The 72,089-nt window shown below is 38.2% G+C and overlaps 1 pseudogene; it reads right to left on the reverse strand.

The window, feature by feature from the left end:
- Positions 1–32,791: 32,791 nt before the first annotated feature.
- On the reverse strand, positions 32,792–43,278 carry LOC103107453 (U1 small nuclear ribonucleoprotein C-like; annotated as a pseudogene).
- Positions 43,279–72,089: the final 28,811 nt, after the last annotated feature.

Below are 72,089 nucleotides of genomic sequence, written 5' to 3' on the forward strand. Positions count from 1 at the left end.
ACTTTAAGTAGTTTCCTACTGTTACTATAACAAGCAAAATAATGCAACAAAAATTTATTCTCTCATTTTTCTGAATGAAAATCTACAAGGGCTTACTGGCAGAGCAACTAGTGAAGCTAACATGTTGCCATGCATGAGGACCTGGGTTCCAACCCTTGGTCCCCACTGGTAGAGGGGGTGATTCATGAACTGTCTAGCAGTGCTGCAGTTGTCTCATCTCCTTATCTCTCTCTCCTTTTCCTTCTCTATCTATTACTACAAGTCAGTGAAAACAAGAAAAAAGAAAGAAAGAAAGAAAGAAAGAAAGAAAGAAAGATGAGTCTAGGAGTTACCTGCAAGCATCAAATCCCAGGGAATACCCTGGTGGCAAAAGCAAACAAATATATAAAGTCAAGGTGTTAGCATAGTTCATTCTAGGGGAGAATCTCTTTACCTTTTTCCATTTTTGCTTTTCAAATTCACATTCATTAACTCGGGTTCCCTTATTCCACCTTCAAAGCCAGCAATATGATAATTTTCTACCTCCACCCTCCTGTCACTGATCTGACTGAACACTTTTCTTTCTTTCTTTCTTTCTTTCTTTCTTTCTTTCTTTCTTTCCTTTCTTTCTTTCTTTTCTTTTTTTTTTTTTTTTTTTGCCTCCAAGTGTTATCACTGGAGCTCAGTACCTACACTATGAATCCACTGCTCTTGTGGCCATTTCCTTCCTTCCTTCCTTCCTTCCTTTCTTTCTTTCTTTCTTTCTTTCTTTTTTTCTTTCTTCCTTCTCTCTCTCCTTCCTTCCTTCCTTCCTTCCTTCCTTCCTTCCTTCCTTCCTTCCTTCCTTCCTTCCTTCCTTCCATTCTCCTCCTCCTCCTTCTTTTTGATATGGCAGAGAGAAATTGAGAGGGGAGGAGTAGATGGGGGAGAGAGAGAGAAGAGACACCTGCAGACCTGCTTCACCACTTGTGAAGCGACACCGCTGCAAGTGGGGAGCCAGAGGCTCTAACCCAGAACTTTGCGCGGATCCTTATGCTTTGTACTATGTGAGCTTAATCGGGTGCGCCACCACTCGGCCCCCATCTTTTTTTTTTTTAATTTCCTTTAGGGTTATTGCTGGGGCCCAGTACCTGCACTATGAATCCACCATTTTTCTTCTTCTTTCCCTTTTCAATTTTACTGGATAGCACAGGGAGAAACTGAGAGAGGAGGGAGATATAGAGAGGGAGAGAGAGACTCCTGTAGACCTGCTTCACCACACATGAGCCATCTCCCCACCCCCCCGCTGCAGGTGGGGAGTGGAGGCTGGAATCCAGGTCCTTGCACATGGTAATGTGTGTGCTAAACTCGGTGGACCGCTGCCCCACCCCTGAAATAAAGAGTAATCTGTGTTGTACTGTTCTTTTTCTTTCTTACTTCACCTCTTCCAAAGCAATGTTAGCACTTATTTATTTTTTAATTAATTAACTAAATTTTAATGAGAGAGATGAAGAGAGAATGATATACAGGGATATACATCGATATACATCACTCAACACTTGGGTTAGGATGGACAAGTCTTACATAACCATTACACTATATATACACACAGACACACACATATATATATATACATATATATACATATATATATATATACAAGTCTTACATAACCATTATATATACATTACACTATATATACATCGATATACATCGCTCAACACTTGGGTTAGGATGGACAAGTCTTACATAACCATTACACTATCTCTCCAGCCCTCTCACCACCATACTAGAATGTATGTACAGTTGCCGAGATTACTCTGTAATTATTACACAGTATCTTTCCTCCCTGTGCAAAATGATAGGAAACATTTCCCAGTATACTTTGCGATAGAAGTGGTCTTACCACTGTGCTCTAGGAAAATGGATGTAAGGTCAACTATTATATTTTGAGGAGCACTGCATGAAAATCTCCTAGAAAAAAAAATTAAAAAAAAAAGAAAATCTCCCAGAGGGCCTCTTTTCTTTTCACCTGATGTGAAAGTCTTGAACACCTTAGAAGTCATGAATGGTGGAGATTTCACATGGAAAGACCCTAGTTCCTGAATCAATATTTTAATAAGGCTTTCTGATATTAGGAGCAGTGATTTTGATAGTTTTAAGGTGAGAAAAATTTATCTTTCAGCCAAAATCTATTTTGGTATTTATTGTAGTTATTAGCATGGTTTTTAACTAATACTCATACCATTCAGTACCAGAACTCTGTGGCTTTGCCTTACAGCCCCTTCTATAGGGAAAATAATGCTTAATCACTGTTGCAATTCAAATTCAGTAATTTTTTTTTTTTGCCTCAAAAAATTACCTTGGGACCCACATTTTGGGACAGAAGCTTCTTGTTTCCTGAATGTAAGCTTTGTCCTGTTAGTATGAGTCAGCATAATGTTGAAATTATATCTTATGGGGGCTGGGCAGTGGTGTACCCGGTTAAGCACACCTAGTGTGAAGTGCAAGGACCCGTGTGCAAGGATCCTGGTTCCAGCCCTGGGGTCCCCACCTGCAGGGGTGCGGGGTCACTTCACAAGTGGTGAAGCATGTTTGCGAGTGTCTTTCTCTCCTTCTCTCTATTTACCCTCCTCTCTCAATTTCTCTCTGTCCTAAAAAGAAAAATAAAAGGCTGCCAGAAGAGGTAGATTCATAGTGCTGGCACTGAGTGCCAGCGAGGAAAAAAAAAAAGAAATTATATCTTATGAATATCATCAATTAAGACTGAAATTTCATAAATAACAAAATATAGCCATCTGTTATATTCAGTTAGGATCACACTGAAGATTTGAAATGATGGTAACAAGGCTGTAATACATTATATTCTGGACTTACTTCAATGCAGTTTTCTCACCTATGAAGATAACACAGTAATTCAGACTCCACGCGGTCACTATGCTGCTGCTGCTGAAGTGAGATGATGTATGTAAATCACCTGAAGCATAGCAGGTGCTTATTTAATATTCTGAGTTTTGACTAAGTGTGAAGGAAGATTTGATCCTTCACAGATCCATCTCTTAGGACTTTGGTTCTTAGTTTCAACATTTATTTTACCTCTTGCTCATCAGGATTTCAATTTGTTTTACTTTTACAATTATTTTCGGTAAATATTATTTTTCTCTCCTCATTCAAGCTGAAAACTCCTTCTGGGCATAGATGTTTTTATTCTCTCTAACTTCATTGTACCTTGGACGGAGGAGGTGTTCAATATCCACTTTTTCAGTTGGCTGAGACCTCTCTGTATGTGTTCTATTATGCTGCATTAGAAACAGCTCCACAGCCTGGGCTCCATGACAGAAAACAAATTTTTGGCCAAGAAATAAGACAGTGCATAAAACATACTGTCAACTTGGCTTTCTTGCTAACCTGTGCAGGTGTGTCTATGTTTAGGCAGTAGAATATTATGGAATATCAGTGCCAGTTTAGTTTGATAGGGTAATGTGTGTGTGTGTGTGTGTGTGTGTGTGTTACAGTTAATCTGCAAAACATAAAATTCTCAAGTGTTTGGAAACCATTTGTTGGATTTTCTAACTGTGCTTTAGGAGAATGTTATAGACATAAGCACTGACTCTAGTATCACATGAATTTCTGTCATGACTTGGCATACTACCAACTATCTCCCCATTTGACAGCTTTTAAATACCACCAGAAATACATCTCTTCTTAAACCAAATTTCTGTAACAACAATTTATGTGTTCCTAACTCATTTTCATACCTATTATCTGATTTGTAGAATATGAAAAATTTTGGAGAATAGTTGAGTTTACTGAGAATGATGAAGGGATGGGTATTGAAAGTTACGAATATTATCAAGAGGACAGTATAAGGGGTAAAAACAGAATCTGGAATGAGATTACTACACTGTGATTTGACACTATCTCTGAGCCAAGTTTGTTCAAGTATTTGAGAAGTATTTACTGTGTCTGCAATGTACCTATCACTGTGTTAGGTGCTTCGGAAAGAGCAGTGAACAAAATAGATGAAATTTCTTTGTCATGAATTTACATCCTAGAGGAGGGCTATCGCACTTGAGGAAAAAAAAAAACTTTAAGGAGGAGAGAAAGGAAGTTCTGTAAGTATAGGGGAAAGTGTTTTATAAGAAAGGAAAGCAAAAATGAAAGCTCAGAAATACAGTGGAGAGGAAGATAGTGAACTTCTGGGCCCCTTAGGTCATTTCCGAGTGACCTGGGAAACAATGAGACCCTTTTGAGCAGTGCTGTGGCCTGATACTACATTTGCTTTCACAGGATCTCTGGTTACTGTGTAAAGGGTATGTTGAAATGGGTAGAGGAGTCAGGGAGCAGATGGTGGGGTGTGGTGGCGCACCCACTTACATGCACGTGGTATAAAGCGCAAGACTCCCTCAAGGCTTTGGGTTCCACCCCCTCCCCCCAACACACACACCTGCAGGGAGGATGCCTCAGAAGCATTGAAGGAGGTAGGCAGGCGTCCTTATCTTTACCACCCCTCTTCTCTCTCAATTTATTTCTGTCCTGTCAAATAAAGTGAGAAAAAATGGACTCTAGGAGTGGTGGATTTGTAGTGCTGGTATCCCAGCAAAAACCCTGGAGAAAAAAAAAAAAAACAACAAAGAGGGCAGAATGAGACCAGTTAGAAGGCTATTGCAAAAAACTTAACCAAGCATTTCACAGGCTTTGACTAGATGGTAGCATGATGATTTTAAGTGGTAAGAGTGGGGAATATATATTAAAAATAGAGTTAGTTGGGAGGCTTCATGAGTGGATTGCTTGTGGGGAATCAGAAAATAGGGTCATTGATCATTCAAAGATCTTCGGTCTGATTCAACAGATAGGGCTCCTGGGTAGAACATTGAATTGCAGAAAGATGAAGTCAGCATTAACGAACTGAATGAGGAATAGTTTTGGAACCAATTTTGGTGAACAATGACAGAGGCTAGTTCAGTTTGCCAAGATTGAAAAGCCAAAGTAGTATAGTAGGCTTATGACTCTTAATTGCAGATGAGAGTTCTGAATTGAAGATATAAATAAAAAGACAGCTAAGTCTAAAGGTAGCATTGAAAGAACTGATTAGTTGAAATCTGTATGTGTATGTGTAGACAGAAATTTCATGCCTTGTAAAGTGTAGATATTGGTAAAACCTCTCTCAGTGGTTCATTATGAGGATTGTATTTGTCAGAATGGTTAGAGCAGTATCAGACAATTCTGGCATATAGTAAATTCTAAGTTAATATTAAGTGTGCTTGTTTTACTTTTAATGTCATATTGTGAAACAGCTTTTTAAAAAATATTTTTTAATTTAATTAGTGGGAAGAGATAGAGAGAAATTGAGAAGGAAGCGGGATCGAGAGGGAGAGAGACACAGAGACATCTGTAACACTACTTCACCACTCATGAAGCTTTTCCCCTTGCAGGTGGGGACCAGGGGCTTGAACCTGTGTCCTTGTACGCTGCAATGTGTGCACTTAACCAGGTGTGCCACAGCCTGGCCCTGTGAAACAGATATCTCAGATCCAGAATTATTGATGACTCTTTGTTATTTGTTATATTTTTACCATTTTGTTCTTAAATAAAGTATTTGCCAACAGATATTTTCTATAGTAGTTTTACAAAAGGTTATAATTGATACTTAATATTAAAATGGATCTGGAGCAATGATTCTATTTATCATCACTTTCACCCCCCAAAGGAATTGGTATTTTCTAGAACCCGTATTCAGTTTTGCTATGATATGTTTACATACCTCTTTTGTTGCGATTATAAAATACTTGTGTCTGATCAGTTGTATTCTACCCACTTGTATCTGAATCACTTGCATTATCACTTCTGTTTCACCCACTGGATTATGAAATTCTTAAGGATGTGGATGTACCCTATTTATCTTTGTCTCCCTAATCCATAATTGATGCCTGGAAGCAAAAATGGTGCAAGAAGTAGTTATTGGATGAGTGGAATGAAAAAGTGAATGTTATGTATGTTTTCAGCATTTTACTAGGGCTCTTTGATGAGTTGACTCATTTCATCCATTAGTTCTACTTCTGCATCTTTGTGTAAGGGAGCATAGCCCCACCTTTTTGGCATAACAAACCATCAGATGCTGAAGAAAGAACTGATGCCTGCTTTACTGGTCTATAAAAGATTTTCTCACTCCTAAAACAAGTTTTATCTCCTTATTTCTTTTCTTTTTTTTTTTTTATCTCCTTATTTCAACACACTATAAATTGTCCTGAACTCTCCTTTATTTAAGGGTATGCATCTACTAAGAAATAAAATACTTCTAAAGACAATTTATTTTTTTTAATGTTTTAATATTTATTTATTTTCCCTTTTGTTGCCCTTGTTTTTTTATCGTTGTTATAGTTATTATTGTTGTTGTTATTAATGTTGTCATTGTTGGATAGGACAGAGAGAAATGGAGAGAGGAGGAGAAGACAGAGAGGGGGAGAGAAAGACACCTGCAGACCTGCTTCACTGCCTGTGAAGTGACTCCCCTGCAGGTGGGGAGCCGGGGGCTCCAACTGGGATCCTTACACCGGTCCTTGCGCTTTGCGCCACGTGCACTTAACCTGCTGTGCTACCACCCGATTCCCAAGACAATTTCTTTCTATTAGAATTTTTATCAAAATTAATTTTCAATTTTACATTTGGGATATGTAAAAAAAAGTATTCTTGGGTTATTTCAGTGAGAATCTCATTTGAAGTCCAGACTCACTTTGCAGCAAGTTCAGACATTCCTTGATTTGGACTGAAATGCTACTGGTAAGTCTATAGTCTAATGTCTGTGTGTTACATATATATTATAATGTAGTCATTTTTAAGTATTTTAATGATAAATCAATTCTCATTATATTTTCCAATCATGTACACATTTCAAATATGAGTATACTTTAATTGTGGTGGTGGATAGTAAAGATTTTTCTTGAATTAAATCTTCTTGAACTAAATTATTAATTTCAAACTAATTCCCAGATGTCCCATGAAAGAAGGAGAATTGAGAACATATTAGACTACTGCAAGAGCTTTAATGAAATTCCAAACCCATGAACCCTCAATTGAGAAGAGCTTACTCCTGATCCCTGATTTGAAGCCTTGGGATTTTTGAGGAAAAAAAAAACATTATTCAGTTCCACGGCTATTGAGGTTCAGAATTGATTGCAAACTATGGTGAGAAAGTAATTGCGAGATCATATCAAAATATCACGAAATGGCAACTGTGTGTAAGCATAGCAAACCTGAAAGAATGTCGGAAAGACTTCCTATAGAAAAACTCAATGATATCAGTTTTTAACCTTCTCTAAGCTACAGATCCTCAAGTAATTATGAGAAATCCTGCTTTTTTTTTTTTTTGAAAACTCTGATTTGATAAATGACCTTTAAAACTGAGTCCAAGATACTTGCATATTTCAGAGTATTTTTTGACCACAGAGTAATGGATGTTAATAAAACTGGGACACATTTTTTCTAATATTAAAGCATTTTTTAATCATGATATTAAAAAAAAATTTGTTGCTGCCAGGGTCAACTCTGGAGCTTGTTGCTAGGACTATGAATCTATCCTTCCCAGGAGACATTTTTCTCCCTTCCTTCCTTCCTTCCTTCATCCTTCCTTCCTTCCTTCCTTCCTTTCCTCCTCCTCCTCTTCATCCTTCTTCTTTTCTTCCTATGGTATTTGATTGGACAAAGAGAAATTGAAAGAGGGAGGAGTGAGATAGAGAAGGAAAGAGAAAGACACTTGCAATTCAGATTCGTGGCTTGTGAAGCTTCCTGCCTGAAGGTGGGGAGCTGGAGTCTAGGTTCTTGTGTATGGGTGCTGGTGCCTGTACATTCAACTGGGTGTGCCGCTCGCTGCCTGACTCTTTAAATCATGATTTTTTAAGATTATGAATTTTAAGACTTATGAATTATTTCCTAACTACTCATTTAGGATATAGACTTTAATATCTATTTAAATATATTAATATACAATTAATTTAATATATATACATAATATAAAGCAATGAAGAAAATAATGCATTCCTCTAGTTTCCTATGAAGGTTACATCTTATGATAAATGTAAAATCAATGCGTGAATTCTGTTAAGAAAAAAAATACAAGCCGTAAGCATTTCAGGTGAGTAAGCAAAATATTTACTTTTGTTTATTTAGAACAGTCGAATATATTTTTACTTTATAAAAAAAGTTATAGCACAGGTTCCAAGCTTATATCCCAATACCCACTTTTTAAAATATCTGTCTTGGGGAGTTAATGGTTTACAGTACATGGGTACACCTTCTTTCTCTCTTTCCTTCCTTCCTTCCTTCCTTCCCTCCCTCCCTCCCTTCCTCTCTTCCTTCTTCCCTTCTTCCCTTCTTTCTTTCCTTCCTTCCTTACTTTCTTGCTCTCTTTCTTCTTTGTTACTTCCGGGGGGCGGGGCGGCGAGTACCGCTGGTGGTTGGCAGGGCACTAGGAATTCACCTCTTCTGGTAGCCATTTTTTCCTTTTTTTTTTTTTTTGTTTCCCACCCTATTTCTAGATAGGACAGAGAGAAATTGAGAGGGGTGGAGAGACAGAGGGAGACAGAAAGATATATACCTCTAGATGTGCTTCACCGCTGTGAAGCATCCCACCTTGCATGTGGGAAGCAGGCCTTAAACCCAGGTCCTTGCGCATGGTGATCTGTTCTCGCTGCCCGGCCCTCCATGGGCCCAGTTTCTGATTTCACTGAGACTGGTGTCTGCAGAGCACTCTAACCTTCAGATTAGGTCCTTTTCCATTATCATGCACCAGGACTCCAATGCTCTCTCCATCCTTTCTGTGGAATCTTCCTAACCCAAAGGCCTTTGCTTTGGCTCAATATGTCAGACCCAGTCCAAGTTTAACTAATATTTTCCTTCTCTGTCCTTGTCTCTTATGTTCCACCTAGAAGTGAGATTATCTTGTACTTGTTCTCTTTTAGGCTTACCATGTTAACATAATGGCTTCTAGTTCCATGCAAGATGAGCCAAAGGAGAAAACTTTATAATTTTTAACAGCTGAGTAGTATTCAACTATGTATTTGTACCACAACTTTGTAAGCCTCTCATCTGTCATTGGGCACTGGTGTTGGTTTTAAATTTGGTCTATTCCAAACTGTGCTGCTATGAATATAGGAGTACACAGATATCCTTGGATAGGTGTTTTTGTTTCCTTTGGATAAATCTCAGGAGAGAACTTGCTGGGTGATAGGGCAGATCTGTTTCTATAGTTCTGAGCAGTCTCCAGACTGTTTTTCACAAGGATTGAACCAATTTACTTTTCCATCAGCCTTATAGGATGGTTCCTTTTTCTCTACATCTGTGTCAGCACTTGTTTCTGTCCTTTCTAATGTATGATATTCTCACAGATGTAAAAGCTCGTCTTTATTTACATTTCCCTAATAATCAGTGAGTGGGCTTGGAGCATTTTTTCATATATTTACTGGCCCTCTGGATCTCTTCTTTGGTCAGCATTCTGTCCATGTCATTGCCTCATGTTATGATAGGTTTTTTTTGCTGTTGCTGAGTTTAGTGACTTCTTTAGCTATTTTGGTTACTAGCCTTTTATCTGATTATTGCTGTGTAAGTATCTTCTCCTAGTCTGTAGGATGTCTTTCTGTCTTGGTGATGGTTCCTTTTGCTGTGCAAAAGCTTTGTCAGCTTGATGTGGCCCAGTTTTTTCCTTTTGTTTTCCTTGCTGTTGGATTTTAGTCTTTGAAGACATTTCTGAAGCATAAATCCTGAAGTGTTCTGCCAATGTTTTCTTCTACATATATCTTCTTAAATTTTTTTGCAGCTCATTTTCATGTCTTTTTCTTAAAAGACACTTATAAATAATATTTAAAATAGCTATGTCTTAAAGAAAGTAACTTCTCAAAGTGATAACGTATTTTTCAATGGAGGGACTCTGGTATCCAAATACTGACTATCTCATTTAAAAAATTTTTGACATTAATAAATTTAATTTGGTAGTTTTTATAGTTGTGATTAAAATTTCCATGTTTTTCTAAAAATAGTAGGTGCTTATGTAGGAATAAAACTTTTCAAAACCTTATTTTACATGTAAATGGCTTCATAACTTTAATACTTTCCCTACATACTAGTCAGATTATTTAAATTTATCTTTGAAGAAAAAAGAAAAAAATAGCATCTCTCATAATGAACATTTCTATCTTTCTAACTAGAAAATGTCCTTTTAACATAGTTAAAAGACTAAACCACAACAATACTCACAGAAACATGGCATTAGGACCAAGTAGAGAGCAAGTATTTAGTAGTTTGGTTAAAGAATGATTTTTTTCCCTCCAGGGTTATTGCTGGGCTCAGTGCCTGCACCATGAATCCACTGCTCCTGGAGGCCATTTTTCCCCCTTTTGTTGCCCTTGTTGTTGTAGCCTTATTGTGGTTATTATTATTACCATTGTTGATGTTGTTTGTTGTTGGATAGGACAGAGAGAAAGAGGAGGGGAAGACAGAGAGGGGGAGAGAAGGATAGACACCTGCAGACTTGCTTCACTGCTGTGAAGCGACTCCCCTGAAGGTGGGGAGCCGGGGGCTCAAACAGGGATCCTTATGCCAGTCCTTGCGCTTTGTGCCACGTGCACTTAACCCACTGCACCACCGCCAGACCCCCAAGAATGATTTTTATACCAGCATATTACATAATTGAGGAGAAAGTTTTAACCTAGTTATAGATTATGAGACAATCTAATGTCTGTGTGTCAAAGGACTCCACAAGATAAAAATTTTGGAAGTATAGTATTTTACCACTTTCTGTATTTCCAGATTTCCACTTTCACTAACAGCAGTAGCCTTCATTATAAAAGCATTTCAGTGAGTTCAACAAATGTCACACTAGTAAATACTAGCGAAAAATTAAAATGTGAGAAAAATGTAAGTTTCCTAAAGACTGATTTAAGAGGGGGCAACTGTGACAAAGGAACAGGCTGGTTGCTGTTATTGTTTCTCTTATCAGTGATTCATCCATCATTGATAATAACTTGAAAGATTTAATTTCAGAACTTACCAGACAACAAAAAAACTGTACAAACATATGATATAGCAACTCTTCTTCTGAATAGCTGGAAATATACTATGGGCATCTTTTAAAATTTCAAAGACTTAATGTTCAGTGTGATATTAGTTAGCTAACTTTTGCCCAGTTCTGTGTGCGTCTCCTGCCATTTGTGTGCTTGAGACATTTTGCTTCCCCCCCTAATGAAGTGCATTAGTCAAGAGTTCAGTGACCTCTGACAAGGCTCTGTATGGGATTATAACCTGACAGGAGGCAGCTGGAAGGAATACTTGACAATTCACACTTAGAGTAATCCCTGAAAATTGCAGGGCAGTTATAAAGAAGTAACGGTTTGGCTCCCTTGTGAAAAAAAGAGTAAGAAAAATTTCCAGTGGCATTTTTGGGATACTAACTACAGTTTCTAAATTTAAATGAAATGATCAAGTTCTCTAAACACCAGTCAATAAGAGGTCTTTCTCACGAATAGGTTCAATCTGCAACCCTGTTTCAAGCAGCTACCACTTTAGACTGTTGACAGAAACCTTATTTAGCTAATGGATTATCTACAATTGAATAACTTCTTTAATAGAATTTTTAGTACCTCTCACATGTAAAAACATTTCACCAAGGCTCACGAAGAATAATAGTTGTCATCAGAAATATAAAACGATAATTTTCCGTAAAAATTATTGCAAAGAGTCAATAATGGGGATTTTAATATATTGACTAATGTTTCTAAACTATTTTATTTAAAATGTGTATTTTTCTTTTTTAAAAAAATTTAATTTACTTATTGATGAGAAAGATAGGAGGAGAGAGAAAGAAAGAACCAGACATCACTCTGGTACATGTACTGCTGGGGATTGAACTCAGGACCTCACACTTGTGAGTCTGATGCTTTATCCACTGTTCCACTTCCTGGACCACAAAAATGTGTACTTTTCAAATAATAATTGCTTGCTGTAATGTTGCTTAATTTATAAACTTATCATTAAAGATATTTTGCAAAAACTGTATTTGAAGATTATGCAAACTAATTAAAAATAGTCAAACATTGCATTGAAACATTATAATTACAATTCAGTAACCTCTCTCTAGCTATGTGTAGAATATTAGAAGTATCGCCTATCTGGTATTTCTTGCAGTTGTTTTGGACACTTAACCCATCTCAGAGAAAAGCAATTTCCTTTAAAATTCACTGTTTACTCCCTAACTTTGAATTTTGATGATGATTCATACCTAACTCATACCCAACTGCCATCCAATAAAAGTATGATGGATTACAGAGAAATAATTCACCAGCATTATTCTGTTTTATTTTTGTTAACTAGAATACTGTTCTGCTCTGGTGTTTGGTGGTATTGTGGATCAAACCTGGGACCTCTTTCATGCAAATACAGTGCCTTACCTTTGCACAGTCTCTTACCCTTGTTCTGATAACTGGTCCGATTAGAATGAAATGGTTTTCTCAGGTCATTCAACAAATATTTTTGATAGTTACTATGCAGCAATCCCTCTGCTAAATTCTGTATTCTACATTAATAAGTACCTTAATTTTTTTTTCATTCCCTGCTAATGTTATGGCTCAGACTCTGTTACTTATAACTCTGTAGTGTATTTTCAGACAACTGGGCAATGGGTTTTCTGAAGCATACTGACTCATACTAATCCCTGGTACTTTGTAGTTTTGTGCAGAAATGGAGTACATTTCTTTCTAAAAGAAAACACAGCAAGTTCCTGATTCTTTTTATAATAAGTTTTTCCCCCCTATGCAAACTTGAGTGTCTGATTGGCTTACGTTCTTTTAATATTATCTCAGAGTTTATCAGAAAACTGGCTTAACAATGAACTTTAGGAACTCTAATAGTGCAGACTGAATGTTCACAACCAGATTTGCTTATTTTGATGATTTGAAAATGGCTAAAGGAAAGGAAGCAGATAATGAATTCAAGAGGTCTCTCTCTCTCTCTCTCTCTTTCCCTCCCTCCCTCTCTCTCTGTTGGGTGAACTCTCAGTTCCTTTATCAAATACTAGCCTTCAGAGTATAGTGATTTCATCAGTATTGAAGGGAAGGTAAGCCATCAAAGTAATTGGGTGGGTAGAAATAGGGTTGCTGTAGTGGTGAGATTACATGGCAGGTTGAAGGGTCTCCTGGGTCCCCTCTGGTATGTGTACTAAGAGTTATTGATTTAGGCCATCTGTCTCTCAGGTAAGAAAACTACTTGTTAGATGATCAAATTCAGATTCGTTATCTTTGGTTTCATGATACTCAAGAGGATGATAAAAATCTTTCTAAATTTAATTTTTCACATCATTATTCTTGATTTACATTCTACTAAAAAAAGGTTAACTAGGAAGACCTGGTCTTCATTTATTGATTTCTTTTTATTGAGATCTATTGTGAATAATATGCCCCCAGAGGAACTTTAGAGTAACATACAGTGTATCATACTCTTTCTGGTACTTGCAAATTACTTGAGGGGAATTGTTTTCCTGTATTACTCATTTTAACTTTTTTTTTTTTTAGGGGTTGATATTTTTCACATTCTTGATGAGATTCACAGACATTCACTATACTAAATGGCTTGAGTTCTGAACCTTGTGAGTTAGATCCTGATTCTGACTCTTAGAAGGCATCTAGTCATGAGCTAATCGTTGAACAAGTTCAAGATTTGCCTACTTGGCTCATTGATAGACTTTAGAACTATTTTGCCATGATGCAACCCAGGTAGCTCTTCACCACCTGGGGGATTCTGGGATAGTGGACACTTTGGTGCTGTGGTCTCTCTCCTCTCTTTTTGCTTCTGACTTTAATCTCTGTATATATCTGGAAGAGTTGTCCTGGAGTAGTGAAGTTCTGCCAACCACTAAATAAAATAATAAATATCCAACAATACATGGATTGTAAAAGTTAAATGATTAAACATAACTGCACACATTTTACAAAGCATAATGCCCATAATAATTTAAAATGTTAAACTTTTATCTGTTTCATCAAAAAAACTCATTTTGTTTTACTTGCTTTCTTATAGATTTTATTTTTTACTTGCATCCATTGCAGATAATGTGTGATATAACTCAAACTCATTTACCTAGGTTATATTTATGTTTTGCTTCATAAAAAAATTAAGTGTAATACTATCCAAAAGAGATTTTTTTATGATTCTGAAAAAAAAAATCACTCTAAAAAGTTAGTTCTTTGACTTTATAGCTATGCACCTACTCATACTTACTCTACCGATAACTCTCCTGTGGTGGTAGATATGACAGAGAATAATGATGAAAAACCATACACAGGCATTTTTTCTTGTTTTCAGCATGTTTACTATATTAATAGGGGTTTTGTATTAAATATGTGGCTGCTTGCAACTTAGTATATAACAACATACAAATAGCTACAGAAATTTGGGGTTTCAAAGTAAATTGACATTTGAAACCATTAAATAAAGTCATATGTTTTTAAGGTACAATTTCATCATTTATCTCTTTACTAGCCTCACATAAAAATTTTAAAGCATATGTAACTTGCAGTGGAAAAAATTCAATCATTGTGAAAACTGTTTATTATTATTATTTATTTATTTATTTATTTATTCTCTTTTGTTGCCCTAGTTGTTTTTTATTGTTGTAGTTATTATTGCTGTCGTCTTTGTTGGATAGGACAGAGAGAAATGGAGAGAGGAGGGGAAGACAGAGAGGGAGAGAGAAAGATAGACACCTGCAGACCTGCTTCACTGCCTGTGAAGCGATTCCCCTGCAAGTGGGGAGCCGGGGGGGGGGGGATTCTTTTTTTTTTTTATTTATTTAAGAAAGTATTAATTAACAAAACCATAGGGTAGGAGGGGTACAATTCCACACAATTCCCACCACCCAATCTCCATATCCCACCCCCTCCCCTGATAGCTTTCCCATTCTCTATCCCTCTGGGAGCATGGACCCAGGGTCATTGTGGGTTGCAGAAGGTAGAAGGTCTGGCTTCTGTAATTGCTTCCCCGCTGAACATGGGCGTTGACTGGTCGGTCCATACTCCCAGTCTGCCTCTCTTTTTCCCTAGTAGGGTGGGTCTCTGGGGAAGCAGAGCTCCAGGACACATTGGTGGGGTCTTCAGTCTAGGGAAGCCTGGCCAGCATCCTGATGACATCTGGAACCTCCAACCGGGATTCTTACACTGGTCCTTGCGCTTTGTGCCATGTGCGCTTAACCCGCTGCGCTACTGCCTGACTCCCGAAAACTGGTTTTATAAATTCTGTATTGGGGGTCGGGCGGTAGTGCAGCGGGTTAAGTGCACATGGTGGAAAGCACAAGGACCAGCATAATGGGAATTTCGAGCCCCCAGCTCCCCACCTGCAGGCGGGGAGGAGATGGTCCCTTCACAAGTGGTGAAGCAGGTCTGCAGGTGTTTTTCTGTCCCCCTCTCTGTCTCCCCTCTTCTCTCCATTTCTCTCTGTCCTATCCAGCAACAATAACTTCAATGATAACAATAATAATGACAACAAGGGCAACAAAATGGGAAGAATGGCCTTCAGGAGCAGAGGATTCGTGGTGCATAACCCTGGAGGCAAAAAAAGAAAAACACTCATTATTTTTATTTATTTTTTAAAATTTATTTATTTTCATTTTGTTGCCCTTGTTGCCTTTTTTTATTGTTGTTGTAATTATTGTTGTTATTGATGTCGTCATTGTTAGATAGGACAGAGAGAAATGGGGAGAGGAGGGGAAGACAGAGAGGGGGAGAGAAAGATAGACACCTGCGGACCTGCTTCACTGCCTGTGAAACAAACCCCACCTGCAGGTGGGGAGCTAGGGGCTCGAACCTGGATCATTAAGCCGGTCCTCACACTTTGTGCCACGTGCGCTTAACCCGTTGCGCTACCGCTTGACTCCCCTCTTTATTTTTAACATGCTAACCAGGTGTGCCGCCACCCAGCCTGAAATTCTATATTTTGTATGTTTCAGTAAATGCATTTCTTTTCTCTTCCATCTAGTTCAGTGGTTTAATTGCTCATTGATGAGCATATTTCTTCTAAAATCCATTCAACATCTTTAGGGCAAGGACCTGTCTTTTAAACTGCCATAAGAGACTATCTCAGAAACTTACAGCTGCCTGAAACATCCATAGTGACATGTCACCCAGTAAGATGTATATGTGAATTTTTTATAGATTTCACGTCACTCAGAAGAGCAAAAACAATAATGACTATTTTTATATGTGATTAAAAATCCTTATTCTATACCATATTTTAATTAAAATAAGTTTTTTTTTATTTCCCTTATGGCTTTAGTAGGCTTATGCTAGGATTTTTTTTATTAATCTGCCTGCATTTAAAAAATCATCAAGCAGTGGCCCGGGAGGTAGTGCTGTGGATAAAGCATTGGACTCTCAAGCATGACATCTTGAGTTCAGTCCCCGTAAGCACATGTACCAGAGTGATGTCTGTCTGTCTGTCTGTCTCTCTCTCTTTCTCTCTCCTCCTTTCTCATTAAGAAATAAAATATATTTAAAAAGTCATCGGGAGTCGGGCGGTAGGCAGCAGGCTAAGCGCACGTGGCGCTAAGAGCAAACATTGCCTTAAGAATCCCGGTTCAAGCCCCAGGCTCCCCACCTGCAGGGGAGTCGCTTCACAAGTGGTGAAGCAGGTCTGCAGGTGTCTATCTTTCTCTCCCCCACTGTTTACCCCTCCTCTCTCCATTTCTCTCTGTCAGATCTAACAACGACATCAATTACAACAAAGGCAACAAAAGGGAAAATAAATAAATAAATAAATTTTAAAAAATCATCAAGCAAAGCTAAGGAAACAAAAATATAGCGGACTCATGAAGGTGGTAAGAGCTGATGGTGCTGGTGTGCAAGCTCAGACTATGTGCAGTGTTGCCTTTCTCCTTTAAATTCATTCTTCAGTACATGCTTAACTATCAGGGAGACAGCCACTTACGTACCTAGTTTCAAAGAAACCAGGCACAAAGAATGTGTAATCTTTCAGATAAAAAAAAATCCAGGGACCAGGTGGTGGCACACCTGGCTGAGTGCACATATTACATTGTGCAGGCACACAGGTTCAAGCCCCTGGTCCCCACCTGCAGGGGGGAAAGCTTCAGGAGAGGTGAAGCAGGGCTGCAGGTTTATCTCTGTCTCTTTCCCACACTCTCTCCCCCTTCCCTTTCAATTTCTATGTGTCTCTATCAAATAATAAATAAATAAAGGGTTAGAAAAAAGAAATCTTAAAAAGAATAAAAAGCCCTTAGGATCAGAGGCCACTTACTACTATTTTTGTCCCCTAGTGCTAACATAATGCCTAATATTGGATATAAAGTACTCCTTAATATATACTTGTAGAACTTTCATTGTTGAACAGGAGGCTATTCAATTGTTGAGAGATTATGACTAAGAAGAACTGTGTGGTCTTGCTAGTTTGCCATAATCTTATATGTTACTGTTTTTTTTTTCACCTGTCTTCTGACCCTTACTAGTCCCAGTACTCTGGTATAATTTGATTTTGGGGAATGGAATAACCATCTGCTTAATATGCTACAGACATATATAGACAATATAAATAATAGCCAGATATTATCTGTTTTTAAGTATGGTCAACCGGATAAATGTTAATTTATTCAAAATTCCTTGGAAATCGTGCACTTCTGTTCTTCATGTAGACAGAAACAACACAGGAAGTTTTCTCTGTCTTGAAGAGAAGGAAGAAGATGACCTCACACTCACATACTATTTTCATATTCAACTTTCTGAACTAATTTTAATTCATGAAAATTAATATGGTAGAGACAATTAAATGAAATTCAACAGACTTTTTATCGGACAAGAGGTTATGTATGGTTTTCCGATACCTCCTCCTACCTTCTCACCCTCATTTAGTATTTTAATTTTTTTTATATTTTATTTTCCCTTTTGTTGCTCTTGTTGTTTTTTATTGTTGTTGTAGTTATTATTGTTGTTGTCGTCATTGTTGGATAGGACAGAGAGAAATGGAGAGAGGAGGGGAAGACAGAGAGGGGGAGAGAAAGATAGACACCTGCAGACCTGCTTCACTGCCTGTGAAGCGACTCTCCTGCAGATGGGAAGCCGGGGGCTCGAACTGGGATCCTTCAGCCGGTCCTTGCACTTTGCGCCACGTGTGCTTAACCCGCTGCACTACGGCCCGACTCCCCTTATTTAGGATTTTTTATGTTGAAATTTTCTCCCCTTCCCTGTTATTTTCTTCTCTTTTCCTTTCCTTCTCTGTCTCTCTCTTTAAAGATAGATAGATAGATAGAGAGAGAGAGAGAGAGAGAGAGAGAGAGAGTCAGGCTGTAGCACATAAATTTCCTTGAGTGTGGTAGGGGCCGGACTCCAGATTGGGTCTTGCACATGGCAAAGCAATGCAGTATCCAAGTGAACAATTTTGCTGGCCCAGAATTTCGTGAATAAAGAAATATAGCTGCTAAAAAAAAAAAAAAGGCCATGTGTAACATGCAACATAACAGAATGAAACAGGCTTTCCCAGTTTACTGACTAGTGTTTCTTCCCATTGGTTAAAATCAAGGGAAAAAAGCAGTGCAATGTGAAAGGAAATATAATTTAAAACAAATGATGTTTTAAATATAGTGAGAGGGTGTATATTTTATAGTTATTTCCCATGTACTAACTCAAGTTAGCAGGAAGGAGAGTGAAAATTAAGTCCACAAGCACAGTATAACTATAAGTACATCAAAGCCATTCTCATTGAGTTATTCCTTGAAAAATATCCATTGAAATTATGCTAGTTTCTATTTTTTCACAGGCATTAAGATGGTTCAATTGATTTTTTTTTTCCCAGTAACACAAAGACATGGGCTTTTTTTTTTTGCTTTTTAATGATGCATGTCTGGTTGAATACTCCTCCCTCCATATTGTTTTTATTACGACAATGGTCAAGTGAGCTGTATCTTGACCACTATGTTAAGATTACTATCAACATAAGGACACAGTTGGGAAAATTCAAACATTTGTGATGTGTCCTCAAATATCTTCTTGAGTCTGTTGGAATGGCTGTAAATTAATCAACTGCTCATGAGGAAGTGTGTATGATGACGTTTTTATTTGGACAAAAGGATGCCTTTCTACCTTTTACCATATATTTATGATGGCAAATATATATTACTCTGAATATATAAAATAAATAATCATTATTGTCAAATGTTTATGGAAGACTTGTGTTATCTTTTAAAACATATGCATGACTTTTGAAAAAACACAATATTTGTATTAACTTTCAAAACGACGTTTAAATTTCTTTTCAAGCATTACACATTTTGAAAAAGTTCAGTTTTCAGAAACTAGAGCACGGGGTTCAGGACAGTACTTTGGCCTCAAAAGATGTCATTTGTTGTTAATGATAGTAAAAATGAATCCACAGAAAGATAAATGGTTCCAGACTTTTGCTACTGTTTATATCTAGCTTAAACAAGTCTATCTCGGCTTACTGTTATTCTAGTCATCCAAATTGTCTTTGCATTTAGTGACTGTATCAGCTGTACGTATTTCAGATACTTAATCATCTACTTGTTTTTTTCCCCACGTAACTTTTTCTTTACAGTGCAGCTTAAGTATTTGTGTGTCCTCTTTACTATTTGCCATCACTTGAGGGTAATCTCTGTGGAAATAACTGCTCCCTCCCCATTAAAGTGAGTATTCATGCCTTGATTTTGGTGCTTTCTGAGGTCAAAACAGAAAAAAAAAAATAATCCAACATCCGTGCTGGCAGCTACAGGTTTCCAAAACTCAGTAAAATTTATACGGTGGCAGCAATTTCTTTAGTGCTCTGGTTGAGAAAAGATTTCAAGTGAAGTCTTGGCTGGTCTCTCACTCTAATGTAACACCTTTGCATCTGATATAGGAGGTCATCAGAATCACATGTGCATTTATTCCTCTGGAAAAGTGACCACGGAAGTACGGTTAAAGCTCAACATGATTTTTCCATTGCTTCTAGTGCTAAGGTCACAAACAACTTTAACCTCAGTTGCAAAGATAACACTTTATTTCATATGGTCTTTTGAGAGGAAGGGTTTTTTACTTTCTTTATAACTCAAGTCCCTTCAGAAAAGATTTGTGATTATGATTTGAAAGAGAGTGTTTAAACTTCTGGCCAAAAACTCCTGATTTTTGTGCCTCTGTATTATTCTACTGGGATACAAAGAGCCACAATGATTCTTGAAATGGTGATTTTTTTTTTTCCTCCTCTCACTTCTGCACTCCATACATATGCTTGGAAATAGGAATTATGTAAAAAAAAAAAGACAAAAGTTCCATGGGATTCTTGTGTTCAGATTTATAGCGGAATTTTTAAAAGATCCTGTTGTAAAGTGAAAAGTTAAAAGACTGGCCTCCCCAAATGATTCAATAGTTGCTGATAACCTGCTTCATCTGTCTTATGTCTCAGAGCTGTGCTGAACTCAAGAGATGGGGCAACCTTTCCAACTCCGAAGTCAACGTGAGAAAAAACAGTGGCCGTGTAGGTAGGAGATGATTTATATTTCTCTGGCTCCTCTCACTGTTCTCCAACATGCTTGGAAATATTTCAGTGGCCTTTGTGATCTACTTTTGCTCAGACTAGTTTAAGGATTTTTGTTTGTTTGTTTGTTTGCTTGCTTGCTTGTAGTGGATTCACAATTATTGATTCTAGGAAGTTCATTTAATGAATTGATTCTTTCCTAACCATATGTGTAAATAATTTTCAAAACGTGTCTTCTGTCATTCTTTCACTTAGCTATGCTAGGCAATTGTGAATGTAGCAGATCAAATGAAATTATCACATATTCTTATCGAAAAAAAAAAAAACACGGAGGCTGAAAGTATTTTGAAGTAATCTCAAAATCACAGGATTAATAAATTTTAGAATGGAATTTCTGGATTCCTGACTACTAATGCATTGCTCTTTTGCCTATGCACCTTACGTTATATTGAAATATGAAGCATTTGTCTCAACTCACATTCTGAATCTTGCCCTGACATTTAGTGTTTAATGTCTTTCCTAGTCTGAATCATGCTTATACAAATTTCCTTAACCAGCTTTCAATAGACAAAAGCCCCTGTGTATCTATGTTAGTATAAATCAATTAACCTCCTTTGCTTACTACTGTGAGTTCCAACTTCAAATAAATTGCCCATTACCTTTGACTATGTGCCCAGTGTACTAACAACAATAAAAACAAACATTGATATGTGCTGAAAGTGCTTTTACTATCAATTCACTCTTCTTATGCATTGGCCCTGGTGTATAATAGCAAGATTTTTAAAAATGCTTTATTATTTATTTTATTACTACTAGGGTTATTGCAAGGATTCAGTGCCTGCATGACAAAATCATTCCTTTTTACGTATTTTTTATTGATTTAATTATGATCAACAAGCTTGTTGGAAAGAGGGGTACAATCCCACACAATTCCCACCAGCAGAGTTCCTTATCCCATTTCTTACACTGGAAACTTCCCTATTCTTTATCCCTCTAGGAGTATGGACCCAGGATCATTATGGGATGCAGAAGGTGGGAAGGTCTCGCTTCTGTAATTACTTCTGTGCTGGACATGGGCATTAGCAGGTCAATCTATACCCTCAGTCTCTTTCTATCTTTCTTTAGTGGGGCAGGGATCTGGAGAGGTGGGGTTCCAGGACACATTGGTGAGGTCTTTTGCCCAGGGAAATCACGTTAGCATTGTGGTATCATCTGCAACTTGGTGACTGAAAAGCATTAAGATATAAAGCAGAGGGGGCCAGGCGGTAGCACAGCGGGTTAAGCACACATGGCATGAAGCTAAAGAACCAGTATAAGGATCTCGGTTAGAGCCTCTGTCTCCCCACTTGCAGATGGGGGTGAAGCAGGTCTGCAAGTGTCTATCTTTGTCTCCCCCTCTCTGTCTTCCCCTCCTCTCTTGATTTCTCTCTGTCCTGTCTGGCAACAACAACAACAATAACAACAATAATAGCAAATAAGAAGGGCAGCAAAAAATGGGGAAAATAGCCTCCAGGAGCAGGGGATTCATAGTGCAGGCACTAAGCCCCAGTGAAAAGCATGGAGGCCAAAAAAAAAAATAAATAAAAAAGGTATAGAGCATAAGAAATCATTAAGTAATTAGGAACCTAGAGGTAAGAATAAAGCAGATGAGACTTAAAGTCTCCATTTTGGAAAAAACTACGAAGTCTATTTTAGGTATTCTCCCGTGTCTCTACTAATTTTTGCCTAAGCTGGACAGCTAACATGCAGGTGGGCTAAAGGTATTGTCTGGGGAGGTGGTGTCAGAGTTGGGAATAGGACTAGAAAGCTGGATCAGGGGAAAGAGTAGCTCACAAATATGGGAAAAGTATATAAATTCCATTAACTGTAAAACTCCATCAGTCTGTCCTGTGGCCCATATTCAGCACAGGAGCCTGTGTAAGGTCTGAGGTCACATTCCATAGTCATATCTAGGAACATTCTAGGCTGTACTCATTTCAGGACCTGCCTTTCTCATGTGGCAGAGTATGTTGGCCCAGCCTCTCTTCAGAGAGTGGAGCGGTCCCTACCACTGTTGTTCCATATTGAGAACAAGGTCCTATAGAGGACCACAAGTGGATCCATGATGCTATCCCTGATAAAGATGACCAGTGATGATGGAGAGAAGGATCTGTTAGAGGACTAGGCTAATCATATCTATGTGGGAATTCCAAGATTCCCTGACTAGGGCCCTGGGTGGTGGGGTGGCCTGGCAGTGACCAAGAGAGCTATCATGAAAGTATGTTGGTCTCCTGCCCTTATCCAGCTTTTGTAGTCCATACTTTGTCTGACAAGTTTAACCTTACAGTGATTGAAGGAAGTGAAATAGGAAGTAGGTGAGAAAGGGATGTAGATGTAAGTAGAAACTATTTGATTAAGTATTTTATGGTGTTCTTTTTAGGTCTTTCTACTTGTTTGCTACACCTATTGAGTCGCTGCAAATTATTGTGCACTGTTACTTGAAAGTGTGTATTTCCCCCTAACTTATGGATACATGTGCATACGTACCCTATCTGATGGGCCCTGGTCTATATCTAGGTTCTGTGGCTTTATTAGGAAGTGCCCAACTTGAAATGGAATTAAAGAGTATTATGAGCTAGGAAAGGTCTCACTAGAGTAATGGATCTGAAAGGTTGACATTCTAGGCCTGGTGTCCTGGGACACAATCTAAAGTGAACTATGTGTCGAGGTGGTACTGGTTACATTGATTTGGTTGAGATCAGCAGATGCAGTGTCACTTGGTATGTGGATCAAGGGAAGCATGAAGGAAAACAAGCAAAGCCCCGGAGGTCCCAGGACTGGGAGAAATTTGAGTTTCATAGAGAATGGGGAAGGCTCCTGCTACCTTAGACTTTAAGAAAACTATAGATAGTTATTGTTATAAGCAAGTTATTTTGAAATTTGGTTGACTTTGAAAATCCCATGGTTAGGATTTACTGCCATACAAGACCTTATTTACCATACAAGACCTTATTTACCATGATTTATGTCATTTAATGCTATTTACTATTAACTGTATCTTACATACTGACAAAACCAGATGCTTCTGGTCTCCCTGGTTGAAGATTATAGATGGTTTAATATTTCAAAAGAAAAATCATTATTAGAAATGTATTAACAGTTTTAGCCCATTGTTAAAAGCCAGTCAGGTTACCAATTTGAAACCTTAAGTGCTTAGATTGAAGGAATATATACTCAGAACTGGAGTCTAGAGACTAGAGAGTTGGGTGGTAGTGCAGGTGGCGCAAAGCGCAAGGACGGGTGTAAGGATCCCAGTTTGAGCCCCCAGCTCCCCACCTGCAGGGGAGTCGCTTCACAGGCGGTGAAGCAGGTCTGCAGGTGTATTTCTCTCTCGCTCTCTGTCTTCCCCTCCTCTCTCCATTTCTCTCTGTCCTATCCAACAATGAAGACAGCAATAATAAATCCAACAATAAAACAACAAGGGCAACAAAAGGGAATAGATAAATAAATTTTTAAAAGTTTGAGACATTTAATTTGTTTTTTTATATTTCATACTGATTAGTGATTTATAAGAGTATAAGTTAATAGGAGTGTATATTATCATCATTCCTATCACCAAAGGTCTATGTCCCTACCCTTACCCCCCTATAGTGAAGCTGAAAAGCTACCCTTGTGCTCCACCCAGAGCTTTTTTTACTTTGGTGCAATATTCCAAACTCATTCAGATTCTGCTTTGAGTTTCCCTTTCTATTCTTCTTTCTCAATGTCTGTTTATGAGTGGGATCATCCCATACTTGTCTTTCTCTTTCTGACTTATACCATTTAACATAATTCCTTCTATCTCCATTCAGGATGGGGCGAGAGAAGGGGGAATATTGTTCTTAATAGCTGAGTAGTATTCCATTGTATATATATATACCACAACTTTCTCAACCACTCATCAGTTGTTTGGCACCTGGGTTATTTCCAGGTTTTGCTATTACAAATTGTGTTGCTATTAACATTGGTATACACATATCTTTTCGGATGGGTGTGCTTGGCTCCTTAGGATATATTCCTAGGAGAGGAATTATTGGGTCACAAGGAAGGTTCCATTTCTAGCCCTGTGAAGGTTTTCCAGACTGTTCTACACAGGGGTTGGACTGTCTAGTTTACATTCCCACCAGCAGTGCAGGAGGGATCCTTCATCTCTACAACTTCTCCAGCATTTGTTGTTGCTATTGTTTTTGATGTGTGACATCCTCACAGGGGTGAAGTGGTATCTAATTATTGTCTTTATTTGCATTTCTCTGACAATCAGTGACTTGGAGCATTTTTTTAAAAATATATTTATAAAATGGAAATATTGACAAGACTATAGGATAAGAGTGGTACATTTCCACACAGTGGCCACCCCCCAGAGTTTCATATCCAATCCCCTCCCTTGATAACTTCCATATTCTTTATCCCTCTGGGAGTATGGACCCAGGATCATTGTGGGGTGTAGAAGGTGGGAGGTCTGGCTTCTGTAATTGCTTCTCCATTGAACATGGGCCTTGGCAGGTTGATCCATACTCCAATCTGTCTCTCTCTTTCCTTAGTGGGGCAGGGATCTGGGGAAGTGGGCTCCAGGATACATGGTGGGGTTGTCTGCCCAGGGAAGTCAGGTTGGCATCATGGTATCATCTGGAACCTGGTGGCTTAAAAAGAGTTAAGATATAAAGCAGAGCAATAATTGTTGACTAATCATGAACCTAAAGGCAAGACAATTGCAGATGAAGATTTGAGGTCTCCATTTTGGAAAAAACTAGTAAGTCTATTTTAGGTATATTCCAAGGGGCCCATGACTTTACTAGTTTTTTCTCGCACCTGACATCTAATATGCAGGTGGATCCAGGTTATTGTCTTGGGAGATGGTGTTATAGTTGGAAAAAGGGATAGAAAGCTGGATCATGGAAGAGAGTAGCTCCCAAATATGGGGAAAGTATATAAATACATTAACTGTAAATCCCCATCAATTTGATCTGGGGCCCATATTCAGCACAGGACCCTATGTAACCTCTGCATCCCTGTAGGTCTGATCTGATACTCTGTGGTCACAGCTGGAAACATTCCAGGATGCATTAATTTCAGGACCCATCTTCCTTGGATAGTAAGTAGAATATGTTGTTCAACCTCCCTTTGGAGAATGGAACATTCCTTACCATTGTTGATACACTTTGAGGGCCCACAAAGGGGTCCATTAAGTTGTTCAATTTTTTATATGTCTGTTGGCTTTCTGCATCTCTTCTGTAGTGAATATCCTGTTACTATCCTCTACTCACTTTTGAATTGGGTCATTTGCTTTTTTATTGCAGAGTTTTGTGAGTTGTTTCTATATTTTGGTTGTTAACTTCTTGTCTGATTTATGGCATATAAAGATCTCCCATTCTGTGTGAGGAGTCTCTTTGTTTGGGTGATGGTTTCTTTTTCTGTGCAGAAGCTTTTCAATTTGATGTAGTCCCATTCATTTATTTTTGTTTTAGTTTAATTACAATTGGGTTTGTATCATTGAAGATGTTCTTGAGATCTATATGGGATAATGTTCCACCAATATCTTCCTCTAAGCATTTGATAGTTTCTGGTCTAACATCCAGGCCCTTGATCCATTTGCAGTTGACTTTTATTTCTGGTGAGATAAAGTGGTTCAGTTTTCTTCTGCATGTTTCATCCCAGTTTTTCCAACACCTTTTATTGAAGAGATCCTTCTTCCTCCACTTCATCATTCAGGCCCCCTTGTTAAAAGTTAGATGCCATAGATGTGGTGGGGGGGTTCAATTCTGTTCCACTGGTCTGTGTATCTATTTTTGTTCCAGTACCTGGTGGCCAATTTTTTTTATTTTCATCTCTTTCTTTTATTTGAGAGAAAAGAGAGAAATTGAGAGGGGAGGGAGATAGATAAGGAGGAAGAAAGAGAGACACGCACAGCACTGCTTCACCACATGAGACTTCCCCCCCTTGCAGGTGGGTGTTGGGAACATGTGTGAGCCTGATAGAGCTTAGGGAGAACCACCCCCATCTTTGGATGGAGGTCTGAGAAGATAACCTCTTGGTAAGTCTCTCTCAACTGAGGTGAGCATAAGGGGGGAAACTCAGACTTGGTTCTTTCCTTCTTGACTCTCAGGCCCACAGATACCCCAGTACTTCCCTCCATTAACTGCAGGCCACATGGCCGCAGATTCACTTATTCAAAGTCACCTTCTGATCACAGAAGAACACACCTTATCACACACTTCATCACACACCTCAGAGCCCAGACAAGAGAAATTCCAAACTATATGGCCTTTTGATATCCATCTTCTCTCTGTCTCACCCTACGGGTTTAACCCCTATGCTTCTCTCAAATACCTTTGGATAATTAAGTTGCTTGTGTTATGGAAAATAACTGTCTTGTATCTCATCAATTCCTGTCATACCAACCCCCTAACTTAGGGGCATGCTGACTGTTAAGAAACCTGTAATTTCTGTCATATTGCAACAATAATTACCTCCATTGCTTTTCTATTTAACTCATGTCCACTTTGCTAATAAACGGACTCTAGGATTCTGGGACTCTAAGGACTCAGAGTCTAGATTCACGCTAAGAGTCCCCTGGTGTCTTTTACTTCGTGTCACCCCTGTCGTGAGCGAGAAAGAACCAGCCCGTTACCTTTCCCCTGGAGGACACCCTGCCGGAGAAGGAGAGAGACACCCCGAAAGGTGGGGACCAAGGGCTTGAGCTGGAGTTCTTGCATAGTGTAACATGTGCCCTCAACTAAGTGTGCCAGGTTTTACTGATAGAGAAGCTGTTATGGTTGACTTCCTTGCAAGAATTGACCATGTTGATTCACCCCTTCCAGCAGTAAGGTACAAGAAGCTCAGTATTCTGCGTATCAAACAAGTAGATATTTTTATGAGGTTCTAAGCAGTACACAGTGGGACAGTGAACCTAAGGTACAATTTATATAGTATTTTGCAAATGATTTATGAAGCATCTTTGTTTTTCTTTTTATCTCTGTGACAGAAGGTACATCTATTCATTAAACAAAAGGGGTCATCAAAAGCTATTTGAAGAAAAGGAAAATTATATTCACAATAAAATGTCAGAATTCTAAAGTGAACACACTTAAAGTTTTCTTCTTTCCTTCTTCCATCTTCTCTTCCTCCCTCTGTCTCTCTTTCTCTTTTCTGTTTCTCTTCCTTCTTTCCCCATTTTGGTTTATCCTGCTTGATAAGGAAAAAATATATCATTCTCCAGTGGGACCCCTTATAGTTTTATCATCTGCAGAACATATCATATAGATAAATAGCTGCTTGAGCTATAATTGGCTAACCCCTAGTATATGTCTTTCAATATGGTCCTTTAACTTAGGCCTAGTTCTCAAGTCTTAATACAGGCTAATCAAACCCTAAGTTTCACAGAACTTGAATTAGCCTAAACCCTATTCATCAGAACAAGTCTGTGGCTCAAATACTTGAGTGTCATGGAAATGATGAGCACTATAGAAGTGTCTAAATCCTTACCTTTAGTTTAAACCTTAACTACTAGATGTCTCTCCAAGAAGTTCATTAACCAGAACTGACCATGCTGTGATCACTTTTTGTCTGAACTCTCCCAATAAGCAGCTTTGCATTTGGATTTCTGTCTTCTATGGCTGTCCGCTAGTAAAGTTTCTACTAAGATCTCAGGATGATATTTTTAAAATGCAAATAATTGAGGTAACCATTATTTTAAATCTCTCAAGGACTTCCATTGCCCTTAATGGCAGCCACATTTGACTGACATGCAGACTTTATGTGAACACACCCCTAGCCATCTCTTCTTCTTCTTTTTTAAAAATTTCTTTATTGAGGGATTAATGTTTTACATTTGACAGTAAATACAATAGCTTGTACATCCTTTTTGGATCTGTACTCTCCCCTTCACCCACCCCAGAGTCTTTTACTTTGGTGCAATACACCGACTGCAGTTCAGGCTCTACTTGTGTTTTCTCTTCTGATCTTGTTTTTTAACTTCTCCCAGAGAGTGGGATCATCCCATAGTCATCCTTCTGTTTCTGACTTATTTCACTGAACATGATTTCTTCAAGGTCCATCCAAGATCGGCTGAAAATGGTGAAGTCACCATTTTTTTACAGCTGAGTAGTATTCCATTGTGTATATAGACCACAACTTGCTCAGACACTCATCTGTTGTTGGACACCTGGGTTGCTTCCAGGTTTAGGCTATTACAAACTGTGCTGCTAAGAACATAGGTATACACAAATCTTTTCAGATGGGTGTGTTTGGTTCCTTAAGATATAGCCCTAGGAGTAGAATTGCAGGATCATAGGGTAGGTCCATTTCTAGCCTTCTGAGAATTCTCCAGATTACTCTCATAGAGGTTGGACCAATTGACATTCCCACCAGCAGTGCAGGAGGGATCCCACAACTTCTCCAGCATTTGCTGCTGCTACCTTTTCTGATGTATGATATTCTCAGAGGAGTGAAGTAGTATCTCATTGTTGTCTTTATTTACATTTTTCTGACAATCAAAGACTTGGAGTATTTTTTCATGTGTTTCTTGGCCTTTGGATCTCTTCTGTGGTGAATATTCTGTCCATATCCTTTCCCAATTTTTGGATGGGGTTATATGTTTTCTTGTTGAGTTTGGTAAGCTCTTTATATTTTTTGGTTATTAAACACTTATCTGATGTATGTCTAGACACCTCTTCTACTTATTTGTTTTCCTTCTGCATTTGTTTTTGCCTCCAGGCTTATTGCTGGGGTGAATCCGCTACTCCTGGAGGCTTTTTTTTTTTTGCCCTTGTTGTTTTATAGTTGTTGTGGTTATTATTATTCTTGTCATTGATGTCATGTTGTTGCATAGGACAGAGAGAAATCAAGACAGAAGGAGAATTCAGAGAGGGGGAGAGAAGAACAGATACCTGCAAATCTGCTTACCACCTGTGAAGTGACCTCCCTATAGGTGGGGATCTGGGGGCTCGAACCAGGATCCTTACGACGGTCCTTGGTGTACACTTAACCCGCTGCGCTACTGCCTGACCCCCTCTTCTGCATTTCTTTTTTTTTTTTCCTTCTGCATTTCTAATTGTGATCTGGCTCTGCTTCTTGGGACTGTTTTATTTGAGAAGTTCTGTGCTACTCTTTCCTCTACCTGCAATGGCTCTCCCTTCTTCCTCAGGCTGACTTCTGCCCATCCCTCATCAAGTATGAACAGAGCTCTGTCAAGTGCCAGTTGTTAGTACATCATTTTAGACTTTTAGTTTGTTTCTTCTTCTTTTTTTAATGTTGTTCAGACTTTATTGCTCTGGATTGACTCTCTCAGGTCAAAAAGAGAGTTAGAGACAGAAGGAGAGAGTGAAAGATAACATAGCACCAATGCTTTATCCAGTAAGTTGAGAGCTGGGCTTGAAACTGGGTTCATGCTTGACAAAGACTGTATGCTATCCAGCTGAGCAATCTTGCTGGCTTGGCATTCAGTTGCTTTCATGGTTATGACTACTCAGTTCAGCCCCTTTAGAGTCAAAACTCCAAATGAATGGAGTTGGTTAGGCTCTGAAAACTTTTATTTATTTATTAGTTTATTGGTCATTTCCACGGCTGCTTCAGACTTTTCTTTTTGGTATGGTACTGGACTCAAAGTGGGCTTCATGCATGGTAAAGCAACAGCACATTGACCAAGTGAGCTATTTTGCTGGACCCCATTTTTTTAAAATAGACATTATCCCTTTTCCCCAAAAAGATTTGTTTTCTTTTATGAGTAAGAGAGGGAGGTGAGGAAAAGAGAGGAAAGCTCTGGAATATTGCCCTGAGGTCTCTGAGACCTCAGACATGCAAATCTTGTGCTTAACTTATGAAGAATCTTCTTTGCCTTAAAAATTAAATTTGATGCAATTTTCATGTGGAGCAAGATATTCTCCTTCGAAAAATACACTTCATGTATAGGACCATATTTATCTTATGGGCATACTATAATAATTTTCAGAACATATCATCACAATTATAAATAAAATATCATTTCAGGAGGACTTCTACTGATATCTAACTAAGTGTACTTCTTACCTCTGCACTCTGCTTTTAATTTATATTGGTCATTTCTTTTTCTTTCTTTTTGGTGTTTTGCAATTGTCTATTTGTCCTTCATTCAATCACCAGTTTTGATTGTTTTGTTTAACCACTGTACACTCATACTTAGAAGAAAGCTATGTAAATGGTGAATTCTTAGTATTTATCTGGTGAATAAATTTACTTTGTGAAGTCATTCAGTATAACCCAAAGTGTTTAAAAATGAGCTATGGTTCTATGCTGGAGAGCTAGCACCATCAATTAGATCATACAGCTTGCATGCCCAAGTCCCAAGAGATCACAAGTTCAATCCCTAGTAACACCTTACTCAGGGCTGAGCAGCACTCTGCTCTCTTCTCTTTCCTCTCTCTTTCTCTCATAAATGATAAATGAATATTTAAGGAACAAGCTATGCCAAATTCTTTGTTTTAGGAGATTTTAAACACTGTGAGAATGGAACTCACTCTACACAAATATCCTGTTGTCCCTTATGTTCTGTCTTGAAACTAAATTTAAGAGCATATTTCACTTTTATTTGTTCAGCCTACAACTAACAGTGCATAGCAGCCATTACAAAGACAAAAGTCTCCATACTGAAGCTGTGTATCGTATTGTTTAAAAAAAATATTATAGTCTCAAACACTTTTTGTTTGACATTCAAATTACAGTCATTATCACAGAAGTGGATTCCTGTGGTGTCATTTGTGGGCCTCTTGGCATGACTTTTTTGGATGAAGAACTAGAAGTAGCAAAACAGCTTTGTCAGTTACTGTAGCTGCCCATCTGTTAACCCAGTTCCCCCACACCTTCCTCAGGAGCATGGTCCCTGTGTAACTATGCCGTCAGGAAATCTGGCACCTCCTTAGCCCCCTAGTAACTGATTAGCTTTGGCCATCCCCTCCAGTTCTATCCTTCCCCTGCGGATGGATCACCAGGCATGGGCAAACAACATCAGAAGAATTTTTATAGAGTCTCGTTTGTGGAAAAAAAAAAATCCAATTCATAAAGGAGAGAGAGAAAAAAAAAAGAGAGAAAGAGAAGGAAAAAGAGAAAATAACTACCTTTCCTGTCTTTGAACAAGATTATGTGAAGACACAGTGTGTAGCCATGACGGTGAATTTGGGAATATGAATAGAAAGCTAGGAAAATTTCAGAGATGCTGTCTGGGATCTGTCCTCTTCTGATAATCCAGCATGCTCTTGAATAGGCCAGTGATTCTCAAACTCTAATATGCATCAGAATCACTTGGGCATTTTATCAAATTTAATATTGTAATTCATGGCCAGTTGGTAGTGCATCTAGTTGACTGCCACATTTTACAATGTGTAAGGACTCAAGTTCAAGTCCCTAGAGCCCACCTGTAGGGGGAAAGCTTTGAGAGTGGTGAAGCAGTGCCACAGGTATTTCTGTGTTTCTTTCCCTCTTTACTTCCCCTTTCCCTCTCAATTTCTAACCATTTCTTTTCAATAAATAAATGAGATAATAAAAAAATTAAGAAAGATTATAATTCATAAATTTCCATTTGTCCAGGGAGACAGATGCTAATAATTCAAGGATTACACTTTTAGTAGCAATAGTTTAAACTTCTTTTAGTTCAGTATTACAGCTATAAGCACCTTAATTGATATACTTCACAAATTAATTACTCATTATGAGGGAATAGATGATTTCTCTTTGCTTCTGTTTACATTAGTCATACTGGTGTCTGTGAACTATATAACTATCATGCTGCTGTGTTCAGAAAAAAATATTTTGTCTTAACAACTGACTCCACTTTTCTCTGATGATGTAATAAAACCATTAGACTGATTTTTGAGGTAGTATTTTGAGTTATATAAAGATAGCAACTTCTGTTGAAACTTTAGCATTGTTTATATTTATGGTGATAATTTTTTTCTGCAACTTTTTTCCAAAGTGATAAATTTTAGATACAGATCATGGAGATTCTCAAAGATGTATTTACGATTAGGTATGCTCATTTCACAGCTTAACTGGTTAAAATGAATTAGTTGGCTCCACTGAAATCTTGGGCTGGCATGCAAATCACCATTATTTTGGAGGGCTAAATTTTTTCAACAAAAATATTAATGTTTATTTTCACAATACAAACAAAAATCACTTCTTTTGTCCCTCTTACTCCAAAATTATTCTCACTTTGATATGTAGGGGGATTAAATCTTTCTTGTCAGGCTGTCAGAAAATACCCAGAGTCACAGCACCATAATCTCCTGGTGAAGTAAAATAAGTAATAAAAACAGAAAGAAGTTCTTCTCTCTCCTTATCTATCTGGTCGAGTCATTCCTGGCCAAGTGGGCACCATCATGAGATGGGCAGGAGGTCTTATCATTGGGGCCCCAGGCATCATTGGCATGTGGCCTTCCATTGGTGGCTTCATTCCAGGAGCGAGTCCCACAGGCATCATCCCAGGAGGAGGCATCACTAGCATCATGGGAGGGCCTCTCATATGGGATGCAGGCATCATACCAGGGTGAGGAGGACCTGGGAGACTTGGTGAAGGTGGGATCATAGCGCCTGCAGGAAGAGGAACGGAGAATGGAGTAGGAGGAATTTTACCTTGTTGAAATGCAGCGGCTGTTTTGTCAGTGAGGCTCTTCCATCCATTTTTGTTGGTAGTTTTTCACATTCTCTTTGTGTTTTCTGTCACTGCAGTGTGCTTTTCGCACAGATGGAGAGTCTGGGTGGGGTATGCATCGCAGTTATCGCAGTAAAACCTAGAAGGAGATGGGAAAAGGGATGACAGCCTGTTAATACCCATACACCAAAAAGGGAATAATTTTTTTTCAGATGTTCTCTTGGAGCTGTATCAGTTCAAACTAAGATACACTAGTGCAAAGGTAACAGAATCAAGATAGTAAAAATCCAGGTTTTCCTCTTTTTAAAATTGATTTAATAATGATTGACGAGATTGTAGAATAAGAGGGCTACGATTCCATACACTTCCCACCACCAGAATCCCATATCACTTGCCCTCCATTGTAAGGTGCCCTATTCTTTATCCCTATGGGAGTATGGACCCAGGATTGTTATGGGGGTATAGAAGGTGGGAGGTCAGGGAGTCGGGCTGTAGCGCAGTGGGTTAAGTGCAGGTGGCGCAAAGCACAAGGACCGGCATAAGGATCCTGGTTCAAACCCGGCTCCCCACCTGCAGGGAAGTCTCTTTACAGGCGGTGGAGCAGGTCTGCAGGTGTCTATCTTTCTCTCCTCCTCTCTGTCTTCCCCTCCTCTCTCCATTTCTCTCTGTCCTATCCAACAATGACGACAACAACAATAATAACTACAACAATAAAACAACAAGGGCAACAAAAGGGAATAAATAAATAAAATAAATATTAAAAAAAAGAAGAAGGTGGGAGGTCAGACTTGAGTAATTGCTTCTTTGCTGGGCATGGACATTGGCAGGTCGATTCATATACCCCGAGCCTGTTTCTTTCTTTCTCTACTGAGGCAGGGCTCAGGAGAGGTGGGGTTCCAGGACACATTGGTTTGCCTTTTGCCCAGGGAAGTCACGTTGGTATCATGGTATCATCTGTAAATTGGTGGCTGAAAAGCATTAAGATCTAAAGCAGAAGAAGTTGTTTAATAATCAGGAACCTTAAGGTAAGAATATAGCAGATGAGATTTGAGATATCCATTTTGGAAAAAGCTAGGAAGTCTAATTTAGGTATATTCCCATGACTTTACTAATTTTTGTGTGAACCTGACAGCTGAAATGCAGATGGACCAAAGGTATTGTATGGGGTGATGGTGTCAGAGTTGGAAACAGGAATAGAGAGCAGAATCATGGTGGAGAGTAGCTCCCAAATGTGGGAAAAGTATATAAATAAAAAAACATATTTTTTAATTTAGGCCTTTCATTTTGCTGTGCTATAGACATTACAGATATGGAGCAGTGCAAAAATTATCAGGACACTATTATGAAGTAAACATGAGAAACACAATAGCATCAGTACAAAAATAACCTAGGCAAATACAAAAGATTCATTAAGGGTGCAAACTGAGTCTCCTGCTAACACAAAATAACTTTTCTAATGTTTGCTTTCTTCTGAAAGGAAATGGTTGTTTTTTGTATATACTGTGACTATATTACTGTGATCAACCAAATATCATTTATCCAATGTACTAAGAAAATGTTCTATGTTTTGGAAAATGAAAGTCTCTATTTCAAAAAAATCTAATTTCATCACACATCCTTTTCATGTCTTCTAGATGAAAGTTTATCAAATCAAAAGTTTATTCTTCTTTGAGAATGAGTAACTGGCTAGATTAGCAGCCAACCCAGATGCTAGGCCAGTTGATGGGTCATGAAACAATTTCAGCAACCCAAGAACGTGATGTTACTTTTGGCCAAGTCCCTAGAATGTTTGTCCATATATTGAGGGTGTTCCTAACTTTCAGTTTTCTTTCTGCTAGCAGGACACTTAAAATGAAACCTTCAACAGATCTTTCTTCTTTCTTTCTTCCTTCCTTCCTTCCTTCCTTCCTTCCTTCCTTCCTTCCTTCCTTCCTTTCTTTCTTTCTTTCTTTCTTTTTCTTTCTTTCTTTTTTTGGTTTCCAGGGTTATTGCTGAGGCTCGGTGCCTGCACTATGAATCCACTGCTCCTGGAGGCTATTTTTTCCCTTTTGCTGCCCTTGTTGTTTATCACTGTTGTTATTATTACTGTTGTATTTGCTTTTTTGTTGTTGGATAGGAGGGAAGGCAGAGAGGGGGAGAGAAAGACACCTGCAGACCTGTTCCACCCTTGTGAAGGGACCCCCTGTAAGGTGGGGAGCAGCGGCTCGAACCGGGATCCTTAAGCCAGTCCTTATGCTTTGTGCCATGTGAGCTTAACCCACTGTGCTACCGCATGGCCCCCAGACCTCCTTTCTATTAGTATAGATTCTTTGAAGGAATTGTAGGAGAGCTTTTCAAAGTTCATGATTTCTCCTACATACATACATAATCAGATCTATTTCTACAAAACCCCAGCATCTAGTCTGAGAAATAAGGAAATTGAGTGGTTATCTAGATCTCAACCTTTTTTAAACATTTATTTATTCCCTTTTGCTGCCCTTGTTTTATTGTTGTAGCTATTATTTTTGTTATTGATGTCTTCGTCGTTGTTAGGTAGGACAGAGAGAAATGGAGAGAGGAGGGGAAGACAGAGAGGGGGCCAGTAAGATAGACACCTGCAGACCTGCTTCACCGCCTGTAAAGCGACTCCCCTGCAGGTGGGGAGCTGGGGCTCAAATCGTGATGCTTCAACCAGTCCTTGCGCTTTGCGCCACGTGCGTTTAACCCGCTGCTCTACCTCCCTACTCCCGGATCCCAACTTTTAAAGCAGACCATTGCTAAGTGCAGATTAATGTTTCCCTTGTGCTATGGAACCCATGTCAGTTCAGCCCCTTCATATATATATATAACTTCAAATGTCTATATGCTAACTTGAGTGCTGTAGATTTATAAACAGTGATGTCTTCTGTATTCAGTGTCGGGTGATTCCTATGTTCTTTGTTTTGTGTTGTGTGATTTATGTGTTTCATACACATAGGTCATACTGTATACTTTACATTCTCTATTATAGATATTACCGTTTTTAATTTGTATTTTTTTCTTTTACATTTTATCGTGGGGAGCTTAATGTTTCCAGTGCAGTTGTTGACACACGGGTGCAGTTATTCACCTCCTCATGATAGGAGTCTGCAAAACATTCTCATTCCCGGCTTAGGTTCTTTCCCCCCATCTTGTATTAAGACCCCTAGTCCCCACCCCACCAAGCCATTCCCTTCCTTCCTTAACCAGAGTCCTTTGCTTTGGTGCCACACACCAAACCCAGTCCAAGATTTAATTGTTCCCTCTCTCTCTCTCTCTCTCTCTCTCTCTCTCTCTCTCTCTCTCTCTCTTTTTTATTGTTGTTATTGATGTCTTCGTTGTTGGATAGGACAGAGAGAAATGGAGAGAGGAGGGGAAGACATAGAGGGGGAGAGAAAGACATCTACAGATCTGCTTCACCGCCTATGAAGCGACTCCCCTACAGGTGGGGGTCGGGGGCTCAAACCCAGATCCTTATTCCAATCCTTGCGCTTTGTGCCACGTGCGCTTAACCCGCTGCGCTACCGTCCAACTCCCATGTTTTCTCTTTTTGTCCCTGTTTGTTAAGCTCCATCTGTGAGATCATGTGGTATTCCACCTACAGTTTCTGGCTCATCACACTTAACATTGATTCCAGTGATCTTAGATTAAGAGTTATAGATCAATCTAGAAATTTCCATTAATACTTGAGTTTATAACTTTAGATTTTTATGCTCACAGAGGAGTAATATTTAATAAAAAACAAAAGATTTAAGAGAATGCTTTCAAAATATTTTTAAACAAAGTGTTTTATGAAATAATTATCATAAATGTTATATGTTTGTGATACCAAGAAACCCAAGTGGATGATTAATAAATATGTGAAGACATGCCACTTTTATTTAAAATCTCTGTTTCAAAACAGTAAATGAAATCCATGTTCTGCTGAGCCAGGGAGGACTCCCATTAGTACAGTACATAACTTGCATGTGTGAGATCCTGGATTTGATTCCATAAGCCTATAGAGTTGGAATAGTGCTCTGGTTTCTTTCTCAAGCATACACATCCCTTCCCACACACTAAAGAAACGGACAAAAGCTGAATCAGTCTTATGTGTGGAAATTCACTCTAAGAGATTAGAACAGACAGCATTTTCCAAGTCAATTTGTACTTGTTGATTTGTACAAATCAATTTCTTTCTGTTGTTTCATGCAGGGCTGCTCTTGCTCCTTTTTTTTACGAGATCTTTTTTTCATTAAGGGTAGTTGGGAACAGCAAAGTTAGTCTACCAGAATAAAATGCTTCTATTCCATTTATATAGAACACTCTACATAATATCCTAACTTTTCAAATTTTCTAAACCATTTAACTCTAAATTTTATATCCCTGAAAAATATTGAATCTTCTTTAATAAAAATAAATTACAATTATGTGGCTAAATAATAGACATATGACAACCTAATAAACATCATATTTTAGAAAATACTAAAGAATAATACTTGTATTTTAAACTATTGTTTTCAGAATCTGTGGTTGAGATTTACTTGAAGTTAATTTTTGGTTTTCTTATATTAAAAGAGCAGGTGGACAAATCAATAGATTCTTACTTTAAATTTTAAAAGATGACCACAGGCTCTTGTTAAACTATCGGCTACTGTGGCTATCGCAGAAAAGTAAAATTATGTGATGCTGCTTTCTTTAAAAAAAATCAACAAGATGTAATTTTACATGAGCTGCAGTTTTCAAAATTATGACACACTGGCTTAGATTCAGTGTACAACTAATTCTGTGGGGAACAGAATATGACATTAGACTAGATTTAACAAAACAGGCTATTAAGAGAAGAATGAATTTAGACATTATTGAGGTAATCCATATATATCTGGCATTTACTATTTAATGAGCATAAGAAAAATAATTTTAAAAATCTGTGCTTCAGTCCATCTTGTGTAATAGTATTGTCTGGGGGTATAAGGCTGTAATAATGTGTATCAACTATATAGTCTGTCCAAATAATAAATCATGGTACATACTTGCTGTGAGTCACTTCACATGAGTCTCTCATGAAAGGCAAATACTGTTTTTCTTTTAAAGGTCTGAAAATTGAGGTTTCAAGTAATTTAATAACTTGCTGAAGATCAAAATATTAGGAAATATTTGTACCAAGATTTGAATCCAAGCAGTTGGGCTTCAGAATGTAATAGTTAAATATCATATATATATATGTATGTATTTATTTATTTATACATATACTTGATCTAGGTTGGAAGCTGTGACTACAAAATGCTTAATTCCACTTCTTAAGCAGTAGATTAATTCAATGTTTAAACCACCTTTTTTTTTTTTTTGGAAATTACACTTTACCCTCTGTGCACTACTAGCTCTAGTCATAGTCACCCCAAAGGCAAATGCTGGACATCTACGGAAAGTCTATTTGTGTTGGAGCCTAAGAAATTACACAAATTAGAGAATTCCTGAGGAGGGGATAGAATACCTAAGCCCACTTCACTTGTCATCTATCACCAGCTTCATCTGCTGTCACTGTATCTCCAGGTACCATCCCCTACATGTCCCCATCTGGCAGTTTTGATCTTTAAGTAACAGAGTTGAGTTCTCCTTGTTTTCTAACCAAATTCTATTGTGTTATTCTGTGGCATCAAAAGAATTTTTAACTCTTGCAGTCTACACTTTTGACATTTATACTTCTTCCCATCCTAATAATGCACAGAGATGCTATTTAAGCAGTTTCTTATAATCTTGAGATTCTTCCATTCTGAATATTCTAACACTATATAGAAAATTCTAACACTATATAGAAACTATAAAGAATGAACCAGCTAATACTATTTTTCATATACTTTCAACCGGATTGTATTCATAGTAACTAGAAGTAGTGACAAGCAATTCACTCCACATTTTCCCACATTAAGGTTATAATTAGTGTAAAAATAAGTTTGATAGAGCAAAAGAAAGGTTATAACAAAAATTGAAATTATATTATCTGGCAGGTATATGAATAATAAACTGACAAGCGAATTTTTCAAAACAGGAAAATTTTAGGGGCCAGGTGTGGCACATCTGGTTGAGTGTACATATTGCAATGCACGAGGCCCTGGGTTCAAACCCCTGGTCCCCACCTGCAGGGGAAAGCTTTGCGAATGGTGAAGCAGGTCTGTAGGTGTCTCTCTGTCTCCCTCTCCATCTCTACCTTCCATCTCAATTTCTGGCTGTCTCTATTCAATAAATATAATTAAAATTTTAAAGTATTTATTTATTTATTCCCTTTTGTTGCCCTTGTTTTATTATTGTAGTTATTATTGTTACTGATGTCCTCATTGTTGGATAGGACAGAGAGAAATGGAAAGAGGAAGGGAAAACAGAGAGCAGGTGTTGGGCCTTAAAGCCAGCCCCCCTGCTCTGCTTACATAATCATTGTTTTGCTTGAAAGATCCCCACCACATTACCCCCTCAGGGTATTGCTAATTCAGTTAAAACCATAGCAACAGTTGCTAAGGACACTTTCACCTTCCCAGCATGCCTTTTGCCTCTCTCCATCCCCTTTCCTAGCCAATCCCATTCCCGACTTCCACTTCCATCTTTACCCTATAAATGCCACTGCTGTTCTGGTTTTTCTCCTTTTTTTTTTTTCTCTTCCACGCCCTGACCCAGAGAAGACCTGGAGAAGGGCTGGTGGGCATATTGAGAGGCGGCCATTTTGCTAGCTCCACGTGGCCTAAACTGCTGTGCTGGTCTGTGTGAATAAAGATTTGTGTTCCTGCTCCGCCACGAGTTCCTGGTCTCTTCTCTCTCCCCTGCGATGCAACCTGACAAGGAGGAGATAGACACCTGCAGACCTGCTTCACTGCCTGTGAAGCAACTTCCTTATTTGGGTCCTTGTGCTTTGCGTCACATGCGCTTAACTCACTGTACTACTGCCCAACTCCCAATTAAAAAAAATTTAAAAACCTTGTTACATACCAACAAAGTAAAACAATAAAGATAAACAGTGAAAACATTTTTTTAAAGGATAACTGTTATTCTAACATCTGAGCAACTCCAAACAATATAAAATACGATATGACTCAAATGAATGGCTATTTTAAATAGACTGCTTTACACTGAATACTTAGTGATTATTCTCCTGAGCATTGGGAAGAATGACTGTGATGTGTCACTTTTTATGAATTCCATTAGCAAACTGATTAGTGTTCAGATAACTTTATCTTTGAAGAGCAAAATCATAAAGAACTTGAGGGCTGTTGTGTTTTTATCCCAACTGTGTGACTGCTTTAAGTTGTTTTTAAAAACAATAGGTGCAGGTATTCCAGTAAAACTTTCTTTACAAAAAAAAAAGGAGCCATTGGATCTGGCCCACACTCCAGTTTGCAGACCCTTTATTATATTTCTAGTTTACATTTATGCCTTTATTTGTTTAGCCATAGGGTTATTGCTGGAGCTTGGTTCTTGCATGACATATCCATTGCTCCTGATGACAATTTTTCTCTTCTTTATTTATTTTGTAATTTGATAGGACAGATAGAAATCGAGAAGGGAGGATTAGCATGTGTGGGACTGACACACACACACACACACACACACACACACACACACACGGAGGGAGGGAGGGAGGGAGAGAGAGAGAAAGAAAGAGAGAGATTTGCAGACTTGTTCCACTGCTTCTGAAGATTCCCCCCTGCAGGTGCAGAGTGGAGGCTGGAACAAGAATCTTCCTATATGATAATGTGTGCTCAACTGGGTATACCACCACCCAGCTCCTTCTAACTTCTTTTTAAAAAAATTATCTATTTACTTATTTGTTTGTTTACTAAATAGAGACAGAAAAATCAAAAGGGAAGGAGGAAATAGAGGAGAGAAAGAGCGAGCGAGCGAGCGAGCGAGAGAAGAGACCTGCAGCACTGATTCTCCACTTGAGTTGCTTTCCCCCTGCAGGTGGGGATTATGGGCTTGAACCCAGGTCATTGCAATATGTGCACTCATCACCACCTGACTCCCTAACCTCCTTACTTATCTTTATTGACATTAATATGATGCCCTCCCCAATTTGGAGAGTTATAAAATTTCCATCAGAAACAGTGCAACTCCTAAAGCGAATCAGTTCTTCTTCTTCTAGCGTTTGCCCTTCTTCCGCAGCCAGTCAACAGCGTCAGGTTGAGCCTGATGTCAAGTTTCGAGACCTCCTTTGAATCTGGAGAGGTGGCAGTCGTTGACTATGTGGGTCATAGTCTGTCTGGAGCCGCAGGGGCAGTTCGGGTCGTCTCTGGCTCCCCAGCGATGGAACATAGCGGCGCACTGGCCATGGCCTGTTCGATAGCGATTGAGGAGGGCCCGATCATAACGTGCCAGGTCAAAGCCGGGTTGACGCTTGCAGGGGTCTGTGATGAGGTGTTTGTTCTTGACCTCAGCTGCCTGCCAACTCTGTTTCCAAGAGTCTGGAACAGAGAAGTTCAGTGTAGGCGTAGGGGACCAGATTGGGTGACGAGACGTCAGGCGTTGGACAGGGTGGGCGAAGATATCCGCGTATATCAGCAGGTCCGGTCGAGCGTAGACGTGGGAAATGAACTTAGATGATGCCGCATCCCAACGAATGTCTGGCGGGGCGATGTTGCTAAGAACTGGCAGCCATGGAACCGGGGTGGAACGGATGGTTCCAGAAATGACCCTCATGGAGGAATATAATTTGGAATCGACCAAGTGGACATGGGGGCTACGGAACCATACTGGGGCACAGTATTCTGCAGTGGAATAGCATAATGCCAGAGAGGATGATCGTAGTGTGGAAGCGCTCGCGCCCCATGAGGAGCTGGCCAGTCTTGCAATGATGTGATTCCTCGCGCCCACCTTTGCTGCAGTTTTTATGAGATGTTTGTGAAATGACAGAGTGCGATGGAGAGTAACGCCAAGATAGACTGGCTGGGCTTCATGCCGGATTCTCGTATCGCCAAGCTGCACATTAAGCTCACGCGAGGCTGAGGCATGGTGTAGATGGAAAACAGATGATACTGTTTTTGCAGTGCTAGGGATTAGTCGCCATTTTTTCCAGTAATCAGATATCAGAGACATGTCTTTCGTGAGTGTTTCCTCGAGGATGTGGGACTTGGATGCCTGAGTTGCACAGCAGATGTCATCGGCGTAGATGAACTTCCTTGAAGAAGTTTCTGGGAGGTCATTGATGTAAATATTAAATAGCGTAGGAGCCAGAACAGAGCCCTGGGGGAGGCCACTTGAGACAGTGAATCAGTGAAAGGGATTGTCTCTTAACGATGAAGTAATGAACATGATTCAGCTAGCCTTATTTATTTATTTATTTGGCATTATGAACATGCTTCAAAGAGCCTCTTTTTTGGACATAACATTATGAACTTGGTTCTGTTAACCTATCGGGGAGACATAGATTTCATTAAAAAAATAAACAAACAAAAAGTAAAACTTTAGGGCTGGGGAGATAACATAATTGCTATTTAAAAGATTCTCATGTCTGAAGCTCTGAGGTCCCCGGTTCAATCCCCAGTTCCACCATAAGCCAGAGTTGTGCAGTGTTCTAATCTCATTCTGTGTGTGTGTGTCTCTCTCATAAATAATTGAATACCAGTGGCAGCTTCTTTAGGGCACTGATTTTCATGATAAGGGTTTTCTCACCTGCTGCTCTGCATTTTCCCATTTGCTAAGTAATGTGTATACAGCGAGCGATCATCTTTCATGTGTGATAAATTATCACTAGGGACTAAAATGAATAACTATCTTTTATACACACGAATCATAGTAATAACAATAGATATCAGTTATTGAATATCTACTGTGTGAAAATCCCATTTTTGGTTCAAGGTGCACGTTTATTTTGCTCAAGAAGACTTCTCTTAGTGACCTGGATTTTATAACCTCTCTTTCCTCTTTTTTTTTTTTTTAAAGAATTCCTATTTTAATTTTTTTTTTATTATTGAATAGAAACAGTGAGAAATTGAGATGGGGAGAGAGACAGAGAGAAACCTGCAGCCCTGCTTCACCACTTGCGAAGCTTTGAAGGCTTGAACCCAAGTCCTTGCACACTGTAGTGTGTACACTTACCCACGTGCACACTGCCTGGCCCCTAATCTCTTATTCTCCAATGCTGGTTGTGTTTGTGTGATAGCAATTATCATACTCCTGGGACCATAATTTTTTTCTACAAAGCTGGTCATATGTCCGAGGGTCAGGAACTATGTTTTATTCATCTTTGCATCTTTGTATAATGCAATGCTTGACTCTGATGTGCTCCAGCACCATAAAAACTTTTTAGAAGGAAATGAATGGGCAGATGCCTCCAGCCACAGCAGGAAATAGAAAGGAAATACTAAGTCTAGTGTAAAGTCAAGGCACATTTGTATGACAGGCCTATGACTCTGAATAATTTGAATTCAAATTATAGACTTTATAAATGATTTGTGAAGGTTATATTTTTGAGCGTACTGCAAGATATCTTAAGTTTCATCCCCTTCTCTGGGCAGAACTCATTCTGATTGTATGTTGGTTTGTTTACTCAAGTGAAGGGGAAAGCCAGTTTGAAAACAAAGCATGAGTAGAGATGGCTTTCCTGCTCTAGTTCCTCCTTTGTGTTGATCACAGTACCAGAACGAGGATGCCTTTAGAGATGTGTGCAGATAGGCTACCAGGAATGAAATTTCAATTCAAGTTTGGCACTAAAGTAAGCAGCTCTCCCAAATGTCTTTTACAATGTGCTGACTGTAATACTTTGACCATAAACCACGGGTAATAGCAAAAAATTAGGCCCTGGTTAGAAACATATTACTGCATTGCCAAATCCTCCTGTGGAATTCAACTATTACATATTTTTAGGTTACAGAAAACTAGCTCTCCTGCACTTCAGCCAAATCTAACTTTGGTTTCAAATTACCTCAGAGAAGAACTTTTAACTGATAATTTATTTTATATGGTTTGTTTCACATGGAGATTTATTTACAAAGAAAATTTAGTAAGTAAACATCTTCCCTATTAAAAAAGGTGATGCCGACTAGAAGAAATTCCCAGTGGAAAATATTGGGAGAGAAAACTCTCAGGGAAACTAGTGGGAAATGGGCAGGAATTACATCTTGGGTCACTGGAAATGGGAAAGTGAGGGATTGAGAAAAGAAATAGACTGAGGAGGGGGAAAAAAAGGAATTTTGTGGACTTAATGGAATGATCTGGGAAAATCTAGGGCCTCATTCTAGGGAACAGTTCTGCTAGATTGAGTTCAAATTCTCTCATTCGATTTGGGCTTTGTTAGTTGGTTATATATGTCAAATATATATACCTTCTACATACCAAGATTTTCATTTCTCTTGTTGACTTCTTTCCATTGCTTTTTCTCTTGGAAAATGAGTGAAAAATGTATCAACAATCACAACAAAATAAAAGACTTAGAACATCTTCCTTAACTCAATAATGTGCAGCCCTTATCGTTTTTTAAGACAACATGTTAAGGGGCTTGGGCATAGTGCATCCTGCTGAGCACATGTTATGATGTTCAAGGACTCAGGTTGCTGCCCCTGCAGGAGAGTATGCTTCAGGAGTGAGTGCTGAAGCAGGCTACAGGTCTCTCTCCCGCCCCCCCCCCCCCCGCCCCTGCCCAATTTCTCTCTATGTAATCAAATTTAAAAAAAAAGAAAAGAAAATGGCCACTGGGAGTGGTGAATTTATTATGCAGGCACTGAGCCCCAGCAATAACCCTGGTGACAAGAAAAGAGAGAGAGAGAGAGAGAGTTGGAGAGAATATATAAAATACCAGGGCCTCAAGAGATTTAAGCTCCTTCCTTCCTTCCTTCCTTCCTTCCTTCCTTCCTTCCTTCCTTCCTTCCTTCCTTCCTTCCTTCTTCCTTCTTCCTTCTTCCTTTCTTTCCTCCCTTTTTTTGATAAACACAGGAAAGCTACTTTATTATTTTTTATTGAGGAAATATTGTTTTACAAAATAATTGTCTCAGGGGTACAGTCCCCATGTTCCCTATATATATTAGCACAGGTCACCCACCACCAAAACACCACTTCCTTCCAATACAGAGCATTGGGCTCCCTGCTACCCACTTTAACCCGTGCCTGCCTGCCCCCTGCCATTAGTAAGGTCAGATCTACAGAGATAGACTAAGGATTTATTTATGTTTACTCTGTCTTTTCCCTTGTTTGGTTTCTTAAATCTCATATGACATTTTAGAGAAACAAAATAGGGCAACCACTTGTGCTTATGAGAGACTTTAGAATAATTTACTTATTTATCAAGGAACAAACATTTATGAAGGACTTGCTAGACAGAAATAGGTGAAAACATTGTATTGAGAGTCCTTTCTCCTAGGAAGCTCTTTTTTTTTTTTTTGGCAGTAAAAATTTGAATCTGACATTTTGAAATTATGGGTTCACTGAGAATTTCTGACTCCCAAATTCCAATATAGATTCTTGCTTGTGATAAACCTGAGTCCTGACATTTGTCAGTTTTACCTACTTGGTCATTCTGATAATTGATCTTAAGGGAGATTTTCTTATTTTCGAGATCCCTCCTGAGTCATTCTTGACAATCAATTCTACTAACTGCTTAACCTAATCCTCTAGAGTGATTTGTGCCTACATTCTCTGAGTTTATTGTCAGTCTAAAAGGTTTTAACAAACAGCAAATGTATTTTCAATATAAGTTCCATTTTATTTTCCTAGAGAAACTATTTCTATTTCAAATATAAAACTACTAGTATGTTTATCTATAGATATTTTTTTTCCATCAAAAAATTCCTTTTACATTTACGGAATGATTTTTTAATTTAATTCATGATTAAATAGACACAGACTATGATTGTAGTGACTTCTACTTATTCCTGCATCTAAAATGAAAAGAAAGATGTTTTATTGAGATAGAGTATATTTATAGACAAGTAAGAACGGAAGTATTTTTATGTCTTTGGACTAAATAGCATAGTCATATTTAGTAATATTTTATGCAATTATTTATACAAGTTTTTCTAAAAACTGTAAAGGCGTTAAGTTTTAGGTTCATTCTCCTGTGTTTTTTTTTGTTTGTTTTTTTTAGAAATAAATGTGAATAATATACTATACTTTCCCATAAGTTTCAGCTGTATATATTTTAAATAATTTAAAATAACTCTTGTACTGTACATTATGAAAGTATGTCAAATTTATACATAAATATATTTACATTGGCTAGAAAAAAATTCAGTTCTTGAGAACATTGTTTTCTGTAGGTTTTCTCTCCCTTTCTTTCTCCCTTTCTTTCTTTCTCCCTTTCTTTCTTTCTCTCTCTTTCTTTCTTTCTTTCTTTCTTTCTTTCTTTCTTTCTTTTTTTCTTTCTTTCTGCTTTGTTAGATAGGACAGAGAGAAATTGAAAGGAGAGGGGAGATAGAGAGGGAGAAAGAGAGACACCTGCAGATCTGCTTCACCACGTGTGAAACTTCCCCCTCTACACGTGGGACCGAGGGCTTGAACCAGGCTCCTTGTGCATGGTGCACAACTGCCCAGCCACTTTCCTCAGCTTTTTATAAATGGTGATCATTATGACCAAAAGTCCAGAAACTAATGGTAAATGGTAATGAGGTATTCTCTCTTTTGTACACTTATGGAAATAGACATATTTTTTGAATGTTATACTTTCCTTTGGTGACAATTTATACTTACTGAATGCAAAGATAATCATGAAAGAGTTGCAACATATTCAGTCACAAAATCAAATATACATATTTTTTTACATGTTAGCACATAAGGCAGTTGACTCAAGCAGGTATGCAAGTTCAGTTTATTTAGACTATGAAGCGTGAAAGATACAGAATAGTGTGGTTGAAAGAGCACAGAACCTACAATCAGGAGACATGTTCTCATTTCATTTCTGCCACTGTTAGTTGTATGGCTTTTGGAAGATTATTTTTTTTAACTCCAGAGATCTGGGTTTCTTTGCTCTTCATTTAGCATTCATCTGAAATATCCAGTGATTCCTTGAGGCTAAAACCTATATAAAGATAAATGATCTGGTGTGAAAGAATTTAATATTTTCATTTGTTTTTATTTCGCATAACTCTTTTTTAAATATTTATTTATTCCCTTTTTGTTGCCCTTGTTGTTTTATTGTTGTAGTTATTATTATTGATGTCATTGTTGTCGGATAGGACAGAGAGAAATGGAGAGAGGAGGGGAGGAGAAAGACACCTGCAGACCTGCTTCACTGCCTGTGAAGCGACTCCCCTGCAGGTGGGGAGCCGGGGGCTTGAACCAGGATCCTTATGCCAGCCCTTGTACTTTGTGCCATGTACGCTTAACCCACAGCATAATTCTTTATTGATACTAAAGTTCCACAAGATTATAAGGTTTTAGAAATATAGTTCAAACTTTACCCATCACCAAAGTTCTGTGCCCCTACCCCTCAAAACCAGCATAGTTTTTCTTTTTTCTTTCCTTTTCTCTTCTTTTTTCTTTTCTTTTCCTTTCTTTTTCTATTGCTGCCAGGGTTATTGCTGAGGCTTGGTGTCTACAGGAAAAACCCACTAGTCCTGGTGGTCATTTCCCATTCTTTATTTGATAGGATAGAGAAATTAAGGGGGTGGATGATAGAGAGGGAGAGAGACAGAGAGATACCTGCTATACTTGCTTCATCACTCAGAAGCTTCCTGCCCCTGCAAGTGAGACATAAGACTTGAAGCCAGATCCTTGCACATAGTAACATGTGCACTTGGCCAGGTGAGCCACTGCCCAGCCCCAAGTCCAATGTTTTTAGATAATTACCTAACTGATTATAGTTTATCTCAAAAGTTTAACATAGCTTATTTTTTTCAATCATGTATTTTGCTTGACTATTTTTTTAACTTGATACAGCTCTATAACATATTTGGATTCAGAACAAATATAGTATACTGGCATAAATAGCCATAAATACACAAGAAGCAGACTGGATTTCAAGTAGAACTTTGTAAAGATCTTTGAATTTGCTGTATGCCTTATTGTTTTACTACTTTATCACCCTTAGTCTGTCGCCTATGCCGTTTTTCAAACATATGTTTATTTATTAATGAAGAAGAAAGGGAGAGGAAGAAAAAATCAGAGCACCACTCTGGTATATCTCTTATTAGGGATTGAACTCAGGAATTCATGCTTGAGGGTCCAAAATTTTATTCACTGTATCACCTCCTGAACCACTGTCACATTTATGCTTTTAACAGCTTACTCAGTTATTTAGCATTGCAATTTGGTCAATTTAAGATATGAATTTTCCCCTCATCTCCTTTGTGAAATTGTGCTTATTAAAACTTCTTACATCTTGGGGGCCAGGTAGTAGTGCACTGGATTAAGTGCACATAGTGAGAAGTGCAAGGACCTGCTCAATGATCTCGGTTCGAGCCCCAGCTCCCGACATGCAAGGAGGTCACCCCGCAAGCAGTGAAGCAGGTTTGCAAGTGTCTATCTTTCTCTCCCCCTCTGTCTTCCTCTCCTCTCTCAATTTCTCTCTGTCCTATCCAAATATAGCAGCAACATCAATGGAATAAAGGTGTCAACTAGGAGCAGTGGAGTTGTAGTGCAGGCATGGAGCCCCAGTGATAACCCTGGAAGCAAAAAGAAACAAAACAAAACAAAACAAAACAAAATTTCTTACATATTATGTTGAATCATTACATTTCATTATTTAGTATTTAAACTTCTTTGAACCCCACTCCCTTGGGCACTTGGAGTTGTCTTCTTTCTCTTCTGTGGCCATTTGGTATAGAATTCTTTGCCAACTCATCTTCTGTTTCCCACACACTCAGTATTGATAGCCTCCATGACTCCATTATGGGATATCATCTGACTTTACTTACTTATGGGGTTTTTTTATAATTTCGATACAGTTTCCTCCAAATACCTGACTGTAATTTCTAACTCTCTCTCAAGCCAAGACTTCTACTCCTCACAGTAGCCTATTCCATTTAGATGTGGTAAGATGAAAGGAGAGACATTGACCTGAAGTGACGTGTAACCAACTAACATAAGATCATTTGGGGACCTGTTTCTGGTCCCCTGGGAGCTTGTGACTAGACACCCGAGAGCTATGATCCCTGATGTTCCTATTCATCTTTACCTAGGGGGTGGAATCAAGATCAAGATCACATAAGAGACCAAGTTAACTCACAGAGAAAGGAACTGGCAAATTACAGACAGTGGGGGAGAGGGGACTAAGGAAAACAAAACTCTGGGGCTGAGTGGTGGTGCACCAGGTTAAGTGCACATAGTTCAGTGCATGGATCCTGGTTTGAGCCCCCGGCTCCTCTCACCTGCAGGGGGGTCACTTCACAAGCAGTGAAACAGGTCTGCAGATGACTCTCTCCTCTTTATCTTCCCCTTCCCTCTCAATTTCTTTATATCCTATCCAAAAAAATTGAGAACATTGCCACAGGAGCGGTGGACTCATAGTGTAGGCATCAGCCCCAGAAATAAACAAAAAAAAAATTAAAAAAAAGAAAAGAAAAGAAAGAAAAAAGGAAAATATAAAACTCTGGAACCCACTTTAGAGACATTTTTCCTCTCTAGAAATGTACTAATTATTATTATTATTAATTTTAATGAGTGAGAGAGATACAGAGAGAAAGACCAGAGCACTGCTCAGCCCTGAGTGGTGCTGGGAATTGAACCTGAGACTATGGAGCATTGAAATTTCCTACTTAAAACTCCCTGGGAGTGTATTTTATTTTATTTTATTTTATATTTTTCATTGAGGGGGATTAATGCTTTACAGTGCAATCATTGACATATGCATACAATTTCATTATGTAATAGGCCCCTAACATTTTCTACCTATTCTCCCTCCCCACCCCTCCCCCAGAGTCCTTTGCTTTGGTACAATACACACGTCCAATCCATGGTTCACTTTGTGTACCTGGAATTGTACTTTACCTTTATTTCCTTACTTGCCTAATAAACTATGCTCACACTTCTCAGTAATTTTAAAATTATTTTATATGAGATAGAGTTTCACCTGAGAGAGGAGCCAGAACACCAGTCACAACCAAGCATGCCCAACCTCCATACTTGAAAAACAATAAAAGGTCATTTACATGAGATGAGCCAACCTAAGGGCCTGAGAATTGGTGTTTCCAACCCCACTGAGGTACCTGGAAAAACAATAGATGATTCGCCTAGAAGGAGACCATCTAGCAACATCCCAGGAAATGGATCCATGCCTACAATAAAAATAAAACAAATAACTAAAAGGCCTGCATGCCTTTTAAAAAATGGAATTAAAAGGATGTGCAGCCTTCAAAATGGACACTTGCAAGAAAGGATTAAAAGGTCCCCATCCTTCCTCTGGTTTCCCAAGCTTCCAACACCAACCTCCACATATTAAAATAATAAGAACTAATATTCACAGGGACATGAAATGGACTTGGACTTGCTTGACCTGAGGAGACTACATGGAGAGACCTAGAAAAAATTTTTTTTAAAGATTTTATTTATTTATTCATGAAAAAGATAGGAGGAGAGAAAAAGAACCAGACATCACTCTGGCAAATGTGCTGCTGGGGATTGAACTCAGGACCTCGTGCTTGAGAGTCCAAAGCCTTATCACTGTGCCACCTCCCGGACCACAAAAAAATTTAAAAGAAGAATGAGATCCACTTTCTGCACCCCATAATGATCCTGGGTCCATTCTTCCAGAGGGATAAAGAATAGGAAAACTTTCAAGTGTGTGTGTGGTGAGGTGAAGGGTGGGGGTAGGGGATGGGATAGGGAGTTCTGTGGTGAGAATTGTGTGGAATTGTACCCCTCTTATCCTATGATCTTGTCAATATTTCCATTTTATAAATAAAAAAATAAAAAAAAAGAAATAAACAAGTAAAAAAATATAGGAGAATGAGAAAAGACCCTAGAGGTAGATAGATTTGGGATGGAATCTTCCCATCTGCACATTACATGCTGCTTAATATTATTTAATATAACTTTTTTTTTCTTGGTCTAAATGAGGTTATGGGACTTTTATGAGCCTACATTTTCAGCTCTAATTCACATTCAGCACCAGGGATATTACCTGGAACTTTAGATAGACAAGTCCTGTGCTCTACCTTTTGAACCATTTCCCCAGTCAATAAATTTTACATTAATGCTCTGACAGTGTCTTCTCTCAATCCCCCACCCCCAAACCTCCTGAGTTTCACTGTTCCCATCTATTTTTTAGATAGAGAGCCAGAGGGAAGGTATCATAGCACTGAAATTCCCTGCAGTGCCGTGGAGACCAAGCTCAGGTCTGCAAAATACACAAGTAAATTGGGCGTTCTCCCACCATGTGAGCCTCTTTGCTAACCCAACTGTCAAGAACCCTTTCTGTGGTGTGAGTAAGACTCTGAAAGGCCAGTAACGGTATGCTACACAACCTGGTTACAGATTTATAAGATCTTCAAATTAAAAGCAAAACAAAAAGTAAAAGTGAATTAGCCACACCCCCCTCCAACCTAGCTCTTTCTCTTCTAATGTTTATTTTTCATACTAGCTTAACTCCATGCAGTCATCTGAGAAATCTGGGACCTGTATTATTCTTTAATTCCCATGGTTGCTTGGCTGTGAAAGCAAACTCTGTACTCCTTGCTAGAGTTCAGTGTATACTTGGACAAATCCTTTGTCTCTGTTGCTGTGGATTTGGAGGACGATACTTGATGCATGAGCACCTTGGTTTCCTCCTCTGTACAATGGGAGTGGTAATTAAATCAATGCCTGGGGATTGCCCTGAGGATATTGTATGGAAAGTCCTTAGAGGATGTTTTCTGGCAACTAATGAGCTGCTCCAATGTTAGCTCTTACTGTTATCTCAGGTGCTGCTTCCTGACTCACTGCTATCGGCTTCTTGGCATGGTCTTTACTTTGGATTACTGGGATCTGCGTATTATCCTGTGTATATACTGACTCCTAAGTATTTTCTCACCCTCAGTCATTTCCTGTCAATCACTAGGATGATCCTACAGATTAAAAAAAAAAAGAAGAAGAAGAAGAAAGAAAGAAAGGAAAATGACTCTGTTGTACCATCTGACTGATCAGTTGTATGAGGAAAATATTTTTATTTAGTTATTTTAAATTCTATCTTTTTATTACTTATTGGCTAGAGACAGAGATGGAATGGGGAGATAGTGTGAGAGTGAGAAAGAGAGACATTTATAGCATTGCTTTAGAGCTTGTGAAACTTTCTCCCTGCAGTTGGGGGGGATGGGTCTGAACCCTGTTCCTTGCACATAGTAGCATGTAAGCTTAGCCAAGTGAACTGCCACTTGGCCTCAAGGAAAATATTTTATAATTCTATAAATTGCCAATGATTGGCATAGAAGTAAAATTCTTTGTTAAAATAATAAAGAAATGTTAGTTTATTTAAAACTATGACATGACACATTTTAACATTACATGACAATAGGATTACATATACTAGAATTCTGAAATAGACAAACACTGCTATTATCCTTTTTTTTTTCCCAAATGTCTAATTATTAAGACTTTCTTAAGGACTGAACTGTCATGTCTAAAATTATGTCTATTAAGTTGAAACTCTGATATTTAGAAGGATTTCGTACAGGCTGTTGGGGGAAGTTTGCAGATTCAACCTGATACTTTTTTTTTTGGGGGGGTCCCCTATTTACATTTGTTCTGGTTAATCTTTTTGCCTAATGTCAGTTCAAGCACCTTATTTATTTTCCTAGAGAATTAAGAATTCATGATAGGCCTGCTCTAACCCAGTTTAGGAATCCTAGAACTCCAGTGACTATTACTGAGCCCAGCATTAGGCGACAGACAAATATTTGACACCTCTCTCTTCTCTTTGGGAGTGCCCAGGAGAACACAGCAGGCCCTCTCAGCAGATAAGTTAAAACCTCCCAATCCACATTTTCTTCTCATTAGCCAGCCTCTAACTGACTGCTGATCTTTCAGGAAAACAAAAGTGTAAAGTCTCTGCAGCTATCAACTACATTGAGAACACTTAATATTTATGAAATGTTTACAAAAAATAACTTATTTTATTATTTACTGGTAATATTCTGGTTATGCAAAGATTCAATTTCACCAGCATAAGCATCAAATTCAAACCTTTCATGTGGGGAAGGGGGAGTGTCTGTTTACTTGATAATGATTCACTTCGAATTTTACCATGACCATAAATAAATACATGGAGGAGCAAACCTGAATGCTGACTAAATGATGGATTCAGTTGAGCCTCACAATTAAGGCTTCTGAAAGCCCGATTGCAGATTTTCTTTGTGAAGTTTATCCCTGAGACTGAAAAGTCATTTTTTCTTTGAATGTGTGTACATAGGGTACTTACATCTAAATGAATATTTATGCATAACTACTTTAGTTATAAATAATTTGAGATTATAATGCCCATGTGTATGTTCTGTGAATGGAGTTTTATCTCCTGAAAAAACTCCAATCTATTCATTATTTAATTTCTGTATTAGAAACCAGGATAGTGCATCTGCTTTGTTATACATTTGACCCATGAAGCCATGTTTCAGTATGACCTTTACTATACTAGGGCATGCTTCGGTCCTGTGGTGTCTTTCTCTTTGTCTCTATGAAAAACTCAATCTAGAGCAGTGAGGCTCTGTAACAACAATGACCAACTTTGTTTGTCCTTATTTATGTTATATTTATTTTCTAAGGCATGTTTCTGAATTGAAAACAATAACAAATTTTTCTTTCTTCATCTTTTTTTTTTTTTTTTTACAATTTTTCCACAATCCTTGTAACAGGTCAAACTTTACATTTAGGTGTATACATTTATCATTTCTAGAGTTTTAATTCTGAAAATAATTTTAGAGATGAGTAATAGTATACATTTTTTTTACAAATAGAAAAATAAGAGATGCAGATAGTTTAAATAGCCCCTCACTTATTAGTATATAAATTCCAGAAGTCTTTGGTTATAATTTACTAAGTTGAATAACTAGAAAAAAAATCCTGGGGAGTCTGGCTGTGGAAGAGCCCTTGTTCCCCATATGCAGAGGTGACCCTTCACATGTGAGTGGTGAAGCAGGTCTGCAAGTTTCTATCTTTCTCTCTCCCTCTTTATCACCCCCTCCTCTTAATTTCTCATTGTCCTAGCAAATAAAAATAGAAAGGAAAAAATAAATACACTAAATGAACAGACAGATAGATAAGAAGGAGGAGGAGGAGGAGGAGAAAGTTCCCTTGATAACACGCTTTATATTTTCTCTACCAGAAATAATCTGTCACTAGAGTGGATAAGAGAAAGGAATCTCCCTTTACGAAGCATGGCTGTGCTCAAATCTTAATGTAGGTCATTATTCCAATTAATGATGTAGTGAACCTGACATAGTTTTACTTAACTTTGGAGGGTAATGCTAAGAGATTCGGTCTTATACATGGTTCAAAAGCAGTAGGAGAGCTCTAGTAGACTACATGTACCAAAGACCATGCTCAAGGACCAGGGCTCAAATCCCTGGTGACCACCAGAGTAATGATGCTGGTGTCTTTCCTTCTCTCTGTTTCTGTTTCAGTCTTGCCCTATTAAAAAAAAAAAACAAAAAAACAAAAATAAAGCAAGCAAACAAACAACAACAACAACAACAACAAAAAACAGGGGTTGGGGTGGTGGCTTCTATGAAACCTACTAGTGGTTTAGTGGTGTAGTCTTTCTGAAAGCCCTGAACCCCAGTGATTACTCTAGTATCAAAAAAGGGAGGGGGCTAGGAAGGAAGAGGAAGAAAAAGAGGAGAGGAAATGAGTCAGTGGAAGCACTCCTAGGTATAACCTGCCAAGTGTTAGTATGTGTTATGTGGAAGGTTAGTCAGACTATTACTTAGCATATGGAATATAGGGAGAAAATTTATCTCTAAAATCTCAGCAGCAACAACAACAACAAAAAACAACAATAAAAATGCAAATCTGGGTGGACAAGGGTAAGGAACTAGTCAACCTGAGTTCATATCAGGGTCCCAATTCTAATGGAGACAGTGAAATATAAATTTGAGCAACCCCAGAGGCGGCACTGTGAATAAGATGTTAGACTCTGGGGCATGAGGTTCCAAGTTTGATCCCTGCATTACATTAGAGTGATGCTCTGGTTCTTTCTCAATTTAATAGATAAAAGTCTAAAAAAAAAAGAATAGAAGTACACCCTTCCTATCAAAGTACATTCAAATTGCATGGACATAAACACTAATGTTTACTGCAGGTGATGGGGTAATTAATGTGCTTATAGTGGTTGGTTCAAGGATAGAAGCATATATCAAACAAGGACACGAATTCACTGTTAGACTTCTTCCTTTCAACTATACAGGGAAAAACTATGGTATCATTAATTTAGGGTGATGAAAGTCAAAGGTTTTGTGAGTTTCTATGTCAACCATCCTGAGAGACGCAGATTAATGAAAAGGAAAAGACATGGAAAAGTCATGACATATTGTTGCATAGAAAAGCAGAACAATATATCAGGACTTTTCCCATGACCCAATATTACTATTATTTTAAGACTTATTTGTGTACTTTATTTATTTATTTATTTATTTATTTATTTATTTCTACCAGGGTTATTGCTGGGGTTGTGTGTCTGCACTACTCCCAGGAGTTGTAGGAGACAGAGAGACAGAGAAGAGATACCATAGCACTAGAAGCTTGCCTCATGCAGGATCTCCCATGTGGTGATCCAGGGATTGAACCTGAGTCCTCATGCATGACAACATGTGCATTATACCAACGGAACCATCTATTAGCCACCTCCTTTGTATTTTGTAGACACATTGCAAATACATGCCAGTACTGGAAAAGAAAAGTCAGTTGTCATTGTTTATGTGTGATAGAGTTATTCATTTAGAAAATGAGAAAATTATAGTGTGAGTGAGATTTTAGAAGAGAATCTTGGTAAGAATTATTGAATAAAATTCTTTTGGGGTACATGTGTGTATACCAGAAAATATAAAATTGCTGAAACTGTTCAAATAGAAAAGACTATTTGAAAAACTCTCAGAGTTTTTCAGTACTTAAGTACTCTCTAGTACTTAGCTAGATCTAATATATGGCATGTAAGGTCTTATCAGAGAAAAAAATTTTAAACCTCATTAATGTATATAAGATAAATAATGTGAATTAATTCACACCCTTCACTATGACCTATGAATAAAAACACAATTTAATCAGAATATCAACAGTTTTTCATGGAATTTGATACCAATTTTTGTAGTAAATTTCCAAGAACAACGAGGAGACTGCTAAGGATAACTAACTAGCAAGTGAAGACTTGCCACACCCAATGTCAGAAGCTAGTATGAAGCTACAGTAAGTACAAGTTCTTCTTCTAGCGTTTGCCCTTCTTCCATAGCCAGTCAACAGCGTCAGGTTGAGCCTGATGTCTGCTTGTTGCTGGCTTTGAAAGTGATTGGGATCCATGTGGATTCAGTCGGCTAGGAAGGATCGTCAGTTTCCCCAATAAATGGGTACTCAGTATGTGGCATTTATTCAAGGAATGGGAAAAGTAAAGGAATTCTCAAGAGAGAACCCAGAAAAAGACTCAGTGTTAGTAGTGTACTGTACCATCTTAAGCAAGATGTAAATGTACTTCCTGGAATTCCCATCCTTTCTGTGAATGACAAGCTCAAAAACTTTATTCATTACAACTGTTCAATGTAGAAAATAACATTTTCTTAGACCCAGGACTTTAAAATTGACTCCTTGTTTTTGTTGGACAGATGATCAAGTTCTACTAAGGACATGTTGAAGGAATACCATGATGTTTAACCTTCAATTTAAGTAAATAATCACAGAGATTTATTATTCCATAGTTTACGCCTGGTTGAACATTTTATTAACATGACGTTTTACTGTATAGAATTAAATACCTCAAACTTTTCCCCTTAAGATATTAAAAGGTCCTTGTTGAAAGGTAGGAGAAAAAAGAAAAGAAGGAAGGAAGAAGTTGGATACATTTAACAAATACTGTCAAATATTAACTACTCCTTGGTTGCTAACAATGATAATTGACATTCAAAATTAACTGAAATAGCTGAATGAATGCAGTATATTCCATACTTGTACATAGAACACATTTGTCTTCCCAAGTTCTTAAATTCCATATCGTTTGTGATAGAATGTTGCAGTGTGCTCTCTCCCAGTCTTCTTAAATTGAGCTGACTATTTAAGTAGTTTATGCGACTTGGGCATTGAAATAATGGAAAAGTGTTCCATTGAGATTCTTCTCTTCCATCAATATCCTTGAACCCTTTTCTCATGCTTAGATAGACTTTTAGATTTTCACCTGTATTTCCAGTGCTTCTCCAAGCACAAGAAATAGCAATGGAAAGATGTATTTTATTTACCCCTCTTTCTTGAAAAATAACAAACTATATGCATTTCTCTGTATTTAATTTTTCACTTAAAATATAGTATGAGTTTCTTTTTCAGATTAAGTATTTGAGAGGCTTTCTGAAAAAATCAATTATTTTTATTATTGGATAGAGTTAGAGAGAAACTGAGAAGGGAGAGGGAGATAGAAAAGGAGAGAGACAGAGAGACACCTGAAGACCTGTTTCACCACTTGGGAAGTTTTCCCTCTGCAGGTGGGGACCAGGGGCTTAAACCCGGGTCCTTGAGCACTGTAATGTGTGCACTTAATCAGGTGCACCACTGTCCGGCCCCTTGAGGAGAGGCTTTTTTGTGCATTTTTTTTTTCAACAGTATGATGCTCCTTTGAGCTGCTATGTTATATTGTGACTTACTTCATCAGTTTTCTAAATTTAGATAAGCAAATTGCTTGAACTGTCTTTCTTTTACAGTATGGCAATGAGTAAGTTTCTATGTTTGTCATTTCATAGTTGTACCAGATTATCTGTAAGGCACATTTCAGAGATTAGTAGGTCAAAGAGTGAATATATTTACCATTTTGGTAGACCCTACCAGTTTACTCTCTGTAACAATCACATTCAACTTTCCCAAAGTCCGTTTCACTGTAGCCTTGGCAACACAAAGTATTTTCAAACTTTGGGTTTTGCTAATATTGCAGATAGAAAGTAATAGTCTCATTTATATGTTCTCTGATTCTAACTGAGCATTGTTTTCTTACTTATTGGATAGAAACATCCAGAAATCAAAAGAGAAGGGGGTGATAGGGAGAGAGAAAGAGACACTTGAAACACTGCTTCACTGCTTGCAAAGCTTTCCCTTTGCAGGTAGGGACTAGAGGCTCAAACCCAGGTCCTTGCTCACTGTAACATGTACGCTCAACCAGGTGTGCCACTACCTGGCCCTCTGAGCATTATATTTAATGTTTTAGAATTAATTGTACTCACTTTCCCTCCAGAGATTTCTATTACTGAGATGACTCCTTTGTGTGTGCTCTATGTATCAACTAATTTCTCTACTAATTCAATTAATCTTTCTGATAATTTAATTTTGCCATGAGAAAATTCTTAATATTTTTGTATTAAAAATGTTAGATCATATTTGTTTATTCCTGCTTTCTGAATGTGAGTTCTGAAATATATTCCTAAATGGTCACAAGAGCTGTCATCCAACATTTTCCTTCTGCAATGCAGCCAGAATAATAGCTTCCTAGGGTTGCCATAATAAAGTACCACAGGCTTAAAGATACAAGCTGTAGAAATATACTGTCTCACAATTCTGAAAGTGAAAAATACTAGGTGAGTTATAGACAGGGTTGATTTCTCTTGGGACTTAACTCTGTAGATGGTAGAAGGGTATCCATGTTCTTTCTCTGTCTTCATAACAACAAGTGTGCCTTTATTCCACTCATCCTTTTTTTTCTGGGTTCCATTTATATTAGGTTAGGATCCACCATAATGGCCTCCTATAACCTTCATTACCTCTTTAAAGATTCTGTCCCAAAATACAGTTACAAATGAGGTACTAGAGATGAGTGAATTTGGGATGAATACAGGTCAGCCCACTAGACTGACTTCAATGACTTCTTACGGCCTTAAGAGAGGAATTTATATTTCCTGCCTTCATATGCTGGTTTCTTTTCACTGCTTCAAGAATTAGGATATAGCAAAGGTACTAAGGTATGTGATTTCCAAGAATATGTTCTAAAAATTACATGGTTCCCATTTGACCTATGCCTTTTGAAATGTTAACCCCATGGGAGTCAGCAAGCACTCTATGGCGTGTGGAAGCCTAAATAACCAAGTGGACAAGACTGTAGAAAAGCATAGAACTCTCCAGACTACAATTAGCACTGACCCCCAGACATTGAGATTGGTAGATCAAAGAAAAAAAAAAAGGGGCTTAGAGAGACTGAATAATATTGTATGCCACATTATTTGACAATATAGATGCTGTACAAATAATAAAAAACTGCCTCAGATCTAGACCAGTATAAACTATAGCATCAGACTTAATGAGAAAAAATATTAGAAGCATTCTTTTCAGAGTTTGTAACATGATACTATAAAAAATAACTGTTTCATATTTTTGAGATTTTCACTACTGAAAATAAGTGAACAGGATTTGAATTCGACTCTGAAAGCATTGAGGGAAGTTTAGGTAGTGTGGCATCTTTTCCTCTCCTTCTCTCTGTCACTGTCTCTCTCTGAAAAAGACAACCCAGAGTGATAAAGTCCTAGCAGTAACAAAAACAGAAAAGAAAATAAATTATCAGGTAAAAGAGAAGCATAAAAAAGAGAGTGAAGGGGACCAAATGGTGGTGCACCTGGTTAGGTGCACATGCTCCAATGTGCAAGGACCTGGTTTGAGCCCTTGGTCCCCACCTGCACAGGGAAGCTTTGTGAGTGGTGAAGCAGGGCTGCAGGAGTCTTTCTGTGTCTCTCCCTCTATATATATCCTCCTTCCTTCTCGATTTCTGGCTGTCTCTATTTAATAAGTAAGTAAAGATAATAAAAAAGAGTGAAGCATTAATTGATTAGAAACATTTAGCTGAAAATAAGATAATATAGTAATGTAGAGATTTAAAAGTGCATAGAGATTATATAGTCATCAAAAAGTGCCAAGAGCTGGGCAAAGAAACTAGAAGATTAATTTCATATAAGCATTATAAAAAGTGTAGACTGTTGTCAGGGAATTAATCATCTGTATTCTCCTCAACAAAGATTCATGTGGGGCTCTCTGAAGGGGGAGCTCACTTGGAAAGTGTACTTGCTTTGTCATGAACAAGACCCAGCTTCTAGCCCAACCCCCACTACACTGAAGGAAGCTTCAGTGCTGTGGTGCTTTGTTCAACTCCACTCTGTTTTATCTCTGTCTCTGTCTTTCTCTCTGTAAAAGTTGACCTTGAGTGGCAAAGTGCCACTAATTATCTATGAAGAAGGAAAGGAGAGGAAATGAGAAGAGAGGAAAGAAAAGGAAAGAAGGAAGGAAGGAAGGAAGGAAGGAAGGAAAGAAGGAAGGGAACGAAGGAAGGAAGGGAAGGAAGGTAGAGTATGTGAGCACTATTTTCTGAGTACTCAGGTTCAAAACCAAATATATGGACATTATATCTTAAGGGGAATCTGAAGAATGTGAAGCCGTGTTATATATTATGCTGTGTTAAAGTCGGCTCTCAGTTTTCTTTCTCATTTATATGACATAATCCTTTTTTTTTGCATAGGTTTTATCAATTTGAAAGTTCAACATTTTGCAACAAAATATCTCATTGCTCTTAATAAAGTTTACTTGGCACACAATGTGATCTTTTTAGTATAGGAAAGCTGAATTTCATATACTTTTTATTTTAGATCATTTTTCTGTAATTATATTTTTAATTTTTTGGTTCACAATTTCAATTTTTCAAACTTTTTTTTCAGTGTTGGGGTTCCACACATTATGTGTTTGCATCTCCTCTGGGTATTATTTTTATTCTTTTAATTTCAGATATAGAAAGAGATGGAGGCAGGGGCAAAGACAGAGAGAAGAAACACCATAGCATTAGAGGTTCATCTTGGTGTCATAGCCTCCTATAAGATATTGGGGCTCAAACTGGGGTCCTGCGTGGCAAGGTACACATCTACATCTCCTGGTCCTCTTCTTTAGAAATTTAAATTATATATATATATGCCAGGCTAGCTTTTCAGGCAGGAGAGAGAGACAACCAGGGACTCATGGCTGAATGGTACGTAGTTCAGTCTTTATTCATGTGGAACGCAGCACAATCTAAGATATCTCTAATCACAATCTTCTTTATCTATCCTGAGGTGGAAGAGTCAGGTCTGAAGAGGGTGTATATAGGATAGGGGTTGGGCAGAAGGAAAAAGCATGTCCGAAGAGGATGTATATAGGATAGGGGGTGGGGAGAAGGAAAAAGCATGCAAAACAGTGAAGATTAAACCAATGTCCTGGAGGCAGGGTGGTGCTTAGTTAACAGTGGTTATGTAAATAGAATACAGTGTTAAGCAGGGGGCATTAAACCAATGAAACAGAATGGGTCTTAAAAGCAGAATTTAGAAGCATACCAACAATTCCCCCTTTCTTTTTAACTAATGGCCATAGTATCAGGAGTGTGGGGTGAACAGAAACCTGCATCGTACAGGCATTTTCAAAAGAACTGGCAGAAAACATGGAGGAACAAGTAAGAGAGCAGCAAGAACCAGTGTGATGCCAATGGGAGGCCTGAGGTGGTGTTTCTTGCCTCAAAGGGCAAGGCCTATCAGGCGAAAGGGCATTTCTTGCCTCTGGGGGCATCTTTTTCCTGTGGGGCGTTTCATGCCTCAAAGGGCATTTCCTGAATCTCTAGGCAGAGCCTGCAGGTGAGGGGGTGTTGCCTATAGAGTCCCAAGGCAGCTGGCTGCAGTCAGTCTTTGAGAAACCCAGCAGCATAAAGGGAAACTGCTGTAAAGTTGTGTAAAGTGTCCAAGAGGTGTACCAGTAAGTCCAATATAAGTGTCAGTCCAAAGCAGATGACCACAGAAGAAATGCAAGGGGATGAATGCTGCATGTATGTCTCGATGGGGAAGGTCAACCACTGTAATTCCGCTTTTCTGTCGAGTGTGAGATTTGTAGTCTGTTGTTGTTTTTGCCGGGCTGGCTTCATGGGTGGGTAACAGACAACCAGGGACTCATGGTTGAGCTGTACACAATATCTCTTTATTCATGCAGGACGCAGTGCAATCTATACCAAGCTAAGCTAAACTAAAAACTACAAACAATCGTGTCCTTATAAATATACTAGCCCAGTAGGGTGGGAACAGGATGCGACGCAGAGGGTGGAGAGAAAAGTGACTGGTGAAAATCAGAGTATGACAAGGAGAGGGGGCGGAGCAGGTGAGAATTCTACCACTGAACCACCAATGCCCTGGAGGGAGGGTGGTGCTTGTTAACAGAGGTTATGTAAATAGAATACAGTGTTATGTAAATAGAATGCAGGGGGGATTAAACCAAATGAAACACAAGGGGTTTTTAAAAGCAGAATTAGAAGCATACCAGCAGTCTGTGAATCAGTTTCTTCAGTTCGTGCCAGGTCACATCATTGGTTTTTGGGGGGGCTGCTGTAGTCATGCCATCTTGTGGGCAATGTCAAAGAACCGGGGTCCAAATGGATTCCCAGGGGTTCCATTGGAGCAGAAGTTTTTTCATGTGAAGACGACAGTAGAAGTACCATGGTTAGAAGCCTCAAACATGAGAATTATTAGCATAACCATTATGGTATCTACCCCACCCATATTCAGACAGTTTATAGGATTAAACATTTCACATTTATACCAAGACATAAAAAAAAAAATCAAAAGAGAAAAAAACAATTTTTGGATTGTTTTGGGATGTCTCTAGAAATCATGGCTGCATCCAGCATTTTTTTTTTGTAAAGTCAATGTTATATAAAAACTTAGTCATTCAAATCACTCTCTTATGAAACGCAACTGAAAGCAGACAGCAAATTTAAGATGTTCAGAGAGAACAACGAGGGGGGAATCGAGAGAAAAGTATAGGCAGCTTTTGCTTCTTTCACCTCGAACCAGATTATCCAGATCTCACCATGTAGCATCATGAGTCCCCGGAGGGCATCCTAGTCCAAAAAGCTCTTTGAAATTCCATGTAGGGTGCTTCTGATGGTTCATGCTGGATTGCTGCAGGCACCCATTTTTAAAAACGTCTTCCCATCGATGAAAGAATCGAATCAGGAGGGTAGAACTAACCATGTGTCTCCATTTTTGGGGACTTCCAGGGTACTGGACAATGCTCTTCAAGTTAGAGTAGTCTTTCTCCATGGGAAACATGGGAGAGGAAGTCCAGAAAGTCCCAGGAGAAATCTCTGCACATTTTCTAAGCTCTATGATCACGGTCAGAAGAAACCAAAGTTCCCAGTCAGGGAACCAAAGTGTCATCCAGTGCAAAATGTTCCAGAGACAGAGAAACTGTCTCATGAAGAAAGAATAGAAGCTTTAGAAAACCTCTTCATAGGTAGAAAGGCAGCCCATAGTGGATAGGTAGCCAAGTTTACTTATCTGGGGGATGGGCAGGTTAGGCCCCACATTGGTTGGGCACCATATGCCAGTCCTTGTTCAGGGCACCATTATGCTGGGCTAGCTTCGCAGGCTGGAGAGAGAGAGACAACCAGGGACTCATGGATGAGTGGTACGCAGTTCAGTCTTTATTCATGTGAAACACAGTGCAATGTAAACTATCTCTAATCACAACCTTGTCCTTATATATCCTGAGGCGGAAGAGTCAGGTCCCAAGAAGATGTATGTAGGATAGGGGGTGAGGAGAAGGAAAAAGCATGCAAAACAGTGAGGATTAAACCAATGCCCTGGAGCCAGGGTGGTGCTTAGTTAACAGTGGTTATATAGAATACAGTGTTAATCAGGGGGGATTAAACCAATGAAACAGAAAGGGTCTTAGAAGCAGAATTTAGAAGCATACCAACATATATATATTCCTAACTTTTATGTCTATTTTAACACATATACATATAGAGTATGCATATGTATTATAAATATATAAGGTGTATATATATATATCTGTGTGTGTATAAGTATGGCTTCATTTGCATCTATGATTTTTTTCACCCTGTAGTTTAAATTTTTCACTTTTGAAATCATTTCACTACTTTATTTTCATTTCCCTCTAGTTTTCCCTTTCTCTTTCTCCTATTATATGCTTGTCAATTATTGTAATCTGTACAACTATTCTGAGTTCTTGCTTTTTCTGGTCTTCCAAAATTAGCAGCAGTAACATTAAGGTAAAATTTGTTATTGGCAGTGATGTTCATGTTATAACATTAGGCTGTAGTTGTTAAAAAATTAGAACATTTCTTCTAGTGAATTTTATTTTGGTGGTCAGTATAAAAGCTCTTATCAAATTTAATGAAAGAAATAGCACTATAGGCATTCTTGTCAAGGTTTGTAAGATAATAAGAATGATACTGTAAAAAAAATAAATGCTTTATATTTTTGAGGTATTAGTGAAAATAAATAAACAGAATTTGAATTTGAATCTCAATGCATTGGAGAAAGTTTAAGTAGTGTGGCATCTCTTAGTGAGTTTTCCACATGTGCATGGTAGTTTTGTAGGTCTATTTTTTTCTTCCAAGAAGTTATGTTTTTAAAGCACCAATAAATTATTTGTACTTAAGAGACATGGATTTTTCTAGATAAACTACAAACTACCAACAGATGATTCTGACATAGGTATTGGGTTAGGGAAGGAAAAGGTCAGGATATCTTCTATATTTGCAACCCTGGTTCCCAGTCTCTGTAGGTATGTAGGATTCTGTAATTTACTTAAGTTCTCTGGCTTTTGTAGAATTGTACTCTTTTCACTGATTTATTATGACAAAAAAATCAAGCACAGTTCTGAGCATATGAGAAGTACAGTACACAATCCATGGAATTTCACCTTCTAGCTCTTCTATGATAAGATTTGACTATGCTATATAAGTTGGGAAATGTTTGATTTCTTTTGTAGCATAGATTTAAACAGAAAAAAAAAACAAAAACCCAAATATCTGTTGAAGTATGAATAACCAAAACCTTGCCTCCATAATTCTGAGTACTATTTTTGGCATCAACCTCATTGTCTTGGACAGAAAGCAGATACTAATCCTGGCCTGCTTCATAAAGAAGCTCTTTGATATTTGTTAATCATTTTTTTGGGAATGTAAACTTACAGATGCTAAAAGATAGATGGGTGAATATCATCTTAAAAATATAAAAATACTTATCAAAACACAAACAAGAACCTTACTTTATGTAGTTAAAAGTTCTTTTGACATCAAGTAGCTTTTCAGGGAAGATTGACTGGCCATGTGTTGCATTTTTTATGACAGTTCAACAGAAAATAGTATAGATATCAGAAAATTAAACTTAATAGCTTTCATAAATATATATAATAATATATAAGTATATATTAGATGATTATTAATTTCAACATTTTAGCTAAAAGTATTGATATAAATTTTATAAACAGAAAATATTTTTTATATTTGAGTTAGAATAGCTTAGTTGAACCAACAAAAATGAACAAAACGTAAATTAAAACTACCTAAGACTTAACATATATGCTGAGTTAAAAACATTTGTACACTGCAGTGGAAAAAGTTGTTTTATACTTTTGTAAAATGCATTTTTAAGTTAAAAGCAATGTATCTGGGCCTGTTTTAGTTTATGCTATTATTACATGAGATTATTTTAAGTACCTGTGTATGTCATGATACAGTAAAGAAATCTACTTACTAGTATGTTTTAGTAATATTTTATACATACTAAAAACTAGAAATTATTTTCCAGTGTATACTTTAAAGAATTTGGATAATTTATGAAATTTAGTTTGGCAGCTTGAGAGAGAGAAAGACAGAGAGAGCAAAAGAGCCAAAATTTATAGCTACTACATGTAACTTGTGTAAGACACAGCTATTTCATTCAAATAAATACTTAGGAGGAAAAATGTTAAAAATATAAAGTAAATTTCTTTTGTTGGAAATTGAATTATCCCTAACTCAGATTATGAACATCAATGGATTTATTTCTGTCCTTTGGAACTGAAGCTAAAAATGAAGGTAAAAATGAACTTCCTCTTCAGAATTTACAATTTTTCATTCTTTTTTCCAAGGGAATAGAAATGCTGAAATATCATTTCCCTTTTAAGAGCACAGCATTTGGGTTTCAGAGCCAAATCAAACTAAAACTGTTTGGGAACTTACCATTCCTCACCTTTCAATTTATCCAGTGAGTGGAGATGATGACCAGTGACTTATTGTTTTGCCACTTAATTTCACTTCAACAACTATTGAATGAAGACCATTCACTTCCCCAAGAAATTTCAGTTGAACCCATTTTTCAGAAAAAGATATCCATGGAAATATCCCAATTACAAACATCCTCAGAAAATTAAAGGAGTGTCTCTGTATACTAAAGGTGAAATCAGAGCTTCAAACTATAGCATGGAATGAGAAAAAAGAATAAAAACTATTTCCCCAGCTACAACACTTTACTCTGAGTGATGATCAAGGTTCAAGTTCCTGGCCATCAAAACATCATGCAAAAGGGAAACTTCACTAGTGGTAAAGCAGTGTCTTTTTGTGGTGTCTCTTTCTCTGTCTCTCATACTATATCTGGAAAAAGATGTCTGTTGCACAAACTCCCTGGGAAATCTTCATGGCAAAAAAAAAAAAAAAAAAAGGAGAAGAAGCAAAGAACTGAAGCAGAACAGGGTTGCAATCTTGGAGGTAATTTAGATTATTGCACAAACTTATGAATGTGATACTTTAATTGCAGCATTTTTATTGACTATGAAAATAATAAAAGGGAAATTGATTGTGTATATTTTATTATCAAATTGCAGATGCTTGCAAATGAAAAAGAGGTATAACTCATAATTAAGCTAGGCTAACTGGTGAAGTCTAGGACTTCTCAAGGATAACAAGGACCTATTGTGATAGCAGATATGAAAAGATTGTCAGAAAGCTGAGTCTGCAGGATTTACATCTAATTAATTATGGGAGGAATCATAAGTTAGGAGTCATAAATTCTAACTTATAAATTTTTGACTTGGGTCATTGGAAAATGGAGTAAATGAAGGAAAAGAAGGATGGGAATGAAGAAGGTAATGAAATTATGCTCAAAGTTTTCTTTTTAGTTAAAACTACTTGTGAAACATCCAGGTGGAGAAAGTGGCTCTTGCATGGAGTTTTTATAGAGATCAGAAATCTGGATCTGATATACAGACCTGAATGTGTTCAAGATATAAATGGGAGTTTACCATTTTTCTCTAACCAAAAAAGTAAATATTGCTTTACATGGAAAATATATAGACTTCACTTGCTAGATGCAACTCATTACATTATGTAGAAAAGAACCCAGAGGCTCTGTTCCTGGATGCATGTTTAACCACAAAGTTACACATTTATTTAGGTTATTATTTCTTTCTTTACTCTAAAGCAGTTTGACAAATTGATAATAAAAAAAATCTTTAATATTTTTATAACTCATAGTTACAGCAGAATAGACCTAAATCATTCTATTTTATGATAGCTCATAATTATACAAATAAAAACAAGTCACGAGTTATAAAATTTTTAAAGGTGTAGTTGCTGAATATTCATTTGTACTTATTTCTTTTTTTATATTATTTATTTTCCTTTTTTGTTACCCTTGTTGTTTTTCATTGTTGTTGTAGTTATTGTTGTTACTGATGTCATTGTTAGGACAGAGAGAAACGGAGAGGAGAAGACAGATAGGGGAAGAGAAAGACACCTGCAGACCTGCTTCATCAACTATGAAGTGACCTCCCTGTAGGTAGGGAGCCAGGGGCTCAAACCGGGATCCTTATGCTGGTCCTTGCACTTATTTCTATAGTTAACCACTTATATTGTGGTTATATTGTGGCATGTTTTGCTCTATTTTAATTTCATTTAAAATTTGCATGTTTTTGAGACATTATGATTGGAATACTGCTATAATTTTAGCTTAGCAATTTAAGAAAACTGAGGCCCAGAAAGTTTAAGTAATTTGTTCACATTTATTTAACATTAACTTCACAGTGTGGCACTAGTAAAGAAAACATTTTGATTATCAATAAGGATTTAAAATGATTTATTTTATCCATTAAAAATTATTTTCATTTTAGGGATATGTAACCTGATAGTAACTTTTCAACTACAACTTGATTATCTTAAATTTTCCTGTGGGATCAACATTGCAATCACACAGGGCAAAAAATTAGAATTGAAGTAATTTTTAAGTCTGTCAACTGTCTTCTCTTCCAAATCTAATCAATAGCCAAGGTATAGTAGCTGTACTACTCTATATTCTTATAATCGTTGTCTCTTCCTTTTTACTCTTATTCCGGGGTACTTTCTCATTATAACATTTGTTTGCTTGCCAGTAGCTGTGTAATTTGATCACTCTGGGGGGGACATTAATTTTTTTATTATCTTTATTTATTTCATAGAGACAGCCAGAAATCTAGAGGGAAGGAAGTGATAGAGAAAAAGACAGAGAGACACCTGCAACACTGCTTCACCACGTATGAAGCTCTCCCCCTGCAGGCGGGGATGTCAAACCGGGGTCCTTGCATACTGTAACATGTGTGCTCAACCAGGCTCACCGCCAGTCGACTCCTTGGGAGACATTTTCTTATTTTTCAATTTAAGAGAAAGTCATAGAGAGAGAAGGAGAAGGAGCGGGAGAGGGAGAGGGAGAGGGAGAAGAGAGAGAGAGAGAAAGACTGAGACAGAGATAGACAGAAGCATAATTCATACCATCACTCCATTATTCATGAAACTTCCCCTGATGCAGGTCCTCCCATATGTTATCTGGGCTCAAACCCAAGCCCTCAGGCATGGTAAAGATCTGCCTGGTAAATCATCTCATCACTTATCACATTATGACTTTTAAACCATGCTAAGTATTCCTTAAATTGTGTCCTACTCTTCATTTTGCTTGCAGTTTATTATACCCTTCATACTGTTTTCAGATACATTTTTATTAAGCCATGAACTGTTGGTATGCTTCTAGTTCTGCTTCTGGGATCTAGTTACATTCTGTTACATTGCTTGACATTGTGGTCTATTTACATGGTCTTTTCTGTTACATTGGTTTGGTCTCACCCCTCCACCTCTGGGAGATTTGGTTTAGCCCTTGCTAGTTTTGGGCTTCTCTCTTCTACCGGTCCCCTACCCTATGTACCTACCCTGAGTTCTAGCAGCTGCTGCCAGGGGGAGAAAGATGCAGGGCAGAACTTGTGGTGATTAGATTAGATTAGTTTTTGAATCATTGCTCCTGAATAAAGAAATACAGCTTCTCTGCTCAGCTGTGTGTCCTCGAGTCTCTGTCTACCGCCGCGAAGGTAGCCCGGCCTACTGGAGCCCCGAACATTGACGACATATGGCGTCCACGTGGGACCTGACCTGTGCATCCCCCAGATAAGTGAAGACAGTTTGGCTACCTATCCACTATGGGCTGCTTTTCTGCTTGTGAAGAGGTTTCCAAAGGCCTCGGCCCTTTCTTCATGAGACTGTTTCTGTGTTTCTGGAACATTTCTCTCTGGTTTCTGCCTGCCGCCCGCCCACAGGAGCTGGCTCACCAGCGTGGGGCGTTGGGTGTGGGCTCCCTCCATGCTGCTCAGCTGGGAGCAGGGCAGCGGGCATGGCGGGCAGGGCTGCAGCCCATCCTGGCCACCACCCAGGGCACTTCAGCCTGTGCCTTCTGCATGGCTGGCCCGCCCGCCCTCCTGCTATGAAGTCTGGGCAGATCCTGGAACACCTGGAGACCGCAGGCTCCCTGCCGGCCCCCTGGCTGAGATCCCCAGCTTGGCTCTGAAGGCAGAGAAGCTAGAATATGCAGAGATCCCTGCAGAGATCGCAACCTACAATTCCTGGAGCTGAAGTTGCGCAAGAAGCCACTGCTGAACAATACACATCCTGAATGGCTAAGACAGTATAGATCTAAACTCGTGTTTAAAATGACATGTCTTCATAACAAAAGTTTTTCTCCTTGTGTTTTGAAGACCGTGTTTATGTGTGTGTTTGAAGTTTGGTAAACATTAACTTTAAGGTTAGAAATGTAACTTTAAGGCTAAATTCTTACCAGGAAAAGTTAAATGAAAAAGGTTTTCAACATAGTTCTCATAAAGGTAAAATTAACTTACATTTAAAGTCTGAGGTAAAAATTATTTAAAAATCAATATATTTTAACTAAGTTGGTCTAAAAAACCTGCACACACCTAGGGTGTGTCTCCATCTTGAATGGGTGTAACAAAAGGTTAAATAAGATGGTATTGATATGTAAAGCTCTCACATACCTTCTCAATCAGGAATGGTAGATTGCACAATGGTTATGCTAATGATTCTCATGCCTGAGGCTTTTTCCCATGGTTCTTATGTTTACCTTTCCACATTCTATTGTTTAAACTTTAAACAACCTTAAAATCATACTAAAAGACTTCCAATTGTAATAGAGTTATCAGTTGTGGTAAACTTCTAACCTGCTACAAGTTTTATTTCATAAGTAAGTAAATTGCAGCTGTCAAGTTCTCTACAGAAAAGCAGAATTCCAGCAGCTGACCTTCCTCATACAACGTTCCACCCCCTGGCATTCTTTCATGGACATCTGCTTTGGACTGACACTTCTATTGGACTCACTGGTACACCTCTTGGACGCTTTGCACAAAACTAGCAGCTTTCCTTTACACTGCTGGGTTTCTCAAAGACTGACTGCAGCCAGCTGCCGTGGGACTCTATAGGCCATAACCTCCGTGCTAGAGAATACCCACAGAGGTAGGAAACACCCGTTGAGGTGAAGAAAAGCCCACAGAGGCAAGAAAGGTCCTTTAGCTTGATAAAGCCTTGCCCACAGAGGCAAGAAACATTCCCCCTCAGGCCTTCCCTTGGCAGCACCACTGGTTCTTGTTGCTCGCTTACTTGTTCCTCCATGTTGTGCCAGTTTCTTTTTTGAAAATGCCTGTACGATATAGGTTTCTGTTCACTCCACACTCCTGATACTATGGTCAATTAGTTAAAGAGAAAAGTGGGAATTGTTGGTATGCTTCTAGTTCTGCTTCTGGGATCTAGTTCTGCTTCTGTTACATTGCTTGACATTGTGGTCTATTTACATGGTCTTTTCTGTTACATTGGTTTGGTCTCACTACCCCCATCTCCGGGAGATTTGGTTTAGTCCTTGCTAGTTTCGCGCTTCTTCCTCCCCCCCCCCCCAATGTACTTCTTGAGTTCCTGCCGCTGCCACCGGGGGAGAAGGATGCAGGGCAGAACTTGTGGTGAATAGATTATATTAGTTTTTGAATTGTTGCTCCTGAATAAAGAAATACAGCTTCTCTGCTCAGCTGTGTGTCCTTGAGTCTCTGTCTATTGCCCGCGAAGCTAGCCTGGCATTCTGGCACCCTGAACTTTGACAACAATGAACATAATCAAGTAATTTGCAATTTCATATTTTTCAAGACTTCATCTTGCAAGCTCTGTCCTCTGCCTGCTTGAGCTATTTTCCCTAGTTTGTCTAGTGAATTGTATCACCATCCTGGGGGTTCGACCTCACACACTAAACTCTGTACAACCAATGAAGACAACTTACACCAGCTCCTGAGCTTGAATATTAAATTTGTAAAATTTGTGAGCTGATTGTTAAGCAATGCCATTATAAAAATATAAATAACACAAACTTAAGCATTTTACTAAAAGTTAAGGTAATAAGTACTCAGAGCTATCCTGTCTTGATCATTTATTAATTATATTCTTATGATTTTAAAATATGCTTATGGTGCCTAGATAGTGGAAATACTCTACTTTGGACCTTTTTTAAAAAATTTATTAGTGATTTAATATTGCGTTACAAAATTACAAGGTGTGAGAGTATAACTCTGCACTGTTCTCACCACTAGAGTTCTATGTCCTCATTCCCTCCATTGGGAACTACAGCAGTTCTCCCAAGGTCGCAGATATGGGTTGACTATTATTTCTACAACTATCTGTCTCTCTATATATATATTTGCCCATTTTATCCATGGTCCCATCTTCTCTTCCTTTTCAAGTCATAAACTATAGTAATAGGTGTCTATTACTACATCCAAACATCCTCCTTTTTCATCTTCTCTCTCTGGGTCCTGATGGAGTTGG

This window comes from Erinaceus europaeus, chromosome 7, assembly GCF_950295315.1.
Source record: "Erinaceus europaeus chromosome 7, mEriEur2.1, whole genome shotgun sequence".
Lineage (NCBI taxonomy): Eukaryota > Metazoa > Chordata > Mammalia > Eulipotyphla > Erinaceidae > Erinaceus > Erinaceus europaeus.